Source organism: Natrix helvetica (genome assembly GCF_964273705.1).
Source record: "Natrix helvetica genome assembly, chromosome: 3".
Classification (NCBI taxonomy): Eukaryota; Metazoa; Chordata; class Lepidosauria; order Squamata; family Natricidae; genus Natrix; species Natrix helvetica.
In genome coordinates, this window is record NC_138549.1 from 67,005,622 (window position 1) to 67,062,836 (window position 57,215).

Here is a 57,215-nt window from a genome sequence, read left to right on the forward strand (position 1 = left end):
GAACATACTTGGGCCCGTCAAGGGGGATACTATTTGAATGAGATTCCCTGGGCCACATTGGGCACCTTTCTCCCACCCCGCCGGCCCTCCTCCCGCTGGACGGCTCCACTGAGCCGTCTCCATGGCAACTCGAGAGCCCTGCTAAACAGGCAAGGCTTTGGGAGCAGCCCGTTCCTGCGGTTAGCGGGAAGGATTGTTGGTTGGATTCCCTGGTATGCAGCTTCCAGCAGCCAAAAAATCCCGTCCTGGCTCCCAAGGCGAAGACTTTCCTCGTACACAGCTGGCTGGCTGGAAGGAGCAGAGGGGTAGGGAGGAGGGGGGGAAAGTGGGAGGAGAGGTCATAGCGCTGCTGAGAGAAGAGTTACTCCAACTCCAGCCGAGGAGGCGGTCCCCCCCCCCCTCCTTCGCCTGTCTTCGCATCTCGCTTGCTTTGAGGGAGGTGAGGCGCCGAAAGCCCCCGCCGGAAGCTCCGTTTCTGCTTCGCCAGACGGGCTGAGGCCTAAGGGGGCTCTCGTGGTTCACTTCAGCTGAACTTTGGCAGAGCCGTAGATCTCAACCCCCCTCCCCTTTCCCCGAGGAGCATCGGAGGCTTAAGCTGCTCTGCACTCTATCGCTTGTTCTCGGCTCCAAATGCCGCTCTGAGGCCTCTTGCCAGAGTCATCATTAACAAGCACTTTCCCCCGCTAATGAACAGCCTGAGCGATCATAGCGGGGGACGTCAGAAAGCCGGACAAAATATCGGCAACTTTCATTTGAAATGATGATTTCCCCACCTCGGAAAGCCGGAAGGAACAAGCTAGAAGAAAGTCCTCTCTTTTCTGTTTGTTTTTGTTTTGAAGAGTTAATTTAGTGCCTCCTTTCTTCGGTAGCCGTTCTCTGAGAAATGGGCTGCCATTCTCACAAACCTTTATGGCTTGGATGGACTTAGGAGCAATGTCTTCCCAAGAAGGTGAGTTTTAGGAAGAGGCACTGATGCCCTCCCTTCCTCTTCCCCTTCCTTTCCCAAGAAGGAACTTCCCAAAGCTGGGTGAGTATCTCTGTTGGTCTCCTTAGGAGATGGTAACGTTGTTGCTCTTCCGTGGAAACTTTTCATCTGCTGCTCTTTTCTTACTAAGTGCATGGGAAAAAGTTTTCCCTAGTTACAATCTGGACAAAGATTGGAAGGAGAATGCCCCATAAATTTTATGGATTTAAGGATTTGAGCTCAGTGAGGTCCCTAATCAAAAAGTGTTGAGTGTTAAATCAATAATGTTGCAGTCCTCTATAGAAAAGGGAGTCTTTCTAGTGTGGGGGAGTTGACATCTTTCTTAGTTTGGGTGTAGGCAAATTTCCTCTACAACTTCTTTGGAAGGCAGCCTGGCCCCAGAGACAGAGTTGCTGAAATTATTACTGAGCCATGTCCAATATTTCCAAGAGTTCGGCCCTTAATTTTACTCATGAAGTAGAACGGTCCTCTCTTTTACTTTGCTCCTCAGCTTCAATTCCACACTTTCACACCTTGCTCCTGAAATATGCTTCAGGGCACACTTCCTTTAACTTTTTCCCCAGTAACATCCCTTTTTAAGCTGGTAAATATGTTTCATTCCAAGGAATCTCAAATGTCTTCCAAGCCACTCTACCTTGGAAGGAATCAATTTTAATTACCTTATAGTAACTTGTTATAACCTTATAATATAGTGACCCAGGGCATTATGTCCAATGGCCAGAAGCAAGCTTTTGTGATGTAATAACTTCAGACATATACTTGTTTTAATAAGTATAGATATATACTTAGAACCATGCCTGCCTGCTGGGATGTGGTGTGTAGGAACTGAATAAGGGAAAAGTTTAGGGCCCTGAAAAATAATGGGGCTCTCTTGGTCTTCCAAATGATTAGCAGAACCAGAGCAGACTAAGTAAAATCTTAGTATACAAAATAAACATACACAATTGGAAAATTTTAATTTGTATAAACTGTGCAGGTTGTACAGTTCAGATTTTCTTGGCAAAAATATAGTGTAAAGTTAATGCAGTTATTTAAATATTTTAGCATGTAATAGAAGCTTTGTTGTCGGCAGTAATGAGAAAGGACTTTAGTGCACCAGAGTTTTTTCCCCTGTAAGGAAATTAGAATATAGCCTACATAATTAATGGAATGTGAATTTGCTGGAGGTCAGATTATATTGTATAGAATTTTGCATACTTTGTGAAGCACTAGTATTTTTAGTATACAGTTCTGTACAAAGGTCTCCAGATAGAAGGTGTCAGCCCATTCTAAAAGATATTAACTTTGGAAAATATTCCCAAGCAAAGCAAGCAGATTTGTTAAAACAATTTTTGTTTTTCCCCCAGAAGGTTTGTTACTAGCTGGACACGAGACCATGGAGGAAAGTTTCTCTACTGAAAAAAGAATAGGCAGCATAAAGCAGTGTGCTAAAAATACTTCTAGACCCAAACAGCCTGACAAGTGCTCTGAACATGTAAATAATTTTTCTCTTAGTGGGCCAACTTGGATTCCAGTGGGACAGAAAGGGTCTGTAAGTAAGTCCACCTCTGTTTTGCAGTCCAAGGTTAAAGCTCTTAAAGAGAAAAGGAACCTCATAAACAAGCGAACTGAAGCAACATTGCAGGAAGAGGCTTCTCTAAGGAAGCTTAAAGCATGGAAGGGAAAGCCATCAACAGGCCCTGTTCTTCAGAACACAGTAGTGGAGCCACAAGCTCAAATCCGCACTTACTTGACAGATGTGCTGCTGGACAGCACTGAGTATCCACATCAGATGCACGAGGAATTTCAGGGAACAAGCCTTCCAGATCCATACATCAATGATTTTGAAACCCAATCTATGGCAACGGGAGAGCCCACAGGCATGAGCCCACCAAAGGAATTCAGGAGGCTCCCAGGAAGAAACATACCAGATAAAAAGAGTTCTTCAGGAAGCTCCACGAAAAAGGTACCCTTAAGTGCCATCTCTGGAACTGGCTCGTTAAAGGACCTTTCCTTTATCCCAACATCTTTTGAAGAAACAAATGGTAGAGAAGACCATCTAATTCAGCCTAAGGAGTTTGACAGCAATTCTATGAAAAAGAATGACAGTTCTGAGGTGGCATCACTTGGGAGGATTTGGAGAACAGAGAGCGGGGACAGTCTTGGCAGTAGCAGCAGCAATGTCAGTACTTTGTCTTTAGCAGACAGAGTGGAAAGAAACAGGACAAAGTTGCAGGAGATGCTGAGCACATCACAGTTGAACAGAAGTTATTCGCAGGAATCTCATACTTTGGATACTTATCGGAAGGAGACCCAAGACCTTGGGCCTAATAGTGGTAGGTTGATATGATGAAAATGGAGTAATAAAAATCTTTGTAATTTGGCTAGGTGATATTACATCTATTACAGTAGAGAATCTGTTACATAACCAGATTTCTGCAGCTCCTTCTCCATTTATTTTGCAGGGATCATCTTTTAGGTTATCCTACTGTTGGGCTTACATATAAATTTTGGGGTTTTTTAACCCCTTTCTCTGGATCTCCAAGAGAAGTAAAATCTGATGATAAAACCAAAACCATTTGCCGTTGGATTTGACCTTTTCTCCTGTGTTTTATACACATCCCTTACATCTATTGATAATGGTCTTTGATTTTCTGTGGGATTGTAACAAAGAAGAAAATGTAAAACTAATTACATTTTAATTGTGGTTCAGATCAATCCCTCCATTTAAAAAAGAGACAAAAAATGAAAAATGATTGGTTTTAAACTCAATAGGTAGGGAAAAGGAGGGCAACATAGAAACAGTATGAACTTGAATCCTGACATTTCCCTGTGTGTTTTTCTCATGCTATTACGGGAATACTTGGAAATGTTGACAATTAGTTAAAATCTTTCTAGTCATTCTAATAGACATGGTGTCAAATGTATATGTAAGTATGCAAGTGAGTTTTCAGCATCCTTAAAATAGGATGATGAGATAAGGAAGTATACCTGTGAAGTTAGTTGAGATAATTTGAGTGAAACTTTTAAATCTGATATTGAAAACAAGTGAATAAAAGTATAAACTACTTTTTAAATTTTGATTTGTTGGCTTGACAATTGACATGTAGTCTTCTATTCAATGTGATATTTGCATGACACTTCAATTCATACCATTTAACACTGTGCCCTTTTCAAAAATTATTCAAAATAGTTGCTTCTGTTCATGTCCAAGCATGAGAACAGCATCTCCTATTCATTCAAATAGCCCAATGTTTTCTAGGATCTCACACAAGACTTAAAGAAGGCACAAAGTAGCCTGGAAAAAAAATGAGCTGCTTTAAATATTACAGTGAACATTCTGAAATATCTGAAGCATTTCTGAATATTTTTTTGAAATATCAACAGCTCCAGTAACAATTTCCATGGGCATATTGATAGTCTATAGCTAAAGTGGCCTAGAGGTGAAGACACTCAACTCCCATTTGTATTTATATTGTATTGACTATACTACTGGTATACCTATAGTACCTCATTTTAACAACTTTAATTAATGAAATATTGACATGGGTAACCTAATTCTAGTAAACTTAGACATTCCCTGTTTATCTACTTTGTACTTTACTTTTCCTCCCCCTCCTCTTTCTCCTTATCTTAGAAAATCTTAATGTAAATAAGTAAATAATTTAAATAATTATGGCTGGTGACAGATACCTCCTTTGTAGGGAAATTATTGAGTGTGGATGACCAAAAAGATCACTAGGTCCACATTCACATGAAAAAAAATGGATAAAATCAGCATTGAAGATTTATCTTTTTAATGTCCTGCTATGTTTCTTGGGACTAAAATGAACAAAATTAATTAAGTACTTCTTTTATCACATGATTACAGAGATTGTGCCAAATGATGGAGCCTGGGATTCTAACGTCTCCTTACAAGATTCTGAAGGCTGTCGGTAAGATTACAGAGCTATTAAACTAAGGTTGTTTGTTTGATTATGTGCCATCAAGTCATTTTTGACTCCTAGTGACCATGTAGATTTTCTCTATGAAGAGCTGTATCTAACGTGGTCTTTCAGGTCTTCCAGTAAGCAGGAGTGTAAAAATGGCAGTCGGCGGGCCGGATGCGTCACATGCAGGCCACACCCACCCCAGCTCCACGAAGGGGAAAAAAGTCATGAAATGTTACGTCACGTAATGGCAACGTTACCTCATGAGTTTGACACCTGTTCAATAGTGCATCTATTGCCTTTGTCATTAAGTCTACCCATCCTACTGCTTACCCTTTTTGTTTTGTTTCTTCCACCTTCCCCAACATTAGAGACTTTTCCAGTCTTTGCATAATGTATTCAGAATAGGATAATTTGATCCTGATCATTTATGTCTTGAGTGAGAAACCTGGATAGATTTGTTCAATTATTCATTGATTTTTTTTCCTAAATGACAATGGCCATTATTACAATATATCTTAAAACTCATGAGTGAAGGCAAATATATGTATCCCAGGATAATGTTGCAGGATCCATTCCAAATCTTCGGAACTTCTCTCTCACCAGGATGTGTGGTCACCAGGAGTCTGAAAGCTCGGAAGACTAAAACTCTGGTCCAGATGATTGACCCAGATTGGATCCTGCAATATCTTAACACTTTTTCAGTTTGGCATTTGCTCTAAATATACATTTATCAAAATACATGTAGGAAAAAAGGCTAATTTCTTTGACACACAAAGAATCCTTGAACACCTTGAATCACATTAGGGATTCTGAAAAAAGAGAGAATGATTATTGTTGGTCCAAAAGGCACAATTTAGTTATTTTCTAACGTTCCACTCCTTCTTCTTGCTTTTGATGGTTTACCTAATCCTAGGGGAAAAAATATCAGAACTCTGTATTTTAATTCAGAGCTGAAAGGCTTTGTTCCTGTGATTCTGGAGGGCTGGAAGTCACTTAACATGTCCTTCCTCATTGCTCCTTTTACAGAGACACGTGTACCAGATTTATTCTCCCTCTGATCAGCAGATATCCTGGGCATTCAGACTTGACCTATGCCCAGATGCTGCTGATAGAACTCTTTTATTACAGAGCATATGGCTAGTTTTGTACAGCAGCATATAACATCTGCTGGAACCTGCTGTGCCAAGTTCCTTCAACACAGATGTGTTTTGTATGGTCTTAGATTTTATCACATTTTATGTAATTTTACATGGAGTTTAGATACCATCATATTTTTCTAATTTTAGATGTTATCACATTTTATATGGTAACTTCCTTAAAGCCTAAACATAAATTGCTCCTTTTAGACTTCGCTCATGGATTCTAGTAGGTTGTTTCATAGATGGATTTTAATTTTGTCTTAAAATTTATACATTTGTCTCCTAGGATAAATTTATAAGTACTCACAAAATGCTCGTGGGTACATTGTACCTCTTTCAGACTGTAATAAGTTGACTGAACTGAAATAATTGAGAATTGAGGGGAAATGTTTGCAAAGTGGCACCATAGAACAGCTATAAGCAAAGCTTTGATACTAGAAAGCATGTGCAGAATTTTGAGAGCAAAATTATGGATTTGCTGGCAGATTGGCCTACTCATAAGATTGGAAGGCCCAAAATACTAGCATCACTATGAACTGTTAAGTTGCCTTTTCATGAATGGCATCTAACTCCCTGGGATGTCATCTGCCTTTCCAGATTATTTCAGTTTTTTATTCTGGACAGACAGCATCACTTCCAAACTAAGCATTGAATTGCAGCAATCCAGTTTTTATGCATTTTAGCAATGTTTAAGGAACCTAGGTGGAACTCACAGCTATTTTATAAATGAAGATCTTGTCCTAGTGGTTGATATTTTGCTTTGCAACATTTCCCAATTAATATTTTTGAACTAAGAAACAGCAACAATAAAAACCATGATAAAGAGGGAGTTTTAGGAAAAGGTGTTTATGGGATCATTTTCTGAATTTGGCAACTAAAGTTGGAAGACAAGGAAACATTGGTGTAGATTTGTGTTTATTTGAGTTTAATGTACTATCTTGAAATGACACTTCTGTAATTGACTTTCATATCAAATTTGTGAATATGATAAGAGATTTGTATCGAATATAAACAATTTTAAAATGAGCAAAGGATAGTATTCTAAAAATAGAGGACATGCAATGCTGCAAATACTTAGCATTCATTTCTAGGAAATGTATGTAGAATATTTGAATTGAAATATTTTTTCTAATGTCAAATCAAATGTCAAATCAAATATAGCTCTAAAATGATATAATTAACTCATATATAGCTGTTTGCCATGCACCCTTCCCTCTTGAATTTATAAATATCTGCAATTTTTATACTTGAGAACTAGCAAAGCTTCGAACAAAATACATACCTGTGCATCATTTCCCTTTTAAATCTAAAGTGTTACATTGATTAGACCAGTGGTTCTCAACCTTTCCAATGCTGCGACCCTTTAATATAGTTCCTCATGTTGTGGTGACCCCCAACCATAAAATTGGTGTCTCGGTTCCTAAGACCATCGAAAATATGTGTTTTCTGATGGTCTTAGGCAACCCCTGTAAAAGGGTCATTCGATCCCCAAAGGGGTCCCGACCCACAGGTTGAGAACCACTGGATTAGACTAAGCAATACTTGGGCTTTGAACATTTTACTTAAGATTTTATAAAGTATTGTGTTAATAGACTAGACTCAGTAAAATTATAGATAATATTAATATCCAATTTTACCCAAATAGTAGATAAAAAGAAATATTAGTATTTAATGTTACCCAAATAGGTAACAATATATACAGATTAGTCATCCTGTCATAAAATGATGACCTTCTGACAGCATGTCCTTATCTTTTTATTTTTTTTTATTAAATTTCAAAAAAGTATAAAATGCAACAAAAGAAAGAAAAAAGAATTAGAAAGTGGGATAGAGAGAAAACAAAATCATGACGTGTATTGTATAACATGTTATATTATATAACAGACAGCATTTCTATCATCAAAAAAAGTCAAAATCATTATAATTCAAGGTTTAATGAGATATCCTTATGAATAGGCAGCAGAATTTGGTAACTTGATAGCTTATCAAAATAAAATAGAATGTATACTGTAAAATATCTTGGGAAATATTTTTAAAGTTATTGAAGTAATAATTCTTTTGATTAGAATACAATATGCAGCATAAAAATGCTCCTAATTCAGTTTTGCTTGAGTCAAATGGCATAATCCCAGTATAATATTTTTTTTTCTGAATCCACATTCCAAGATTGTTGAGGGGAAAGCGTTAAAGAGCTTGCAAGAAAGCTCCATTAATAGTTGGCTTAATTCACTTTGAAGCCAGTAGTGTTGAGCCATTGCTTAATTATTTCTTCGGCCTTATAAGCCTAAAATAACCCACCATTTAGGTATATAATTGTCCCTTATGCTTATTGTAAATAGCTCAGTAGAATCCTCTCTAGCAAACAATGTTACCTTGTTGGACCCAGGAATCATGCCTTCTCTGTGGCAACACAGTTCCTGTGGAACACCATCCTCCCTGAGTCATTGAGGCTGTGAGGATGGCCATCTATTTATTAGCTTCATATCTCTCCTGGTTGGTTAACACATCTTGGAAGGCAGGTGATTTGATTTCAAGTGGTTGTGAATTCAATCTTGAGTGAAGGGGTCATTCCATTATCTCTTAAAAAGGCAGTAGTCTCTTTGATGGGAATAGGATTGGGCTGCAGCTTCAGAGGACCCTGAAGTAAATGATTTATGTGGACCCCTTTTAATTAGGCTTCAGGCCTTGATTATGGTACTGAGGTGGCATTGATCACCCAGGTATATAATCTTTGGCAAATTCAAGATGGAATTAAAGAGACTGTTTGAGGCTGAACTGGTCCTAAAGCACCCCAACCCCGATGAGCCATTTGTGATCCAAGTAGAGCCACTCTGGGCCTTCTTTAGCTTTTGGTAGCTTTCCTCCAAGACAGAGTGGCTGTGGTTCCCGGCTTCCCGATTCAATCAGCATACTCCATCGCTGACCATCGGGGATGAGCAATTAGCCCCGGTGGAAGGGGCGCGCAACTTGGGCGTCCTCCTTGACGATCGGCTGACCTTAGAAGATCACGTGGCGGCCGTGGCAAGGGGGGCGTTCCACCAGGTTCGCCTCGTGCGCCAGTTGCGGCCCCTTTTGGACCGGGAGGCCTTGCGCACAGTCACTCACGCGCTGGTGACGTCCCGCCTGGACTACTGTAACGCTCTCTACATGGGGCTCCCCTTGAGGTGCGCCCGGAGACTGCAGTTGGTCCAGAATGCAGCCGCGCGGGTTATTATGGGGAGATCGAGATTCTCCCATATAACACCTATCCTGCGCGAGCTGCACTGGCTTCCTGTGGCCTACCGGGTGCGCTTCAAGGTACTGGTTACCATCTTCAAAGCGCTCCATGGCACAGGGCCTAGTTACCTGCGGGATCGCGTCCTGTCCCATACATCCCTGCGACCCACTCGCTCACACAGGGAGGGGCTACTCCGGGTGCCGTCCTCTAGAGAGTGCCGGGGGGCGGTGCCCAGGAGTAGGGCCTTCTCTGTGGTGGGCCCTACCCTTTGGAATGACCTCCCCCCAGACATCCGGACAACAACCGATCTTCGCTCCTTCCGTATGAAGCTGAAGACCTACCTGTTTTGTCAAGCCGGCCTGGCATAACGTTACAATCTTGCCACCCCAGGTCATTTTATAATGGGAAATTTTGTTTTTAATATTTTTGGGTTTTAAACTTTGTAAGTATGCTTATTTATGGACTTATTTTTACCTCCTCTGCACGATATATGGTGCTATCTTGATTATTGCTCTGTACGTCGCCCCGAGTCCCTGTGGGGAGAGGGGGCGACTAATAAGTTCAATAAAATAAATAAATAAATAAATAAATAATAACTATTGATCATGGTGTCCTTCTGGACCAGCTCAAGGAATTGCAAGGGGAGAGGCACAATTGTTGAGGTGATTCTTCTCCCTCTTCAGCCTGATTTTGGTGAGGGGAAGGGATCCAGTATAGTTATGCTAGAGCTCTTTAAAGGTGTTTTTTTTAAATCACTAATGGATGCATTGATCAGGTGTTTAGGGGCCATTATGCATATTCAGTCAAACAACCTCTTCTACTGGCTGCATTGGGATATTTTTATGACATATGCCTATAGACTGTATACTAACTTGTCATATCAATTATAATGTCCTATGACTAATAAACACTAATTTGATTTGTGATACCACCATCTTCCCTCAAGGTTGAGGTCTTACAACTTTCTGTAAAATAGCAATAAGGAATCAGTAATCTTAAATTATTCCTGTTATCTTTCTTTTCTCTAGTTTGCCCATTCCATGTTAACCTCACAGCTCTAGATTAGGATGATTCCATTGGGATAGTATCTCAGAGAGATTCATGTGGTACCATTTGGGAACTACATTTTGTTATTAAAGGTAAATGACCACTCTCATTCCTGGCTAAAATTTATGGATGGATAGACTTGGAGACCGCACTATAAGAAATTATATTGTAATCTGCAGCTGACAATTTATCATCTGAGTAGGATACGAATTGGCCAGAGTGGTCACTCAGGATAACTACATTCAGAATAAATAAATCCAATTGGAATGACATTTACACAACCCATATGCTAGAATACTCTTATTGTCCAAGGAGGACCTTGAAGACAGAGTAGGCCCTTTGCCAGCTCTGGGGACCAATTTTGAAAATGCATAAATGACTTCATTTGAGAGGCCCATTTAGTCTTTAAATCACCTCTTATAATCATGTAAGTTTCTCGGTGCAGATCTTTTCAGTATGTAATATTGTATATCACTCTAGGTCAGCATTATCCAAAAACTATTGCTGTGGAGAGCTGAGGCTTGAAGCAATGGCTTGCCAAATGCCACAATAACTGGTTTATGGCCAAAGCAAAATTTCAATAATTGAATTATTATGCTCCATTAACTCTAATGATAAATCATTTGGTGGGCCTGAACGGAGCAAACTTTTTGTGCGAAGAGTCATGCATAGTTGTCCATTCGTAAATACAATGATGCAGGAATAACAAGATCTTTGTCGTGTTATTACAGTGCAAGCTTCGCCCTTTTGCACTTGTGTTGTGACATTGCAAAATAGATTTAATCACTTACCCTATTCCTGTAATGCTAGTAGAAGTCACATTCCGTAATCACTAGTCACTGGTTGTGTTCTATTTTGCTTAGTATGCCATAGGACCTATTCAAAAATCATCAGGGCAGAGCTGGGTTAGAAGGGAAAAACAGTAAGGCAAAGAGTACAAGTTAGAAATTAATTTGTAATAACCACAAACATTCATTTATTTTTGATGTCCCCAAATCATCCAGAAAAATGCATAAAATTCTTAGTACAGAGGTCAGCATGTTTCCATGTATAATGTATGTTCAAGTATTACATATAATGGAAGCTGCAATATATATTCCAAATACAAATCAAATGTTGTATTTGTCATCAAATAGGGCATTTGAACAAAAGAAAATGTCCAACTTAAAAGGCAGAAAGGTCAGTTGGAAAATATTTCTGAAATTTGACTTTATATAAACTTCATCCTAAATGTTAAATCAAGACTTGTTTGGTGCACTTGTTAAGGCAACGGGTTAGAAATTGGGAAACTGAGTTCTGTTCCTGCTTAAGTATGAAATGAGCTGAGCGACCTTAAGCCAGTCATTTTCTCTCAGTCCTAGGAAGCATACAATGTCAAACCCTTTCTGGGGGGAAAAAATAACCAAGTGAACTGCAAGGATTAGTTCAGGCAGTTGCCAGTAGTCAACACTGACTCAAAGGCATGCCAAAGATGCTTAGTAGATACAAACTTTTACAAGTATTTTATTGTGCCAAACCAAATAAAGAGAGCTAAGCAGAGCTAATAAAATGATATCTAAATATATTTTTAAAAGAAAAAGGAGATGGAAAAAGAGGTCTGGAGATTCATTTCATATAAAGAACAATTCCAAACATTTGATCAAATTGCTTGTTCCTTCTATTATCTCTAAACCAAACACCTAACTCAAGGTTAATGGGGCATACATAGCAACAGTGGAGAGCTGCAAAGATTGGGGGTCTCTTTGGAGAGATGTTTGGTACTTTCTTTTTCTCTTTGTGACTCCCTACAAGGAAGTAATCCACAGGGCACTATGAGTTCAATTCCTGACAGAGGATTTGAGCCCCATAGATATATCCATGGCTATGTATGCCTGAGGAGTCCCAAATAAGGGCAACAGCTGTCATGTGCTGCCTCCTAGTGAACAGCATAAGTAAACCACCTGATAGGGTACACCATTTTTAAAAATGGAGAAATTCCTCCCCCTCTCCCCAAGAGGGAAAGGGGAAGTCACATAAAATTTCATAAAACAAGGGCAGGACCTATGTGACTTCAGTATGGTTTGAGAGATTACAAAAAGGCAAGGTGGGTTGTATATGTGATTCCAAAGATGAACTTTACAAAATGAAGATTTCTGAAACTACATTCAAGAATTTTCTTTATTAGAATAGTGTTATTTGGGATGATAAGGCTCCCACCTAGTTAGCCTTCTGGAAGATAGCATTACATTCCTTTGGGCCATTCTTTCTCTCAGCATGATCTACCTCCTAGGTGAGGTATCTATTCTGAATGAAAGGCTAAATATGATATCTCCGGGGAGAGGGGGCGGTCTAGAAATCAAATCAAATAAATAAAAATAAATAAATAAATATACATAGATAAGCAGGCACTCCTGGAAGCATGATGTATCTCATTGGAGGGGCTTCTTTAAGCTCAATGTCTGAAGAATTTTAAGGAAAGTATGATATTCCAAATAGGTTGCCAAATATCATTGGAGACCTGCTTTATCTCTTCATATCTGAAAGATACCTACAAAAACAAGCTCTATGCATATTACTAGCCCCCATGTGCAATTACATTCCAGGCTGAAAGAGTTAAATTTGAATCAGCCAAAGTGACTCACTAAGCTGATTAAAGTAATTGTAAATATTATGATCAAGACAAATAGGAAATGTCTGAGTGTGTTGGTAAACTCTGTAGGGGGAGAAAAAAAGGGGTCACATGATAAGAGGGCAAACCATAATAGGGCAAATGTTTAAAGAAGCAGCGGCTTCTACCGGTATATATTTTAGGAATAATGAAAAGCAGACGTAGTATTAATAGGGGAGGAATTAATTACCTGAAGAAAGAAGGATAATATTATAATAAATTTATAATTGTAAAAAGATATTGTAATTTGTCTAAATAAAAATACTGCACTACATCGTTTATATTTTGCTGGTTAGACAAGCCATACATTTCAAAATGTATAAATGGTCAATATTCAGAAGTTCTCTTATACATTTTATCTGTGAGAAAACCATTTGTTTTTCAGTTTTAGCCACTATTTTATATTTGTTCTCTTAAGAGATCTCAGAAATGCATATTCTGTTCAGTTGTTTGTTTCGCTGTTGTAAGCATATATAGAATTGTCTGAAAAATACCTGCTAAAGTATATTTCTATGCATAATTGAGCCTACAATAATGGTCGTACATCATGACTGCCATAAAATGGTGTATCATATGAGCAGACTGATTTTAAGACCTTTGTGTGGCATTAACACCACAGTTGTTAAGCTAATCCATTGTTTGCTATGTGACAATTTTTGCAGGAAATTGGAAGTAAAAGCCCGTTTCCAGTAAATACGTTGTAAATTGTAGTCACACCACTGTGGGGGCTGCAAACAGCCATAAATATAAATGCAGGCCAAGTGCTCATGTCTTTCTAGAGGAGCCCAAACATTGGAACTTTGAAACTGGGTCATAAGTCTCATTTTTGGAGTCTGTGGTAATTGGACTGGTTGTAAATCAAGGATTACCTATAGTTAAATATATACGAGAGAGAGAGAGAGAGAGAGAGAGAGAGAGAGAGAGAGAGAGAGAGAAGGGAGGGAGGGAGGGAGGGAGGGAGGGAGGGAGGGAGGGAAGGAGATGCTATTTCTCACAAAAATCTGAAGCAGTGTATAATCATACTCCATTAGCTGAATTCCAATCCTGTTTAAAATTGGTACAGCCTGATTACTCTCCTTGCTCGTGGCTGATCTCAGGGATAGCAGGTTAGTCTGATTACTGTTTTGGTGGGAGAACTGGGATTGAAAAAGAAAGGTGTGGGATGGGGATGGGGAAGAAGGCAGACCATGCCTGCAAATAGTGCCAGAAAAGTTGCACCAATGCTTTCACGAAGAATCAAAGCCAACTTTGGGCCATCTTTACCTGTACTTTTTTACATAGAATAAATAGCTTTTTACTATCATGCATCCCTTTACTCTTACATAAGCAAATGCCTGTCTTTAATATATCTTTCTTGAACACTATAGCATTACTACTGCTTTCTTATTGTTGATATTCTGACTAGCCTGCTGTCTGATCATTAGTCTGTTTGAGAATATATTAGCCACGAAAAATATCATCTATTTTAAGTCAGGCTACAATGGAAGCTTCAATCCAACCTCTACATCTATGGTGTCTCTCCACTATACTGCCACTCTCATCATTAAACCACTCTTAATCTGTATATCTCCCCCTCCCCACTAATCCAGCATTGTTTGTTCCCTGTTGCTTTGCCTGCAGGGTCTTTGTTCCTAACCAAAAGCTGGAGCTGAGCCCCAGGCATGAACAGGCCAAGCAGCTGCTACAGAGAGCTCGTATGAAGGCCAGGACAAACCCGCTCCGAGCTAGCCATAACATCCTGCTTACTGCCTCCCCAGACAAGAGGTAAGCTTGGTCATTTCCATTTGGTAGCCTTGACATTCTGGACTAGTTTGGCATGAGAAGGAAGGAACTAGTCAAGAAGAGTGTGTGGGTTATTTTTCCAGTATATGCCATTTGGTTCTAGTTGCTTTCCAGCCTCTTTGTTCTTCACATCTGTAACCATTTAAAGTTTTCATCTTACAAATGAAATGCTGTACAAGAATAAAAAAGATAGATTAAAGAAATGTATGTATGTTGATTCCAAGCCCAAAAATTATGTACCTGAAAAAAACAGTGAAAGTAAACATAAACATTTGATTCAAATAATGCTATGTAATAAGAGTGAGATTCAGATGAAATTATTTGTCATGGCTGGATGTCCTTTACAATAAAATATTCAATGATGAGTATGCCTAAGACTTAAATGTTTTCCGATATCACAGTAGTTTTATAAAATGCAGTTTTTCAAATAGTGGACAGCTTAAACTTTATAAACATTGCTATTTGTATTGTGAACCACATGCTTTAGTGCTTCTATTTTCTTTCTGCACAAACGTTTTCATACACGAAATGCATCAAAATTATTATAAACACAAACAAAATAAATATTTATTTGCTAATACTTATGTCTCATTCAGTTCCAGGGACCCTGGGCAACTATCATCCAAGTAAACTCATAAAATAAACATTGTGACATAATTACGGCAATAATATAAAGTTAAGGAATTGGCAAAAACAAATACTAGAGATAATCCTTGTTGCATATCTTAACAACTCCAAATATTATACTTAAAAACATCTACAGAAGAGAGAAGCCATGTGGATTTCAGGAGATAGTATATTCTACAGTGACAAGGCAGCTAGTTAAAAAATATGGTTTCCATCTTTTTCCTCCCCCTTTCCCCTTCTTTAATAATAGAATACTTCAATTCCTGGAAAAAATATTTTGGAGCCCAGCTAATTGTAAAAAAACAAATCAACATATATCTGTAAAATACACTTCTTTAAATGCATTCACAAGCATTGCCCTTTCACCGTTGTAACATATATATTACCAGAGTCTGATAATTGTTTACTTTTGGCTATAAAAGTAAATAGATCTGAATTTGGTTTGCAGCTGAATGTGAGCCCTACTTGAGACTACTTTTTGTCCTCAGATATAACCTGATTATGTCTTGCCTTATATCTTATATTATCTCTAAGCAATTTCAAATTTCCACAGCATATCCCTGCCATTTTCCAATCCTATGTTATTTTTCATTTAGAAGTATACATTCATCTTGTTGATTTGTTACATGCTAGGACTGTAACAAAGTGCTAGATCTCTTGTTGATCTGATGACTGTACGAGAAGCTAGATGCATATTATCTTTTATTTTTGCTCGCTGGCAAAATAAGTTTAGGTAGCGAAGACCTGAGCAATATTAGAAGGCTTCATTGGGGTGCAATAGGTGGCCATTAAGACAAACAGTCTCTCCTAGTAAAGTATTGTAGATAGATGAAAAGAGTAGCAAAATTGATAGTTTCACCAAGTAATAAAAAATAATCTTTTCTTTGGTTCATTAGGGGTACCCGTAGATCCTCTGTTGCAGATGCAAAAGACTTTGTTCTGAAGGATGGAAATAACCACACTAGTGGAAACCAGAGTGATTCATCTAGTGGTGACTCCAGCTATGGGCAGCAGAGGAAGCAAGGACCATCATCTTCTCGGGTGCGTTTTGAGGATGAATCTGCAAGGGATGCTGAAGTTCGCTATTTGGAACGCCTGCAGCAACGTCAGAAACGGCCCTTAGATTCAGTTCTGTTATCTCTTGGTCAGGGCCCACTGCTCTCCAAACCAGATCTTGCTGGCTATATAAATGGTGACCTCCAGCGTAAAGAGAGTAGCGTCAACAAACCTAGCTGGGAACATCAAAGCATGGGACAGGGAACCAAAATGCATACTCACCAGAGCAATGGAGGATGCTCTGAAAGAGGGACATCTCCTCAAGTCAACAAAGAAAGCAAGTGTAGTGCCTGTGGGTCTTATATCAACAATTCAGCAGACACTCGAGTCAACCAAACTGGGAATGACAAACATGAAATTGCCAATGTCCTTCCTGGAGGCAGTGATACTGTTCACACTAATGGAAACAAAGAGCTTGCTGCTTCCCAGGAGAACTCAGGGACAAAGCCTCTAGGTCCCAAAAGAACTCCATTGTGGATCCTTCCTTCTCGGCAGCGTGTTCTTGCAGAATGCATCAGGGAGACACATATTGGCGAAGTTACTAGCACTGAAGATGTGGACTCAGCTTTAGGCAGCACCACTGACACATCAGACAGCTACAGGACAGACAGTGAAGAAGCTGGCATCAACAGTCAGCAATTTGCAATCAAAAATTGCCATGGTATCCCTAGACCATTGTGTTCTTCAGAGAAGAAAGCCAACACTGTTACCATGGACAGGCAATGGGGAAATGGCAGCTGCAAAACTAGTAAAGAAATTATTGGGGGTAACATTCCTAACATAAGCAGATTGGAAATTGGGTCAGGTACTGACAAAGCACAAATTTGTAGCTTGCAGGGAGTCTCTGAGGTAAAAGATCAGGAGACTCAGGCAGCCATTCCAAGAAGCAAACAGCTAATGAATCTGTGTCAAACGGAGAAGGAAGACAAAGACAAAGCACAAACAAAAGTACCTGGTGCCCAGTTGAGAAAACCCGTATCTCCCATTTATTCTCAGCAGTTGGATTTCCAAGATGGTATAAAAGTTCCTATGAACAGGCCAGTCAATCATTTATGCCAAACCAAGCAGCATACAAAGCAGGTGGCTGCTGCCAACAATTTAATGAATCTAATACCAGCACCCCCTGCTACTGGAAAAGTTCACTCCTCCCCAATGTCTTATAGGAGAGCTGTTTTAACAGGCAGCCACAAATTGATCAAACAGGATCTTGGGCATATAAATAAAACCAACGAACTATCAGTTGCAGCTGCCTATTCTGATTTCCAGGATGTGGATGTATCTGGGCTAGAGGAGCATAATGGCCAGCAGAATTCAGAGATATTCTCCAAACATTTGGCTTTGTCCTCTAATAATCACAATAACATATCTACCAAGCCAGAGCCCAAAACCATAATAACAGGCAGAGATGATCAACTTCAGGAGAGTGAGAAGATGGGAAAAAGTCAAGGTAAGAGATCATGTTGACTCGGCTGTAAAAAAGGGAATCTCTCCAACAAGGACATTAAAAATTTGCGCTGTTAACATTGTTTTATTGAAAGATAGCTATTTGGTCTGAATATTTGGGATATTTGCACACATTTGAATAGGAAGAAATAGTGAGGATATAAGAGGTAAGCAACAGTGAGAAAACAAAGTGAATAGAACATAGTTAGAATAGTTGGAAGAACATCTAAAAGAATGTAAACCCCATATATCATTAGCATCTACTTTGCAAAGTAGGTAAACAAAACCTCAAGAATGCCCAAAAGCAAGACATGAGGGCGCTGACTTCTTTTTCCTGTTGATTTTCAAGATGCTGAGGAATGCAGCTGGATTCTGAAGATATTACAATGATAGCCATTGATAGTCTTCTCCTTCATTAATTTGTGCAATTTGCTAACTGCTAACTCTTGCCGTAACATACCGTTTATGTAATTATGCACTATGCAAGTACATTAAACAATGAAGTTTTAATGCATATTTTGATAGTTTCCCAGTTTTACTATTACAATCAAAGTGATTAGAAAGCTAATCATTCATCACTAATCAAAGAATAAGAGCTAACATACAAATTGCACATCTTTCAGACCATGGAGGATAATTAAATTTTGAGAGAGGTAATTAAGTAGCATCAGTTTGAGGTAGCAAAAAGAAAGAATATTGTAGGTCCTTAAAGATTAACTGATTATTAATCTAATAAAAATATTATCTTTACATAGATTATAAATGCAAATAGTAATGGTATTTTTATTTAACATGCACTTAAGCATAGTAGTTCAGAATCATGAGATGGTTATTCTAAGGCAGAGAAGAACTAGGAAGCCCTGATTACCGGTATATGTGTGAATTGAACACGCAGAATCATGATTTCATATTAGGTTATTCAAGAACTGGATGTTCTTGTCAACACAAGCAATTTAAATTGATAATGTTTCTAAGGTCCTAGCGAGTGTACTTAAATAATAAATTACACAGACCATTCTAGACCCAACCAGAGGGTGTGGAGCAACTTCCATGAACAGCTATCAAAAAACTACTTCAGTATTCTTAGCCTTTTCAATAGTCAGACATAAATAGATTCAGAAGTTGTACATTAAAAAACACTTTTATATTTTTATCAACTTAACTAAGTTTCCCATTAACAAGAACTTCCAAGTATTTTCCCACAGAAAGTGCCTACAGTTGACAATTCTCAATTTTTTAAAAAAAGAGGAAAAGAAAAAGAATGTCAATCGGAAAGAAAAACAATAGTTTGGTTTTCCCAAAATTTAATTTAAGATCGGAGGAACATGTCCATCTGGAAATCTGAGTAAAGTAGTTGTAGAGGAAAAACTATAATATATCATCCTGGACTGGAGCAGAAGAATACACCTGGTTATCATTGGCATAAATATAATTATTTTTAGTTATTGATGGGAAAAAAAGCAGAAAACCTAGTGACAAATTATACAACGGAACAACCATGAAGAACACTGTCAAATGAAGGGAAGGGTTGATAGCAAAGATTCTTCTACTTAAATGAAAATATATGATGGAAAATGTAAAAGTGGGACCATTGAGAAACTGCAAGTCACCGATAGGCTAAGTCAGTCCCAATCCAGTGGAAAGATCTTCACAATGCCATGATTGAAATCGGTCAGTAAAATTATTTGCTGCAGGGAAAGAATTGATAATCTTAGGCAAAAATAAAAGTGAAGACTATTTATCCATGTTTCCCTGAAAATAAGACCAGGTCTTATTTTCTTTTGGGGCCTCAAAAGAAAATAAGCACTAGAGCTTATTTTTGGGGGGTGTCTTATTTTTATTCTATGTATGGGAGGCCTACTACTTCTGCTTGCTTTTGGCAGGGCAGGAGGCCGCACGGTCTGCCACTTTCACAATGCAGAAGGTGCAGCTATCACATGCACCCACACCGGCTTCAGGGCCCCCGCAGCCAGCCATCACGCTCTGACACTTGCCTCACCTCAAGGCAGCAGCTCCAGCAATCCTATCCAGCAGGACCCCGCATGGCTGGCAGTCCACTTCTTCTGCTTGCTCGCAGCCGCAATGCAGGAGGCCAAGTGATGCACTGGTGCCACGACCACAAGGTGAGGTGTGGAGGGGTTTGATCTGCCCCATACACCCCACACCAGCTTGCCTCAGGGCTCCTGCAGCAGGTCTTCCATGTCAAAACACCTTTGTCTCGTGACCATGGCACCACCACACCATTTATCCTACTGCTCCATTGCAGCTGTGAGCAAACAGAAGAAGTGGGCTGCCAGCCATGTGGGCTCCTGCTGCACATGGCTGCTGGTGCTGCCACCACAAGGCAAGTATTGGGATGTAGATGCCTGGCTGCTGGGCCCTGAGGTAAGCCAGTGTGGCATGGGGCAGCTCCACCCCCCCACCTTGCCTCAGGCCACTGCACTGGAAGTAACCAGACAGAATGGGCAGGTGCTGCGTAGGCTCTTAAGTAGGGCTTATTTTGGGGGTAAGGCTTATATTAGGTGCACATGGAAAAACATGCCAGGGCTTATTTTCAGGATAGGTCATATTTTCAGGAAAACAGAATATCTATCACCACCACCAAAAAGCAGTAACCCTAATTTGCAGTTATATAATAATTCAATCAGTTATGTTTTCCTCAAAATGAAAAATAATAGAAATATTCAAATACAAGTAGTCCTCAAATTATGCCTATGTTATTGTCAAGTTGTATGAATTATTACTACATTTCTAAAGATTTTAGAGAATTCAGAAGGATCTAATGAAATTCTCAGTATCTTCAAAGAACGTCTGTTTCGTAGCATGATTTTGTGTTGGTCGGAAGAGGAACAGTATGTGTAAATATAAGATCTCGCTTAATATTTTCCAATTTGGATTGTGCCACCGTACAGAGTGGCATCTGATATATGTTAAGAACATTTTCTTTGATAAAAGGATGTATATCAGACATTATGTGCTAAGCCACAATTACTTGTTATGTCCTGTCATACTAGCTGAAGGTGGAAGTCCACCCCAAAGGTGTTCTAAGAACAGCAATTGGACGTATCTGTATCGTTGCAGTAGGTCCATCATCCTCAACATGTGGTGTTCCCCCTGTTGCTCCCAATGTCATCAGTTCCACTGCTGTTAACCTCTCCCTGGCAACTGAAGAGACCAACTTCACAATCCCCACTCAGTCAATCAGCAGAGAAGCTCCAGTAGCAGATATGCAGAAGATAAAACCCGGGAAAGCAAATATTGTTCAATGGTGAGTAGAAATATATCATGTTGTTAGAAAGTTTAGGTGGGGATGTCATAGAGCAGGGCTGTCTATAAGATTGAATGTCATTTTTCTAAAGCTAAAACAAATCAATTAATTCCCAGATTAATTCCTCTTTATATGTTGGAACTTCTCAGCCAGCATGGCCAAATGATCTTCTACTGAGAGATCTTGTCCATCAGCCTTCCTAACTTGATATTCTCTAAATTACCTGAACTTCATTTCCCATAATCCCCCATCAATCTGGCAAATGAGGGAGTAAGTACTGCCATTTAATCTTTTCTTCTGATGAAGGTTAACCAAAAAACTGGTTTTTGATGAAGACATAGTTTAAGCAAAAATGTTTTTGCTTTGTTTCTACCATGATCTCTTTCTTTGCAATGGCATATACTAAAAAAGAGCCAGATGGCTGTAGTGATTAAGGCACCAGGCTAGAAACCAGGAGATTGTGAGTTCTAGTTCTGCCTTAGGTGAATCAATCTCAGACCTAGGAAGAAAGCAATGGCAAACCACTTCTGAAAAACTTTGCTAAGAAAACGAGGGATTTCTCCAGGCAGTCTTCAAGAATCAGACACAATTAAACAGGGGAAATATATAAGAAATATACTGAAGAAAATAAGCAGCAGCTAGCTAATTTACAACTTCTCACCTCACCTCATCCTCATATCATCTCCCTCCCTCCTTTTTGTAAAGGAAAGCCCTCCAGAGTACCAACTTGTCGGAAGTGGAAAAGGATACCAGGAGGAAAGTAATTCTAATATTTGGTGTGGCTAGCAAGCTTAACCAAATGCTTTTTAAATTGTATTTTCCCATTTTTATCTTTGGAACAATTGCAAAGTAGGTTTAGGATGTGAGGTACTTCTCCAAGACTACATAGCATCTGAACATTATTTGTGAAAAATATACTTTCTATGCAGGATACACATTTGCCTTCAAAATGAACCTGGATATTTTCAGTTAATTGGTAGAGTAGATTGGTTGTCCTACTACGCTGTCTCAAATGGTGGGAGATGCTCCTAGGAGGGATAAACAAATAATGCTGGGAATTTATGCCAAGAGTAATTGCTCCCATCAGGCTTTTAACTCAGTACAGTTCTCCAGCTGATGGTGCAAGAGGGTCCAGGAATGGGTTGTTCAATCCTTATTTGCCCAAGAGACTGAGTCAGAATTTAAGCCACGCCTCCAACTTCCCCTGCTGATATCCAATTCTGACTCAGTCTTGCCCAAAAAGAGATGCAATTTGTTTTGCTGTGAGTGAAAATTGGTTTCTTTATCAGTATAGTTTTTCATTTATTTATTTATTTCACTTATCGTTACTATTATTAGCGGAAGGAAGGTGTTTGAACTTGGCTCACAAGTTCTTTCCCACCTATTTGTGTTAGAACAGTGAATTGTGTGGGCTAAATCCTCCTGGAGGTGCCCAGGCTCCTCGCAAATAAGCAACCGGCTGTGCCGGCCATCGGAGTTGTTGCGGCTTCACTCGGCTTGATTCCAATTACTGGCTTGTAAGAGGCCAGGGAGGTTTTTTCCTGCGTTGCCGCTGGTTGTCAGGGGCTGCAGCGGGCGGACATCAAGGCTGCGGGGAGCATGTGTGTGGCGTGCTGGCATTCCCCCATGGCCTGAGAGATGAAGGGAGGGCACGCGGTGCGGACTGAACTTACGGGAGAGCTGTATGGCTGGCAGGACTTTCTCGGGGCTGCTTGCTCACCGGCGCTGCTCTCTTTCCCCCGAAGACTTCTCCCTCATCTCATCTCATTTGGAAACCAAGGACCCAGTATATGGAGGAAGAATGGAGAAGCCAATCAAGCACAGTAATCCCACGGTCATTGAACCAGGTTTTAGTGCTTTTGGCAAAAGTTGCTCTCATCAGAAAAGAGGACTTTGGACCACTGTGCTTCATTAAGACCAGGGTCAACGCAGCCGTCTACCAGGAGATTTTGGAGCACTTCATGCTTCCTTCCGCAGACGAGCTTTATGGGGATGCTGACTTCATTTTCCAGCTGCCCACACTGCCAAAAGCACCAAAAACTGGTTCAATGACTGTTGGATGACTGTGCTTGATTGGCCAGCAAACTCGCCTGACCTGAACCCCATAGAGAATCTATGGGGCATTGCCAAGAGAAAGATGAGAGACATGAGACCGAACAATGCAGAAGAGATGAAGGCCGCTATTGAAGCATCCTGGTCTTCCATAACACCTCAGCAGTGCCACAGGCTGATAGCTTCCATGCCACGCCGCATTGAGGCAATAATTGCTGCAAAAGGGGCCCAAACTAAGTACTGAGCACATATGCATGCTTATACTTTTCAGAGGTCCGATATTGTTCTATGTACAATCCTTGTTTTATTGATTGCATGTAATATTCTAATTTTCTGAGATGGTGGATTTGGGGTTTTCATGAGCTGTAAGCCATAATCATCACAATTATGACAAATCACGGCTTGAACTATCTTGCTTTGCATGTAATGAGTCTTATCTCATATAATAGTTTCACCTTTTAAGTTGTGTAGGAGGTTATCACCCAGCCCTCTCCCAGAAAAATGAAATATCCTAGGAAATATTGAAAAGGAAGAATATTATATTTTCCTGGATGTGAAAAAGGGAGAAACACATTTTAATTACAAAGTAAATTCCTGCAGCTTCCTGCCCATCCCCACTTTGTCAATAGGCCATTAAGAAGGCCAAGTTAGTCCACTGTACATAATAAAGAGTTCTCCTCTTCAGCTCCAGAGTGATAGGATTAAGGCATGATAATACTGCCTTTTACTCAACTCTCCACATGGCATCTGAACTCAACCAAACCTGGATTCAAAACTCAGCCTAGAGGGTTGCCCTTGCATGGGCCCATGGGAGTCTGACAACCAATCAGAAGACATTTCTTACACAGGAACAGGAAACAGATAGGTGGGGTTCAACAAATTATAAAAAGCCCTGCAAGCCCTTCTTCTCGTCTCCAGTGTCTTTTTCCCCACTTGGAGCCGAACCCAGAAGGACATTTCCTTCAATAGTTGCATTACTGAAATAAATGAACTTTTGCACGATATTCTGATTTTTCGAGTTTCACCTGTAGTGCCAGATGGTGGCCCTTTGGATTGTTCTTGAAGAACTGAGGATCTTTTAGAATATTAATAATGTTTACAATGCAGTCATGTTAAATATTTTCTGATATCTATGTGCTGATGTCATGCAGGAAAGCTCAATCTGAAATCAACGTATTATGCAAGCTTTGTTACTTGAAGTTGGACATTAGAATGTTCTAATGTTAATACTAGCTGGGAATAGTAAAGAGGAAAATGTAGTTGTACTGTATGGCTTAGGAAATGGGAAAGAAGCAGGAGAATGATTTGTCAGTTTCTTCCAGTCTAATAATTTATGAATTACTATACAGTCTTTAAACAACCAAAATGTTATATAGGTACCCAGACATAACAGTTAAATAAATAAATTTTAAATTAATAAAATTACGATCAATTTATCATATTTTCAGCACATTATGCAAAGACCTGGCACTCTTATGAAGTCTACGGTAGGGTTGAAAAGTTGAAAGAAAGGGAAGAGTGATCAGCATCAAGATGGATGGAGTCAATTATAGGGGTGATGGGTGCATCATTGAAGGACTATTTTGGGAACACATCATCTTGCAGAAGATCTATTTATGCAGTCAGTAAGAGTGAACCTCAACTTCCTATGTTCATAAGGCTGTCCCATAATTCATTGTGCTGGTTTTAACAGAACAGAATAACAGAGTTGGAAGGGACCTTAGAGGTCTTCTAGTCCAACCCCCTGCACAAGCAGGGACCCGATACCATTCTGGACAAACGGCTGTCCCATCTCTTCCTAAAATCCTTTTTCTCCTAGGGAAAGCAGCAGTACAGACTGACTATCTCTTTCAGTTTGTTAGCAATAAATGCTTCCCGCATGTCTACTTTAAGCTCTCCATGACATAATCTTTCCTCTGCTAAACTCCCCTGAGGTCTGCTGCAGTTCTCCCCATGGGTGCTTTCTGCTTTTTCAGGCTTGGCTTTTCACTCTCACAGCAGGCTTGGTCCTGCCAGCAGGCTTGGAGCCCCCCCCCCCCCCCCGTTGCCTCCCCTGCTGTTTTCCCCTCCCTCTTAGCTCTGAAATCTCTTTGACCTACTTCTCCCTTCCTGCTCAAATCCTCAGAAAGTTCTTGTAATGGCTGGATACCTCAGTTCACAGAAATTAAGCCTCTCCTTTCTAATCCAGGAATTATATCTAAAATGCAAATATGGCATATTATTGGTTTCTTCAATACATCTAAAATCCATTTGATAACTCGAGTAGCTGCATTGTTTAGCAACATCAACAATGTGTTTACATTGGATTCTACTGCTGTCTGATTAGTTAACCAGATAAATAAAATAATTTGGTCTGATGAAATTCTGTCCAGCGTTGCCAGAATCAAATTAATCTAAGCCAGCACAAGCTTGGCAGATTTACTGAAAAGTAGGTCTCTCTCTCTCTCTCTCTCTCTCCCTCTCTCTCTCTCTCTCCCTCTCCCTCTCCCCCCCCCCCCCCGTGTGTGTGTGTGTGTGTGTGTGTGTGTGTAACAAAGAGAGCATTCAAGTCAGATTTAACTCCTGGCAACTGCCTGGCAAGTTCTAGATGGCTTTGTGCCTGAAAAAAATTATTTTGTACACAAAGGGCACAACATTCTATTTTTTTTAATTAAAAAGCATAATTTAATGTGCTTATTTCTTTCTGGCCAGTGTTTGTACAATGTGGTTGAACAGTTGTTATTTCTTTAATACCAGGATGAAAGAATGACGTTTGATTATCAATAGCATCTCTTACTCCAGTGATGGCTGTTAAGTGTTGTCATTCTGGCGGCTAAATGTCTATAATTTGCTCTTACAGAAGGCAGAGAGAATCAACTCCTGCCCTTGGGGACAGTGTTGCTCTGTTCATCCATGACATAGTGTCACCTGCCTTTATAGAAGTAGCTATTTAGGAAATCTTTTCTAAGGACCGATTTACAAATCTGAGAAATGTATACAGAGGGGAATTATGAAGTCTGGGTTTTCAAGAGTTAAAGAAACACAACTCAGGCAGAGTGATATAAAGAAACACATTTATTATTATTTATTCATTTATTTATTATTGCAAGTAATTTGTCGTGCAACTAACAGCACCATGTAGCAGTTACAAGATATCAGTTGGATCTACTCAGTTTTCAGCTCTCATTGGATTGAACGCAACATTGGATTGTAAGAAAGGGAGAAGATTGCTATAATAAGAGCAAATAGAAAGAACAGTACATTAAAGCTCATAAAGCCTATCTTTCCTGGGCCATGTGGGCTTTCCTTCCTACTTCAAAAATCACAGTATATAAAAAAGAGCCCCAGTTAAATTTATTGATAATACCTTGTTTTCTTTCTTCCTTTCACTTCTTCCTATTTTCAAGCTGCTTATACTGTAAGTTCTTTGGGGAACACCTCTATCCTTGACCTATGTGAGGTTCCCTACATATTTACGATACTACATGATATACACCAGCCTTTCTCAACCTAGTGTTCACCAACAGTGTTGGAATTATTTTCCATAATTCCTATTCAAAAAGACTTTGTTATCCAATATTCTGATCAAAAGCTCACTTACTGCAATTTATTTCTAGTATTCACTTTTTGACAGCACCCTCTTCAACAGTAACCACACAGTTCATAACAGTAGAGATACAGTAGGGTACAGCTGCTTTCTTTCACTTAGTCAAAATAGTGATAAGATTAGAGACCAATCTCCTTACACTTTTCAGTACCTCATACATGCAATTCTAGGTCTGCAGTTTGAAATGGAAAAATCCTAGTCAAAGTAAGATGAAAAACTTAATTACAGAAAGAATGAACTTCACAGACAAATAAGCTACACTTCTCCACTTACAGAATTTTTCTCTATACTTTTTAAAACAAAAACAAAGCAAAAGTAACTGTAAATAAAAAAAATAAATTAATAGCTGGGGAAGGGTTTTTAGATTAGAATTGTGGAATATATTATAATAATAGTAATAGTGGTTTCTCTATTCCTTAGGTATTAATGTGGTTAACTTGAAAGTATAGGTAAATGTGTCTAGTTTGTCAATTGTTTATTTAATATTTGCAAATCCTTTCAAAATCCTTTTATCATTTATTGCCCTTGAGGAGGGGTTTTTTTGTGCCTTCAAGTCAGGCATGATTTTTGGAAGTGATTTGCTATTGCCTTTTTCCTAAGCCTGAGAGAGAGTGACTGGCCCAAAGTCGCCTAAGGCAGAACTGAAACTTAAAATCTCTCCTGGTTTCTAGTGTGATGCCTACTAACCACTACACCAAACTGGTTCATTGGGGCACTCCAAATTGTAAATAAAGTTGAAGGTACTCTGGCTTTTTAATTTGTAATTCTCTTGGCTGGTTGTTTTGCTTTCCAGCAAACACTTAGAAGTCTACCCGCAGCTAAAGAAACAGCAATCCACCAAGAAAGAAGTCTCTTCTACATTAGGTTTAAAAAAATTCTTCACCACTCTGACTCAGAGCACCAAACAAAGATTGGGCAGATTCCGATGTTATAGCATGGAACATATATCTATGCTAGAATCAGGAGCTGCCAAGCCCAATATGGAAACTGATCCAGATACCATTTGTTCTCCGAAAATGAAGAAAGTACCTTCCTTACAATCTTTGCAGAGGGTGAGTTGGAATTGTGTTTTATTAAATTTTATGACAGACCTGGATATTTTAGAGCCTGTGTTGAAATTGTGTTATTAGTTTTTATGATAGACCTGGGATTTTACAGCCTGTGGGTCAGATATGGGTGGTCCCAGTCCAGCCCATGGCATTGGCAGCATCAGTGGCAGTGCATTGTCAGCAGGGGTTGGAGTTTTGGGCAGTGTCGCTGGAGGGGCAGGGTGGCTTCAGTGGGAGGCAGGGCATTGGAAGTGGTCATCCACAACAATCCCAGTTTCTCATGTGACCCCCCTGGGAAAATTAATTGCCCACCCCTGTTTTATGAGATAAAGTAGCAGTAAACTAGCTTAGTTTTTATGGTACAAATTTATAACTATTTTCCAGAGAAATATTAGCCTTACAGTGATGACATATTATCAATTAAAAAAATTGTTATTCACTGCATTTTGCATTAAACAGCATTATGAATGTTTAAACATTTTAAACCCTGAAGTCCACCTGTAAGCCCAGCCTGCATCTAGAAATCCATTTTATTTTTTACAATATAATGACACCATTGAAATCCATCTTACTTAGAGCATCTTAGTTTGTAATGCTCCCAGTTCTTTGAGACAGTGATGAAGTCCAACAGTCCTAGTTATTCACTGATTCAAACATTCCCTATATTGATTCTCTACTTTTCTTTTTTTTCTTTTTCTTTTTAAAGGAATTTTATTGGTTTTTACAAATATTTATAGGATGGGGTAAGTAGGTATAAAAATTTTTGACAGCTACATCGTGCGAAGGGTAGAGTCCCCCCAAATCTCACAACTTTTACAGAAAAAAAATAAAGATCAAATATTAAAAGATAAACATTGGCAGCTTTTTGTTTTACATTATATCAACAATATATTCAATCATTTTATATGCCACTTCCAACAATTACATTGTAACAACAATTGCAATAATATTTCAAAGTTATTTTTGTGACCTGAGTGTTCTCGATGTTGCTTCCTCCCCACTGCCCTCTGGCGAAGCCACTGCCTCTCCCTCCTTCATGTCTTGTGTACTGTCCCCTGTTCCATCTAGAAAGGCAATGTGTTTTTTAATGAAGGCCTCTGCCTCCACAACTGTGTTGATTCTAATTCTGTTGCCCTCCCAAAAGATCAACATTCCTTCTGGCAATAACCATCTGAACCAAGCTCCTTTATCATATAATTTCTTTGATAATGAGGAATATTTTTTCCTCTTATCTCTTACCTTCTTCGGAATTTGTTTAAGAATGGCTATTTCTTTGTCTTTATATTTTAATGGTCCCACCCTCTGAGCTCCTAAGACCTCATCTCTTGTAGTCTTTCTAAGAAATTTAACATGTACTTCCCTTGGAACGTTGTGTGTTCTTGCATATGCTGAATTGATCCTATAAATCAAATCAATATCCCACCATAGCTGTAGTTTATCTCTTTTAATATATTCTGATAAAATTGTGGTCATAATCTCCTTAAGGTCTTCATTTTCTGTCTCTGGTAAGTTTTGAAATCTAAGAAAGAAAGACATTCTTTCAAATTCCACCTTTATCATATGATTTTCAAATTCCCTATTCCCCTTCTGGACCGTCATAACCTCCTCCCTCAACCCAGTCGTGTCCTCCTCCAACACACCTATTCTCTGCTTGTTTTGTGTTGCTTGTTGTTGCGTTTCTCTGAGCTGTTCATTTAGATCTGCCAATTGTTTTTTCAGTTCGTCCTGTCCCTTCAAAATAGTTTGAAACATTTGGGCAACAGATAAGTCCTTTGAACTCTCTTCATTTGTTTTAAGTTGTAGAAATGAAGCCATCTGTGTTTGTTGTGTAATCGGACTAGACGTAGAAGATGTCGGGGCCGAACATACCTTACCAGGCGGTGGCTTTTTAGGACCCATTCTAAGTTCAGAGATAGCTATAAATCTTATGCAAAAGAAATGGCGTCTGTGGAATACACAGCTGGGAGAGATCGTGGAGGCAAACAAGCCAGAAGTGAAAGTTAGTCTTCCTGTACAGCTACAAGCCAGGGGATAAGAATCAAGTGCTCCAAATCCAAGGGAGCCACATAAGAAAAGAGGCTCCAGGAGATCTCCGGGGTGTAGAATAATATAAAGCCAGACATTCTTTCAAAGGGGAAACTTCATTCGTAAAAGCAAAGAAGAAGGAGGAAATTGGCCATCTTGGCTCAGCCTTCACAGGGGATCAGGGAGCAACATGTCCAAAGTTTTCATAGAATAGTTTAAAAGTAACAACTCAGCAGTCATCCTTTGCAATTGTAACAAGAATCATTCTCCCATTGTTAGAGGAAGTGAAAGTTAGCTTTTAACTCTCTCTCTCTCTCCTCCTCCGAGAGAGAGATATTCCGAGTGCTGCTTTTTCCGAGGGGTGGTGGAAAATCCCCCCTCCAATCTTAACACTTCAAAAGATTGAATCCACAATTTGGAGAAACTGCTGTTCATCAGTTAAATAGATTAACAGGAGATTGAGGGAAACCTCTCACCTCACCGCGCTTCAGCTGTAACATCTAATTGATTCTTTCCTTCTGGAATCCGATCGTCGAAGGCGCATAGCAACAACAGAAAATGCTGCCATGCACCCCCCACGCTCCCCGGCTCCTGGGGCAAAGCTGGAAACCCCCCTGCAGCTGCCGCCGATCCAGGGGGTCCCAACAAGCTGCCCTGTAGCAGGGAGCCCCTCCAAGGCCCCCTGTGCTCCCAAAAGGAGCCCACTGAAGAGACGAGTGGCGGACGCACATGTCCGTCGCCTTTGGGGATCGGAAGTCGTCTTAATTCTCTACTTTTCTGTAGTTCCTGCTTTTCAAATCTCAAACACTGGGATTCAATTATTATTTTTTCTATCAAATCAAAGGAATTTTACAGAAAACGAGCTCATTCCATTATCCAAGCCTAGTTGTCCATGAATAAATATAAGGCACAGCAAGAATCCACTCCAGTAGGAAATGTTTTAACAAGATCATCTCTAAGGATTATGAAAGTGCTGCTGAAGTTTTGTATGTCAAAACAATGATAATAATACTCAGAGTTTCCAAGGGGGGAAATATTTTCTTCAGTTGGCAAATGAGAAGGGAAGAACAGACAAATATATGATTATGTGCTTGATGACATTAATGTAATTTGTTAGGATGTTCTTGTGGCACTCTATAAAAGTGGTATCGGTTTATTTGATCAAGATTAAAATAGATTGGTTGCTATTTAGTTAAAAGTTATATGGGGAAAATGTTATTGGATGTATTTTAAATGTATCTGATTAAGATTAAAATAGTTACGTTATCTGGTATCTTTAGTGTATTCTAGATTTGAATGATGAGTTTGAGGGATTTGAATTATTATAGAAAATTAGATATATCTTAAAAGGAAGAAAATTCAAGAGGTTTAATTTGATCAAGTTTATAATAGATAGGGTATTACTATGGGTAACCCTTAATAGACATTTGGTGATTAGGAGATTTTAAAGATTTTATTTATAAAGAATAAGGTGAGATATGGGATGAAGGCAGTGTTCTATTTTAAGAGATGTTGATAAGTTGTTAAAATTGTTTGTACATGCTGGGACAAAGGGGGAAATTATTTTTCTTTCTTTCTCATTTTAGACTTTTTTCCCCTTCTTTGCAGTTTTCAATTTTTTAATGCTTTGTGTTAGTTTAATCTGCATAATATAATCTTTGATAAAAAAATATTATAAAATGTGAAAAAAATCACTGAGTTATTGACCCCTACTAAATATCCATTATTTATCAAAAGTAAAAATTTCATTAATGCATGTACATAATATTTAATATTGTGATTATGTTGTGACAATAAAGTACTCTTGAAACATCAGATCTTTCAAACATGTTTAATAAGTTAACTTAATGAAAACAAATCCAGTCGCATTGCCCCCCTCTTTTTGTTTTGTTTTTACTTCTTTTGGTTTCCAGAAGGATAAAGATAATTTAAGCTTGCAGTCAGAAAACGTTTTTCCTCTTTATCCAATAGATCTGCAGTTTGATTCTTCAATACTCTTTCTGATTTTCAGTATTTCTTCCCACTAGGTGTCACCTTTCTGTCAACCAAGAAAAGCCTCTTCTGTTCAAAATCTGCATTCCTTTTTGGGCAAGAATAATCGCTCTAATGTTTACCTGGTGGGGGAACCTAAGGATGAGGAAGCTTCTTCTAACAGGTGAGAGTTGGAATATTTTAGGTGACTATTGTGACTGCCACAAAGAAGAGGGAGTCAAGCTATTCTCCAAAGCACCTGAGGGCAGGACAAGAAGCAATGGGTGGAAATCAAGGAAAGAAGCAACCTAGAACTAAGGAGAAATTTCCTGACAGAACAATTAATCAGTGGAACAACTTGCCTCCAGAAGTTGTGAATGCTCCAACACTGAAAGATTTTAAGAAGATGTTGAATAACCATTTGTCTCAAGTGGTGTAGGGTTTCCTGCCTAAGCAGGGGTTTGGACTAGAAGACCTCCAAGGTCCCTTCCAACTCTGTTATTCTGTTCTGTTCTGTATCCTAAATGGTTCTTTTTATGTGTTGGATGGTGGATAATCACTTAATCTGTTTTTAGACACTGATTGCAGCAACTCACCTCTGTCTGTCTCCTGCAGGATCTTTGTGTATTCAATTCACAGTATCCTGAAGAGTGGCTAGCTTTTCTGCAGGAGACATGAATCCAGATCCAATTCTGTCCCTAGCTGCTGTTTCTCAGGAGAAGTGCAGAGTTTTTAAATACAGTAGTTAGATAGTTAATGGTCACATCATTCTGTTTTCTCCCCATGTTTCTATTGTATGTATGTTGATTTGCCATAAAGTTGTCTTCATCTTGTTTTCATTTTAATGCTCAGAACTAATCCATACATGGACATTTGTATTTTCCAGGTTCAGCTATAATGCTAACCTATGGTCTAGTGTTCTATGCACAGAATGTGGGGTCCTGCGCTTAATTTCCGATGCAGATGCAAATAGATTATGGAAGCTGTTGTTTAGTTATCAAGTTCAAGTTCACATTTAGAACTACATCTAAATCTTACATTTTAATAGTAATATTGTACTATTTAATAGTGACTTTGTGAATTCAAAGTGAACCTTGAATTATTAATACTAATTTTGATTTATAAGAAATTATCAGTTTTCATAAACAGAGTGAAATTGCTTTATTTTTCTCTGTCATAATTATAGCAACCAAATCAGACATTAAGATTGCTTGATGATACCTTCCTGGGAAGAAGAAAACTTATAATGCTACGTAATTCAATGTGAACATACAATGTGTCTGAACAAATCCATATGTGGATTTGTCTGAAAATGTGTGTTTTAATATATATTTTCTCACTCTTGAAATATATATCAGAGTATTTGAGAATGCGAATCCCAGTGGCTAACTAAAGTCTGGTTTGCTTGCTGTTCCTAGTTATGCAACCGAAATCAAATTATATTGGAAATTCAAAAAGATGGACTCTCGGAGATCCCTAAGCAGAACACACAATTGCTAGAACAACTACATATTTTGCTTTTTACAATCAAATGCTTCTAAAATTGACTTTAAGCAATTTTAAAAATGCCCTGGTGTAGGTGGATGATGTGGTCAGAATTTTTAAACAGAATGGCAAAAAATATATTTACAGAGTTGAAAAGTCATTATTTTTCATTATTCATTACTAATGAATAATGCTGTAAACTTAGCATGTTTCTTTTGTAGAAATTTTCCTTGAACACATGGAAAATGCATAGGCTTGGTCTCTAAGGCCAAGTGAGATAGTCTCTAAACCACCTTATGCTGTAAGTGTCAGCTTCACTTTTTTGTATTGTATTTGTATTTGTATTTATTAGACTTGTTAGCCGCTCCCTCTCCACAAAGGGACTCGGGGCGGGGTACAAAATAAATCACATGTTACACGATAAGACATTACATTACACGGAGGAGGTATAAAGTCACAACAATTGTTACAATACAAAAACAACAATAATAATAAGGTTAAAAATTAAAATACCCCAAGTTAAAAAAATTTAAAGTGTAGAAAGTTTAAAATTGCCAGGAGGATTGGAGATAAAACTATAGTTGAGCCAGGCCAGCTAGTTGGAAAAGGTGGGTCTTGAGTTTTGTACGGAAGGAGCGGAGGTCGGTAGTAATCCTAATGTCGGGGGGGAGGTCATTCCAGAGGGCTGGGCCCATCACAGAGAAGGCCCTGCTCCTGGGCGCCGCCCTTTTCACAGAGTTCCCATCAAAATGTGAGCTGTAAATCTGTTCATTAAAAACCAAGAGGTTATAAAGAGATTAGATTAGACGATAAGTGAAACTGCCTCCACAGTCTTCTTTGACTTCAGATTATACATCTTTCTGAATATGACAATATTTCCCCCATTCTTAGGAAAACCAGGACTCAGCATAGAAGATCCCTCAGTGTGGAGGACATTGGGTCCCCTAACCTGGCGAGAACCGTTGGGCGGGTGGTAGCAGTTTTTCCAGATGGAACTAGTCAATTAGAATTGCAGCGGTCCCAACAAGGCAACTTTGGGTTTTGTGTTTCTTCAGGGAATGGTCGTCCTGATACAGGTATGAGTTTGGTAACCAATGGTCTGAAACCTTGAACAAGTGGACTCCTGGCTTTTTAAAACTATGGTATTGGGAGTATCTCTATGGTTTTTTTAAAATTGTTTTTTCACTGCTGAGGGGTGGGGGGAAGGATGCTGGCTTACATTTGTTTTATTTTATAATTTGTACCCTTAATTTTTCAGTTGAGAAACAGAAACAAACTTAACATTACAAACTTAAAATCTAGCTTTATATATATTTAATATGAAGAATCCATGTATTTAACTGTAGGAATAGTCAAAATATTTTGTGTTTATTCACCATAGCTTTCCAGATAAAGGAAAGGAAGCAAGATATATAACATTTCATCTATATTTGGCCTTCAGCTGGTTTGGGTGATAGAAGGGAACTCTTATTCTTTCACGTAACTATTTATTGTCCTCGACACTTTGACAATCTTCTACGATCAATTAGGAATGAAATTATAATTGCAGATCATATATAAAATAATTTAGTCCTGTAAAAATTGTATCTTAATTGTATCATAAAAGCATATTAGCACAATATTGGTAGATCTGCTGTGTATATTTACTGTATTAAAAACTCATTCTTCCCTGTTTATTTCTAAAGGTTCATGTGGAGGTAGAACAAGAGAAAAAATAAATTTTGGGAATAGGTAAAGTAGATTCATCAGGCATTATCTATTCCTATTATAGAACCCCTTGCTGTAAAAGATAAAGCCAATGGCATTACACCCATACACCACAAAGTCATTTGAGAGAATGGAAAGGTGGGCATGGGATGCAACACTGAAACTGTAGGGGTGTAATAATATCACAAAATGTTCTTTGTACATACCCTGACAGGTTCAGAGATGCTGTGATTCCTAAATCATAAATGCCAGTGCGTATATTATGAAAGTGAATTCTTGGAAATATATTCATTTGAACTTTCCTGAGGCTGGTGGGTGGAGCTACAGGCTGCGAGAGGGGTGTCAAAGAAATAAAAAGGACTAAGGTAGAGTTAAACTGCCTCCATTTCATTTGAACTTTCCTGAGGTTGGTGGGTGGAGCTACTGGCTGCGAGAGGGGAGTCAAAGAAATATAGAGGACAAAGGTAGTGGCCCGCACACCTAACGGAGCTCGAATCATATATCTATAAACCAAAAATAGCAATAATACATTCTGGATTAGTGCGCTTGAGATTGTGATTTTATTTTATTTCAAAATGATCGGCTTAGTTCAATGTAATAGTTGCTTTGCATTTGTCTTTCACAGTACTCTTCAAATTTGGATACTGTCCCCTTTGTAAACAAATTACTAGACTACATAGACACATTACCTATCTAGAATCTCTAATCTCTGCTCTCCAAGCAGAATTTAGGTGCGCAATTCCATTCTATGGAGATGCCACACTACCAACCCCCTCTACCGCAAAGGTCCAGCAGGAGAAGAGCAGTCTGGACAACTGTGAGATCTGGCAGGGTGAGAGCTGTGAACCATAAACACGAAGCTTTTCCTGTGTCCCAGCATACTCTTGCTGACCTTAATGGGGACACTAAAGTGACAGGTCAAGGTAGTTGTGATAACGATGACTCAAATAAGATCATGGTCCAAAATGAAGAACTTACTTCGGAAAGACAAAAGTGTATATCAGGTATCACACATCAGTCGCACAAGAAGAGCAAGGTATCCAAAAACAGAAGTCACCTTCTAGTTGGTGATTCAATCGTAAAGGATGTAAATTTAGGAAAGGATATGGAGGTTTTGAAATCACAAACTAGCCACAGGATATATGGTCCCAAGTACTGTTTTTGTAATTCCCAGTTTATCCTTAAATAATTTGTCTGAGTTACAGCAACAAAACACAGCGGTGTTACTCTTTCCAATAAAACAGATGTGTCACAACACTCAGCAAACCTGATCCATTTTTTAAAAAAAACTTCCAGAACTTCAACAAGCCTCCTCTCAAAAACATATCGTTTTTTAAAAGTGGCATCATCTGCACTGATATGGCTGCATGACCCCATGCGCTCTTTGCTAATTATGATTTGGTGTAGTATTGAAATTGATAAACCATATGTATACTCGGGAAACCATGCAGCCATACCAAAAAATAGGAATGCTATACAAATGGAAAGTAAAAGCAGCCCTGTTGTTCAAAACCAGCCTTGCCTGTTCAGTGATGCCAGTGGTTCTCAATCTTTTCTTCACCATGGACCCCCTTTAAATACCTTTTGTGGTCATGGACTTTGGCCATGGACCTCCAAGACTTAACTCAAGTTTTAAATCATAACATTTCTTCCAGGCTTTATGGATCCCCTGTAATGACATCGTGGACCCCCAGGGGTCCGTGGACCACACGTCAGGAACCACTGAGTTATATTGTTTGGTGCATGTGTATTATTGCTTTCTTCACTGAAATCGTTTCCCTGTTTTTCTCTGTTTCTGAAGAACGCATTTGAAATATTCAGCCACATATATGCTCCTCCATTAGGCTACAAATCTACTTTGATATCCTGCTGTACGGCACTAGTTAAAAGTACGCTCTGAAACATAATCAAATATTTGGTTATGGTAGAATCTCACTGGTGTTTTTATGTTTTCTGTTTTTTTCTTAAGAGAAGGACTGTCTAAAATAGGTCAAATGGTGGGGATAATTCGGAACATGTGTTCTTAGAGCTTTTTTTCCCAGGCAAACTCCTGGGAATGTTGCAACATTTGTGATGGAGTTGACAAATGTTTGTCCTGGCGTTAAGCACTCCAATTCCAGGAATACACTATTTCCATTACACCTCCACCCTAAAAAAAATTCAAAGTAAGTTAGGATACATCTCAAGTAAACAATTTCTTGTTCTGAGCTTCCCCTTCCCAGGAATCCTTGAACAACTAATAACTAGATTTAACAAATAGATTTACACAGTTTTTTTCTTAGTCCTTGTGCTGCTTTTCTGTGTGGGTTTTTTCCTTTTTGCTTGCTCTACTACACTTGAGTCCTCATTTATAAATTGCCTGTAAATAGCAATAAAATAGCTAGAATACGTATAGCCTAATCTTGGATTTTTCCTGTCTAAATGCAAAGGTTTGCTTTTCTCCACATTAAAATTCCCTTAGTTGGATAGGGCCCGTGTTAAAGTTTGTCAATATCTTTTTGGATCCTGAATTTGTCGTCTGGGGTGTTGGCTGTTCCTGCCAGTTTAGCATCATCTGCTCAATTTGAAGAGTTCCCCTTCTATTCCCTCATCTAAGTTATTTATAAATGCATCAGAACAGTAGAAATAGTGATAGTAATTGCACAGTTCAATGGTAAATGCCTGAAGTCAGAAAAGGTTTCGAAGGGAAGACATTCAAGTGGTTTTGATAGCAAAAAGTTGTGGCATGCTTCCAGATTTTTGGTGCAAGTTGATTATGCTGACATAAATATAGTGACAGTTTTGGGGGATTTTGTTGCAAAGAAATCCAGCAGAAAATACTCAAATGCCTAAAAGTGGATTCATACAAGCAAGGGAACGTGTGTCTTTCTATAACAAGTTCTAAATGATTAATGAAGGTCTAATAAGCATAGGTTCAGTGAAGAAGTGTTATATGTATCTCAGTTTTTCCTCAATCTCTTGAATTTGCATGAGGAACATTTTCCCATTTCATAGTTGCGACATTTCAATAAAAGGCTACCTTATTAAAACACTAAATGCAATTTTATGTTATGTTATCTTAACAGGTATCTACGTCCAGGAGATGGCAGACACCAGTACAGCTAAACTCTATGCTGGACTCCTAGAAGTTGGGGATGAGATACTTGAAGTAAATGGTGCCAAGGTTGCTGGGCTGGGCCTAGCCCGGATCAATGAACTGCTCTTGTGGGCAGAGATGCTCTCCCTTAGAGTGCTGAAGCAGAGACCTGTTCGGCACTAGCAGAAGAGGAGATCCTTGCGAGGGAAGCTTGAATGGGCAGCATCTTTGTCTCAGTGCTTTTATGACTTACTGTAGATGTGGATGAAGGCACAAACCAACCCCATGGGTTATTCTGTAATGGAATCTGGTATCTATTGAATATTTAATTTATGCAAAGATTAGTCATACAATGTGGACTCTGTCCATCACCAAGGAATAGGAAGTAGTTATCTGGCACCTCCCTGTACAAAGAATTGGGGGGGGGGGGGGCGGAGGGGGGGAGGGGGAAGGAGACATCAGGTAACCATTTGTGGATAAAGACTTATCTTTTGACCACCAACATCCACACAAACTGTTTATCTAAAAATTGGAAGATGCTGGATCATCTTTAATTTATATTAAAGTACCCATAACAAGTTTGGTTTGTTCATAAAAGCTTTTTTAAAACATTCAAGCTAATACTTTTTCTGTTGACTGAATTGGAGAGCTGCTAATGCATTAAGTGATCCCTATTGTGGAAATCTTATCTCTCCCGCCTCCACACCCTTTATTTACAAGGAAAGATTCTATGCTTTGGGAGTCTTTAAATAAGTTAATAATAATCTCTTTACCAGAAAATCTACAGTTCCTTTACAAACCTTAAGAGTCTTTATAGGCATTCACAAAAATATCCATTCTGGATCAGTTTATGTGCTATTTTATATATATGGCCAAACTCACTCATGCCAAGTATCAGTAGACAATTCTGTCTAATCATTCTATTTTAGATGTTTTATGTTTGCAGTGAAAGCTATTTGACTTTGGAGTTTTTGCTCCTTTAGCAGGCCAGAGCTGAGAATTCCTGATGTTTGCAGATTCCCATAGCTTCTTCAAAATACTGAACTTAATTTTTAGAGAAAGTTTTCTCAGTTTCTACCAGAGAAATTCTCCAGGTTGCAATTTTACAGTCTGAACTTCATATTCCTGTATCTCTTATGTTCAGCTCTTTTCAAAACTTGCTTCTCATGAAGTGGTAATCCTGGGCCTGGAATGTACTATTCTAGAATGCACATGGAGTTCACAAGATAAAATGATCTTTGTTTTGATTGTGTGTAGGAATATTCAGTTAATTTCTAGTTGTAATCTGAAATGGTAGAGTTCACAGCCAGGTTTGTCACTGCTGATCATCTTTTGTGTCTGTCTTAGAGCCATCTTCTAGTCTCTATAGCTGCAAAGACCAGGTTATCTCATGAGCTTTGTACCCAGAATATGATTGTGACAGGAGAGGCTTCTCTTTTCGATGACTATCAGTATTCAGCCCTGGCCCACAACCATGGGCTGCTTTTGAAAACACTGGAAAGCCTCTCTACCTTGTTTCACTGTTTTTCTCTGATTAAATTATTTATTAAAAGCAGTTATGGACTCTTGGCTTGAATTAAGGATGGCATAGCTGATTTGTGATGTGAATGAATCATGTAAGGTTATATAAAATCAAGATAGCCTGATTTTAGGTGGTTTCCACCCCAGCTAATTTCAAGAGTGCCCAGTAAGCAATCAGGTGGTGTCTCAATCCATTTAACCTTGGCCTCAGCCCATTGCTTACTTCAAGTCCAATTAGGATGTGCCTTCCTCACCAGATTAATTCAAATCATGTGGCCTTCAGCATGATTTAAAGTAAATTAAAGTATTTCTTTATTCTTCCCAAGGAGGATAAGAACTTTCAAACCCTTTTCTATCACCTGAGAAAAGGAAGGAAAAAGAAGCAATTGCTGATGGGCAGGCAGATTCAAAATATTGTTGTGTTTGGACAGAAAACCTAAAAGACATCGTTGTTAATATTCTTCCTCTACATATTTCAGCTTGGCTTCCTGAGGGTTATAACCATCAAGCAGATTCCTCGAGAGGAGGCCTTCATATCCTTTCCAGGCCATCATACCTTCAAATAGTTGTAAAATGATTGGTTGTAAAATGGGGACTATCTGTAGCAGACCATCTGTAGCAGACCAGGTCAAAAACATGGAAATCTGGACAGCACTTGGCAAGGACATGATCCATATCTATTGGCTAAAAAGTATTAACAGCAGTATTTGAATACCAGTGCCACAGATGAAGCAGCCACTAGCAAAAAGTGGACTGTTTTTTTCCTTCCTCAAGGGAAAAAACAGTCCAGTTACCTTTTGAAGGGAAAAAAAAAAGCAACAGCCAATGACCTGCCTCTCAACAACATGGAAAGGCACTGGTCACTTCTGACTCTCTCAGTGATCCTGTAACGGGAGAAAGAGGAAGGGAATTATGAACTTACCTTCATGCTGATGTTCTGAACATCATATGCAAGTTGCACAAAACAATATTTTTAGAATGTCCTCTAATTGAATCAGGAAATACGCATAGTATATATTTTCTCCTTTAAAAAGCAACCACCACCCAGCTTTAATATGGAGTGGAGAACTGTCTTCATCTGTTAGTGGAAAATATAATATTTGGAGATAGATTTTAAAAAATGATAAATACAAGAAATGAGGTAGTTTGAATTTTAAATCACATCTCTTTTGCCTTTTAAATGCCCCTCCCAAAATCTAGTATGGATATTTCTGAACAATGCATCTTCAATTCTTGGATAAGATAGGCCATGTTGTGCATTTTGTATACAGATACTGTAAATACATATGCTTGCATACATACATGCCTGACGGTAACCTATTCTGTCTGCAAAGGCTTTTTATTTCCTTCTTCAGGAATTTTTGGAAGCTCCTGAGTAGTCACTTTAAAGTCAATGTAAATATTTATTCAGATATTTAATCCATTGCAATTTGGACACAGTATGCAAAGATTGGGAAAATCTCCAATGCTGGGAAAGGTGGGAGGAAAGAGAAGAGGATGACCAGAAGCAAGACTTAATGGTGATGAGCGTACCGTTAAGAGACTTGACAGAAAAGATTAGGGATAGATCCTCATGGAGAAAATTGTATGATGTTGCTAAGAGTTGTCAACAACTTGATGGCACGTAATCAGTTAATCCATTACAAATGAACTGTTGTCTAGTTCTGAGCCTGCCCATTTTCTTCTGGGAGTGCTGCACAGCACACAAAGTACAACTCTAAGCCCTAAATTATTACCATCCTGTTTTAGAAGTTTGCACCAATCCTTTCCCTAATTTTTCTGTTCTAGTACATTCATTCATTTCTTAATTTGTTTTCTAGAAGTTTAATTATTCCTGCTGGTATTTGTTTGACTGTCTCAAGTTCCACGTTGATACACAATCTGGCTGCATGCCCTCCATTATAGAACAAAGTCATGTGAGTGAGCATTAAGTCCTTTTTTGGCTTCCTGACACAAAATCAACTTACGTGCCTAACTCTAAATCTCTGCACTTCCCTTGTAATTTGGTGAATAAAATGTGCAGGGCTTTGACAGAAATTATTCTTCAAACACTAGAGGGAGGGATTTGTTAACTTTTTTTAGCCATCCCCAAACTATAAACCTAGCTCTTGTTTGTAGAAGAGTATTTACAATCTTTTCTATAGCAACCAACTTTGTCTGCAAATTTTATCCAATTCTAATGGATAACAATAAATAATAAAGAAAGGAGCCTTGAACGCCCTGTCCTGCATGTAAATTTACCTGAAATTTGCCAAGCTTGTCTTCAGAAAGGTTTACTGCTTACGCAGATTTCATCAAGTTCAGTGAGATTGTATGTTTATTTAAAAGTACAGATTCATTCTAACTTTTATAGTAGTAGAAACCTTGATAGTTCAGATTTTCAAATGTGTGGGATGATGATTAACTTTACAAATATAAAAAAACAAGTATTGATGTTGTTAATTATATTACAACTCTTGCTCTATTATGATTTGACTAGAGGTTCTTTAGAACACAAATATAGTCCTTGTCATATCCAATATAACTCAAGGGGATAAATTCATATTAGTGAAAATGTTCAATTAATTGTTGAACTCACTCAATGTTGAGCAAATTGGTATAAACACTAAGAGACAGTGACTGGTGTAAATCACCCAGATTATTTCACTGGTGAATAGATAATTAATGGGACCATCAGAGCTGCTACCGCAGCTACATAATTGTGAATTCTTGATAATTATGGTCTTTCCCTCTGTTGGATCTTTTCAATTCTAATGGTAAACATGTCCTGGACCTGAAATATTATTTATGCATTGAAACAGGCAAGACAGTAAGAGCTCATAGTGAAGAATTCCTAGATAGGGAGTGCGACTTTTAAGTGTACCTATAATTTTTCATTTTATCAAAAAGGAAGGAACAATCTTATGTTATACTTCTAACGATTAGCTGATGACAATTCCTGGAATGAGAAGCAAAGTATCTAATAAAGAGGTTGTACTTTAAAGCCAATTTTTTTTCCTCCTGAAATCTGTTAGATTCTGTCGAGTAGTAGATCTACCTATCCAACCAGAATAACATTTAGTTGCTTTTCAACTGGTATTTGCTACCACCTCTTTTCCTAAGAAAATACTTTTCTTTTAATTGAGAAAATATAACCAGACCTTGTCCCCGCTACCTGGTAATCTATCTGGAGAGGCCTAGGCCAGTGATGGCGAACCTTTTTTGGCTCGTGTGCCACAAGGGGGGGGGAGAGCAGGGGGGTCGAGTGCGGGCGTGCTGCACCCATAATGCAACGCGCGACCCCCCCCAGTGCGCATGTGCGCACAACGCGCGACCCCCCCATTTTTACATGCTTTTTTGCCCTCCCCAGGCTCCAGGAGCTTTATAGGAGCCTGGGGAGGGTGAAAAGAGCCTCCCCCGACCCCCCTGAGGCCCTCCAGAGGCTTCAGGGACCATCCGGAGGCTTCCCTGAAGCCTTCGGAGCGCTTAAAACCACCCTCCGAGCATACCGGAAGTGACTTCCGGGTTGCTCGGAGAGTCGTTTTAAGCGCTCCGAAGGCATCAGGGAAGCCTTGGACGGTCCCTGAAGCCTTTGGAACGCTTAAAACCACCCTCCGAGCAACCCGGAAGTCACTTCCGGTTTGCTCGGAGGGTGGTTTTAAGCGTTCCAAAGGCTTCAGGGATAGTCCCTGAAGCCTCGGGGGGGGGGGGCGGGGGAGGCTCTTTTTGCCCTCCCCAGGCTCCTATAAAGCCTCTGGAGCCTGGGGAAGGCGAAAAATAGCTTTTAAAAAGGTGAACTCAGGTGGCCAGCGCGCGCATGCACGCTGGCCAGCTGACAGAGCAGCGCCTCGCGTGCCTTGACAAATGGCTCTGCGTGCCACTTGTGGCACGCGTGCCATAGGTTCGCCATCACTGGCCTAAGCCTTCTGAAGCATATTGCAACCTCACATCAATAGCCCCTCAATAACTACAGAAGAGTTCTTTAGCTGCTTAGCATTTATTAAGAATACACCACAGACAATATATTTCCTTTTTCGAATTCCAGCAATTCAGTAACATGTCAGGATGGCATTAGCAGAATTTGCAGAAATGTCTGGTTAAACAAAAGTCACAATTCATGTTCTTCTATACTCTCCCTAACACATAGGGAGAGATACGTGACTTTTTAAATATACTGCAATTATAGAAATACTTTAATATCTAGGCATAAATATTACAGTAACAACAACTTTATTCCAGTTTGGAGGAAAAAGACGAAAGAAAAAGAAATATCTGGAATAAGAAGCATTTAAATATTGAATTGATTGAACAGCAGCAGTTAAAATGGTGAACTCTTTCAAAGTTATTTTTAATTACAACTTTTCCCGTATAAATTATTAACACTATGACAAAGAAAAAAAGCAAAGCCATTTGCATCAATATTAGAAAATTAAGAATTGATTCTTTAAATGCATGAAAAATAAGGATACAGGGTTTGAAGTCTAAAATGATATAATAAAGTAGCACATTTGAGACCATATTATTCCATTTATATGGAAAGATCCAGGAAGGCAATGGATATAGATAGAAACTATACAGCAGCTTGATAAATCTAAATATCAAAATCATTTTTCTTGCCTATAGAGCCTGTACAATTAAATAATATAAATAATACATTCACAAAAACTGTGTTTCAGGTTTGATGACTGTGATATGCAACACTGAGGTTATCTCTCGTCTAACATCCTTAATGATCTACCTAGGACTTTAAATTTAGCAATGTTCAGCTGAAGTCTTGGGGAAATCACAGCTTTTATAGAACAACAGATTTTTATTATAATAATATGCTATATAGTAAGGAAGAGACTGGATCATAAATTAGTTGTCAATTATTTTGGCTTGCATTTATCTTGATTTACATTTAAATCTTTAATAAGAAGAACATAGGATTCATTTTGGAACATAGACTTAGGGAAACAAAAGGACAAGATGAATGGCAATAACTCTGGAAATCAGGCTGTTGTTTTATCAGCTTTATCTTAAGAGTTGCAGAGGAATATTGTCTATTTTTGGCATTTAACTCCAGTAAAACTAGCGCAAATATCACACATTATTCAATAATAACAACAACAATTTTGGGTGAGTTGTCAAGAGAAAGGATTTGTTTTTCCATATGTGATGGACATGTGAAAAAGATGTACCTTTCTGGAAGATAATATTTTAAAAAATAAGAATTATAAAGAAAGAGTAGAATGCACCCAGAATTCAATTTTTTACTTATTTTCAAGGGATTGAAAGCTGAATCCCCTAATACAGTGATGGTGAACCTTTTTGGCACCAACTGCCCAAACCGGAACACACGTGAATGCACATGCCTCTGCGCACATGTCAGAGCACCAGAAACCCAAGGACCAGCTGGCGGGTGTGTGCGTGCCTGTTTTCAGGCCGTTTTTCGGTCCAAAAAAACGGCCAGAAAAATGCCACCAAAGCGGGCTGGGTTTTGGCCATTTTTTGGGCTGTTTTCAGGCACTCTAATGCCCGTGAAGACCAGCTGGCTGGCGCCAGAAACCAGAAGAGCAGCTGGCAATGGCACACGTACCCACAGAGGGTGGTCTGCATGCCATCTTTGGCATGCATGCCATAGGTTCACCATCACAGCCCTAATAAGTAACTTATTATAAATATACTTCTGGGAACTGAATAAATAATTGCCCGATAGTGGAACTTTATAGCCTGTTTCCGGAAGGATCAAGGAACCACTGGTTACTTTAATCTTTAACTGGGCATCTTTTCTTTCCTTCCTTCCTTCCTTCCTTCCTTCCTTCCTTCCTTCCTTCCTTCCTTCTTTCCTGCTTCACAATGGGCACACCATTATACAAACTAGTTGAAGATGTTAAAAGTAATATCTTTTAAACCTCTCCCCCCCCCCTTGAGTTCATTTTAAACTCAGTGGCTTAGAGAGCCAAATTGATGTAGCAGTTAAGGCATCAGGAGTGATTTGGGTGATCCTGAATCAGTCCTCTCTCTCAGCCCTAGGAAGGAGGCAATGGCAAGCCACTTCTGAATTTTTGCTGAGAAAACTGCAGGGATTCATCCAGGCAGTTGTTAGGAGTCAACATTGACTCAAAGGCACATATGCAATTGAAGGGAGTGGCATTGGTCACCAAAACAAACAAACAAATATACAAATATATCAGGTAAATATACCAGGTAAAATGAAGGGGGGTACTAGAAGTACCAGTACAAAAAGCTGTTTAGACAGGTTTTTTTTAACAACTTCAAAATATAAAGTGTTCCTATTTTGTATTCTGTCCAAAGTATTTTATAGTACATTTAATACTTTTCAGGGTTCTCAAAAAGTGATCGGATCTCAATCAGTGCTGACTAAGTATGCTGTGCATCCATTCACCTATTGGAGCGTCTTCTCCATTTTTCCCAACATTTTTGGAGAAACTTGTTGCAACACTTCTCTTTGCATTGATTGTGGAGCTTTCTTGGCAACTTCTTCTGAAATGGCTTTATGACTTATCTTGTGAATGAATTGCACCCAATGCCTGCAGGGGATCTCTGGCTGCTACAGTCTCGCCCCACTAACTAGGAAGTTTCTTAAATAGTTTTCTTTATCTCTCTCTCTCTCTCTCTCTCTCCCCCCACCCTCTGCCAGCACCATTTGAGCTGCTGTTTCTTGTGTATGTGTTCTCTCTCCTTGCCCCCACTTTGCCTAGTTTGGCTGGCTTTTTTCAAAGCTCTTCCATCACCCAGCAGGGCCCAACGGCAGGCGAGCATCTTGCTGCAATTGCCAGAGGCTTCCAATAACACAAGAGAGTTGTGACGCAGCCAAGAATTCTGGGCTGGCCGCCAAGCCAAGAAGCCACCTGCCCAGCCCCAGTTGTGCTTTAGCTCTTCCAGCTGCCTCCCCCACCCCATCCCACCCCAGCCCACCAGTTAGGTTCCTGTTCCCTGGACGAGTAACTTTAGCTTTTGTTCCTCCAATGCTAATTACTTCAGTGTGTCTGGACCGATTGCCTGCAAAGTGCGTGGAGGGGAAGCAGAGCCCAGGACCGCCTCTGGCTTCTTGCAGCGCTTTTCTTCTCGGAGCAGAGCTTGTGAACTGGCACATAATTGCTTCCCACTTTTCCCTTGAATGACATTTGGCTTTTGCCAAGCGAAGCCCTCGGGAGGCAGAGAACTGAAGCCGTCTAACTACCTTTGAAGAAAGAGTGGGGGTGGGGCGGCAGGGTTGCCATTGTAGATTGTATGAGAGGCTACTGTGGTGGACTTGGCTACCCTATTTCCACTTCAGAGAAGGTAAATTGGTGAGCTGAAAGCTAAATAAGTTGTCCAAAGACTTGATTGTAAGGCGAAGGTGAGAAACAAAATCCCAAACTGCTCTTTAAACCCAGTTTCTTTTCCAACGATTGCTAATTTCACAAAAGGTGGGTTATTTCTCCCTCGCTCTCCAGCAGCTGTCTCCCCCTCAAATTCTTTTTCTTCTTGGATGCACACATAGAAAGGGTAGGATTGCCTGACTCACACGGACACCTAGGGAGAGAGGAAAATGCACACCAACTCAAATTATGCCTTGCCTCTTTGTCTGGCATTTCAGATCTGTTGGAGTTTAACAACAAAAGGAGAAGACAGACAGATTTTGCTAGGAAGACCCTGGATCAATGCCAATACAGTAACCCTCCCCTTTATCACCTATTCAGGATTGCCTGGTTATCCTGTAGACTTCATGTTGCCTTGCACCTGACATCCATGGCCCTCCAAAGGGCTCCAAGATCACACAACCAAAATTCAGCAGTGACAGATTTTTTTAAAAAAGCCCCTTACTTTGCAGAGACCTTCATTAATATAGATTGGGGCTGTGCAAGTAATTTGAAAGAGGTGCTTTGCAAAATACTTGTGTGCCTCAGAAGAGACGCAGTTCTCTTTGAATCAATAAAGCAGCCCTGTCCTTTTGAAAGTTTGTTTGGCTGTTTCGAAGACAGTTCTGGTTATCCACGAGTGTTTTGCTGGCACTTCCAGACACGCCAGCCTTCCAGAACTGGTCTTTTATTACAATGAGAAACACTGTTCTCCTAGCATTTTTGTGTAGTACCTCCTTCAGATGCTTTGCACGAATTGCTCATACGTGCAGGGGACTTAGGAGATGTGAGGCAGAAAAATAAATAAGAACTGCAAAATGAGTGGTTGGGGGTGCTTTGAGACACATCCCCCCACATTAGTCTGGTAGGACTGTAATCAGAAGTTTCAAATGTCTTGTGTGCCCCAGTATAATTTCTTCCTCTCCACAAAAGCTCCTCCCTCTCCCCTAGTCTTCCCATAACAATCAATCTAATGTTGCTCTTTCTACAGTGGCTCTTTTGTTTCTGGGTGGGCATCCCCCTTGAGATTTCTCCACAGGTCCCTGCCATATCATTTGCATTATGGAAACAATTCAGCAGCCCAAGCAACGTTCCGCTCACTTTGTTAATTTGCAAAGCACCAGATTGTCATCTTTCAGTGGGCGATGTAAGCAAAGGGGATTTTTGTCTTCTGGCCTGTGACCCAATCCAATCACAAAGCCATAGACCTGTTTTGGTTTCTCCACACATTCTAGAGCCCTTCCCTTGTAGGTCTCTTGGCAGTGTGGAATCAGATTGCCACTGTCATCAGCAAGCAGGGTTGTCCAATTTTTCAGTCTAGTTTACAGACGGAAATCCCTGGTGGCGTCGCATTGAAGTAGGCACCCAGTCTAACGTGGGCCTATGACAATTCGCTGCAGTCAGCTTGCCATGACAACCCTGCCAACTCAACAGGGCCAATTCACCAGGGCCAACTTGCTGGGGGACAAGAGTTACATTAATATCAAAGAAACGGTGGAATAGAATAATTAAAGGATGCAAAAGGAGAAACAGAATGAAATACGACTGGCAAAAATGAAAGTAAATTTTATTTATTTTAAATACATAGAATTGTTAAATTATTCCACAACAATTTGTCTTGCAGTGAGTTGGCCGTGGTGGGTTCACCCGCTGCAAGTTGGCTGTGGCGAGTTTGCGGCAGTTAAGTTTGCCGCAGCAAGTTGGCTGTGGCGAATTGTCCCGTTCCCATCTAATGTTGCTTATGTTTCTTTGAGATCAGCCATGGTCATAAGTTGCCCTGTATGTTGCACCAGGTTGGTTGTTGGTTTTTTTTGCTAGTTAGACAAGTTTAGTAAATATCTTTTGGTTGTCTGGTTGCTTCGACGGCGAATATGTAAATGAAATTATTTATAAGGTTCAGATCCATAGATGATGGTGGTGAACGCAAAGGCCAAATTAGTCCATTTAGGACAGTGTTTTTCAACCTTGGCGACTTTAAGTCCTGTGGACTTCAACTCCCAGAATTCCCCAGCCAGCTATGCTGGCTGGGGGATTCTGGGAGTTGAAGTCTACAGGACTTAAAGTCGCCAAGGTTGAAAAACACTGATTTAGGATAAGGGTTCCTAAACTTTTTGTCTTTTTGTTAAATTCTCCCCAAAGAATACACTTCCTCTAAAAATCCAAACACCAAAACAACACAAATGAACAATGAAAACAATACAATGGAACCTTGGGAAAGGTGGCTTTATTATCACCACAAAATAATTACGCATGAATGGTGAGGGTAGGGACTCTTACCTGAGGAAAAATGACAAATGGGTGAGGCGGCCAAATGAATGCAGACTCTGCTTCTGAAAAGCCTGGAACTTTGGCTGGTTGACTGTGGCTTGATAAGTGCTATTTGTCTATATTGAATGTTAAACCTTTCTGTAAGATACAAATACAGCCCCTTTCCCCCCTCCCAATTCAGCTCATCTCCATTCACTTTTGCTCCCCATTTTATATTCTACTTTGCAGGGCAGCTGCTCAGCTCCTCTCCATATTTCTGTCACACACATTACAACAGTTTTATGTATAGCAGATGGAGAAAATGTGCAGATATCAATTGTAATAATGGGGTACTTTATTTTTCGGAAAATCAGTTTTAATCGGTAATGTTTTTTAAATTTTGGCCTGGCTGTACATGCTTTTGGAATAGGATTTCTGGCAAGTATATGGGTGCACATTAAAAATGTGTCCTACACACATACACCTCTTTGATTGTGAGGGATTGATTTTCTTTGTAGCTGGCAACCCAAAATTGACAAGAAAGGGAAGGTGGAATATCACCCAGGATTTTTGTTTGCATTTTCTTGTCAGCTTTGGGGAGCTGGCTATCTTGAATTCAGGACTGTAATCCTTTCAGGTAATTAATATATTGTCTTGTGTCAAATGAGTGCATGTTGGTTGGCATAAATTGCACTTGGGATCAGATCTCAAGAGAATCCATTTCATGATATAATATCCTGGTAAACGGAAGATACAAATTCTCATTAGATGATGAAGAGGTACAGAAACTCATCCCACAGGATGCGAGAGTATCTTTTAAAACATGAAATTGATGCCCTGTACTCTAAAAGTAATACTGCAGAGCCATATTAATGTCTGAAATAATGTGACAATGTCAGGGTTTATTACTATTTATTGTTCAACCCCTAAAGTGCTTGGAGCAAATGAAAAGAGCAAACCTGCCCCTAGCATATTTTCCAACCAGCTGCAAAACGCCTGCCAGTTGAAATCACAAGAAGTCAATCATTTCAATGTTGGAACAACATTTTTTTTTTTTGGTTTTAATATAGCCATGACCCTGCTGCGCAGCCAGGCTAGGAATCAGGGCTTGACCTTTCAGAATTGTGCTATTTATGGAGCAGCTTTTTTGCCTTCATATCACGATACTTTCACCTAAGAAGTCAGGTGAAAAGTACGCTGTATCACCAAAGAAAACCAGGCTGTGTGCAATCATCTCCCGCCCCAGTTTTTCCCACTGGAAATGTTGGCTACAGTTGAACTCTGCAAATGGCTCTTCTGCCATGTTTGAGTTCACTGCTAAGTAATTTAGAATGTAAAGTGGACAAATGGAAGGCTTCTCTCAGTTTCTTTTGGATGAATCTTAAGTAGCAATTAAAATAGCAAATGTGTTCCCAGTGTAGTAAAAGTAAATTCAAACAAACATATGCGAGCCAACACATACTGTAAATTGCACAGCCATAATCAGCATACCTGATTAGCTTGCCGTATAATGGATAAATGCGAGTGTGATCTACAATACTTCCAGCAAAGATATGCAGGGGGAGATCACAATACTATCACAAAAATATTAATCAATTTGAAGTTCTTTTATCTGGAAGGAAGGAAAAGACTTTAGTTTCCAAATTTTAGCTGACGTCATCTTCTTTACAAGGCATTGAAGATAGCTCAGGCTGATGTGCATTGTCTTCCCAAGTGCCTATGTGATGTGATATACTGGTGAAACTCTTCAAGCCACGGATAACTATCTCTTTCTGATGATCCTTGTGGGGGTGGGATAAATGACACTGCCAGAAGAGGTCTTGCATCAATTTCAAGAGGCTATGATTTTATGGGCATTAAGAAGAAAGACTGGGAGCAGATAGTGTTTTTGTGAATTCTTCCAGTTGAGGATCAAGGCATAAAAAGAAAAACGGGATCTTGGATGTGAACAACTGGCTACATAGGTAGTATGGCTGAGAAGTGTTTGGGTTCCATGACCGTAGATGGGATTATTAGATCACAGACTTCTGACAAGATCGGGTTTCATCTCATAAGGACTGACAAGGAATGTATTCAATAGGCACCGCATGGTGCTCATCATAAGGGTATGAACAGCAAATGGAAGAGGATGGCAGCAGCCCAGAACTTGTTACATTCATGGCCAACACTCCACAGGAGAGAAAGGAAAAAGTGTAAGACTGGAGTGGTAGACTTAGAAATTGGCAGGAAACTACAAATGTGAAGCTGGTATGGAATGATGAAACTTGGTGGGATGACACGTGATTGGAAGACTCTGGAAAAAGACAACTTATTCAAAAGGAACAGGCTCAATACATAGAAAGCATATGCCTGCACAGAAATCCATGAACCAAAATATCAAAATCCTGTTGAGAATGTATGAATAAAAAGAAAAAGCAGAGTAATATATAGGAGTTAAAACAGAAGGTGCAGTTTATGGCCCGAGATGCCTTCACCAAGCTTTGTTTGGTGTGGCAATTTTGACCTTAACTTTGACAATGGCAATTCATCCTTTCATTACAGTTTGGTTGCATTACTATTGTATACTGTACGTGGAACAATTTTTGAATGTACCTTGATTGGTCCAGAACACAGTGGTGAGATTGCTGGCAACATTGCTCTTTGGGAGGTTTGAGGTTATCAATCAGCTTTGGGTCCAAATAAAAGGGCTGAATACAACTGACAAAGCTTTAAATAGCATAGCAAGAGGCTACTTCAAGTACTGCCATGCCAGAATTCTTTTGTATTGTGTCTTCAACCTTAAATTGATCTATCGGTGTTCTTTTTGTGGCAAATGGGTTGGTTTATATTTGTATGCTGTTTCAACCCAGAGTTTTGGATTGACATGGGTTGTAAAATTATAAATGAATAGCTTATTGTAAACTATCCAGATAGAAAGCCAGAAGATATGGATAAAGCTTTTCTGAGCAGGATGGTCAAATTTTCAGAGGTATATAATAGCAATGATAGATTTCAGGTGGACTTGATATCTGCTAGAAATCTGTGTCATGAATCATGTCCAACAAATTCCTATCTTTTTTTTTTGTAACAACCTCATTGTGAAAACAAAGAACAGAGTTGGAGTTTGATGGCATCAAACATTAAAAATAAATGTATGTATTCACGCATGTAACCAACAGGAAGGAAAGTAAATGAAACTTTGGAAGAATGTTTCACTGAGTTTCATAATTACAACGGAAGGAGTAGTAAAGTCAGTTTCGTGTATTGGATTTCAGAAAAGCAGATTTTGATGAACTCAGATAGTAAGTGGGTCAGAATCAATGGTTGGAGATCCGGAAAGAGAAGTATCCAGGAATGATGAGAAATCCTGAAAAATAAGCAATGGAAAATGCAATCATGCGCAACTCCTACCAGAAGGAAAAGTGGAAGACCAGTGAGGTCACATAAGAGTTTTCTAACATAGAAAATTAGAAGAGAGGCATGTAATCCAAGGAGGATATAAGGCAATTGCAAAAATGAACAACAACAAATTATAGGGATTAAGCCAGAAAAGCTAAAATTGAATCTAAGCTAAACTTGTAAGAAATGCCACTGACAAAAGCATTTTCAGATACTCCGAAACAAAAGGCATTAAGGTCAATGGGGTGAACTGGAAGTGAGTGATAATGAGAAAGCAGAATATCTTATCTTAAATTTTATATTAGTCTTCTCTCAGGAAACAAAATCCCAGCTGACCATCAGTGTGTCACTTGTGAAAGAAAGGAGCTTCTATTCTGAATAGATGAAAAAAAATACTTCACTAGTTTAAATTAGAGGTCTCCAGGACCAAATGAATCTAACCCACCTTCCATCTGAGTTCATCAAGAAAGTAGTGTAGGGGATCTCAGGATAGCTATCATCTTTGAGAAGTCCAGGAAACCTGGAGAAATTCCAGTCCAAATTGTGATCATAAGTCAAAGACTTCCTGTATGAACAGGAGCACAGCATTCAAGTCACACGTCTCTTTTTTCTCCCCTTTAACCAGACCCAATTTGGAATACTAATTCCAGAATTGGACATGGACAAATTAGAGCAAGTTTAGAGGAAGGTCATGAAAATGGTGAAGGGGCTAAAACCAAATCCCAAAAATGAAGGTGCTGCAGAAGAGAGGCAATAGCATTGTTAGGGTTATAAAAATGATTATTCAGAAGCAGGGGATTTATTCTCCTAATACTCTAGTGGGGAGGGTAATGCCTAATGTGCTGGAACAACACAGGATTCAGATTAAGGCATCTGGAAAGAATTTATTGACACTAAGAGTGACCAACCAGTAGAACAGAGTGACAAATGAACTGTTGTTATACTATTCGCTGGAGGAATTCAGAGCCTGGACAGACATCTGTTCAATAAGGTTTTTAGTATGTCTTGGTCTAAGCATGAGGTCAATCTAGGTAACTTTTGAGGTCCCACTGAACTCTAATTTTTGTCAGAGTGGTGTATGTATATAAAAGGAAGGAGTGGCTTATTTCCCCGACAGCCTCTCATACAAGTTGTAATACCTACTCACCCTTGACCCATTCCCTCCCCATCCCCCAAAGAAAAGCCTGTTAATACTTGGATGGGAAGACATGCCAGGGATGCAGGACAATCTGAATGGTTGCAAAACATCATGGAGGAAGACAGTGGCAAATGAACTCAATCTCCAGAGCTCAATCTTGACTTTTACTTTTAGGGGCAGCTCGCAACCCTTACAAGATTGCACACTGGAGTCCTCCCAAACTGGCATTTCAAACTTTTACCTCCTGTGCTTCACCACCTCTTAAGGCAACTTTGTCAGGTGTAGCTTTTCTGTTTCCCATATTGCAAACTGAAGAAATCACACTTGTCAACAATTCTTGAAATTTTCATGAGATCTTTTCTCTGCTCTTTACATTTTCTGTCCAGCTAGGTGGGGAGACACCTAGAACATGGCAACTGAGAGACAAGACATCCACACCAGCTTCTATTGCTGCTCCTGGCATTTGATCATTTTTTTCTTGAATCCAACTGAATGAGAAGGTAATTCTGCTCTCCTCTGGGGATCCTCAAAGGCAGTAATGAATTTGCTTACATAATTACCAATTTAAGCCAAAGAGGAGAGTAGTAAATACGTTTAAGCAGCTTTGTACACCTTTCACCTTGCAAGAGGACCTCATAGTCACAATCCAGCCTTATGGCACTAGGAACAAGCCTTTTCTGTTATAATCAAGAATATAACATAAAGGCCTCACACACAGAATGAGCAGCTGTGTCTACTACTGCTAGTAGAGTCCTCTGACATATAAAGTAAATGAAACAATGGTGCAATGTTCTAAATGAATGATGAGAGTATGGGAAGGGGAGGGTGGAAAACAATATAAACAAGCAACTGCCCATTCAGTGACTGCTTAATGCATGTTAATACACCAACTGTGCCTTAACATTTTTGGAAAACCTGCATGAACATACTTTATTAAGCTGTTGGGATGTTCCTTTTTGTCCCTAGGTTCTACTGCATGACATAGTTCTTAAGGATTCACATGTTTCAGTTATGAAGCAGCCACCTTTTCAGGGTTAGAGGCCACTCATATGACTTATTTTTAATGGAAAAAGGCATTTCCCTAGCAGATCCTTCAGCAGGGATGAAAATGGCAGCTACCTTTGCAAATACTCTGGCACATCTGCAATGAAAAGGGCTGAATGATACAATCACATCTGGAGTAAAAATCCTGAAAAAAACTTGTCACTAGGGAGTCGATATGAAAGAGGCCAGCACACACAAAGCCTAGAATGATATCATTCTTCCAATTTAGTAGTGCTTATTGCACGTTATCTTTAAATGACCTGGCACACACCTGGAAATGAGCATTTCTTTCGGAAGCATGTCATTTTTCCCAGTAGAATCCATTGTTCAACTCCAAACATAGAAAATTAAAACAATTGTTTTCTTCAGAGTGGGTCCACGTATGCTGTCATCTTTTAGACTGGATGAACAGTTTGCATCCTCTGCCTGGAAGCACCTGGAGCAACGAAGCTTTGTCCTCCTGTAGAGGTGGCCTGGGGTGAAGACGCTTCTTTTTTTCCCTCAAGGCGGCACTTCTAGTCTCGTATCTCAAAATAGCCGTTTCATGGAATTTAGTTCAAAACAGAAACCCAGCTTGTTCTGAAGTAGCAGTGACGCCAGAATTGTCCAGATATACAAAGATATCCTTTGTTATGGCGATTCTGAAAAGGTGGCCATTCAAAGGAGGACATTCACAGAGACTTTTGTTAGCTCAATGCTTTCCCTCTTTAGAGAAGTGTGAGGGGGTGGGGCAGAAGAGAGCATGCAAGCATGATTTCAAGTCCAAACCCACATAATTCACACAAGCACAGCATTGCAGAATGATAGAGTGTCAGCACTCCCCTGGAAATATTCAGAGCTTAAGCATTACAATTCTTTTTTTTTAAAAGCATTAAAATATTCCGATGACACATGCTGCAGAATGTTAAAAACACAGTTTTGAACCAGGTTCAATTTTTATACTGACTAAAAGTGAGTGTGTAACGACACAGATAGTCCTCGACATATGGCTGGTTGTGTAACGACCATTCAAAGTTACCATGGCCTTGGAAAAGACGTTTCACAGCTTGTAAAGCATTTCCGGCCATCATGAAATGTTGCGATGCCTTCCTGTGGTCACATGGCCGCATTTTGGGCACTTGGCAACTGACTCACGTTTACCACCAGTCGCAGCATCCCATGGTTGTGTGACCACAAAATGCAATGTTTTTTTTTTTTTTTTTGCCAGTTTCCGTATTTTTTACATTGGGGAAAAAGTCAGGTCAGTCAGGGCTGCGTTGACTTTATGGTTGCAATGACTTACAACCAAAATTCTGATCCCAATTGTCATAAGTCGAGGACTAGCTGTACGTCTTTAAGTAATAATTAAGAAAGTACTCTTGAATTTTACATTCAATCCCTACAAAACATTCAAGAGATCATGTCTAAAAGCATTATTTTCCAGACAGATTTACTGCAATACATGGGCAATTGAGAATGAGGAATTAAAATTATGTGAGTGAAGGGGAAATTATGGCAAATAAATAAAATTCCAGATTTCCTCTCTTTAGAAAGACCTCCCTAAAAAGAGTTTCCTTAAAGTTTCCTTAAATGAGCTAACTCTCCATGGCTGCGAGGGAATAATAGGCCTGCTATTTTGGTCCTACAAGAATCCATATGATTCTTAGCTGGCAATGAAGGGGGAATTTTTCGCTTGCTGCCGTCACTTTGTGTCCAGCTATAATATACTCTTTCAACATGCATAAAAGATTCTGCAGCACATAGAGCAATGAACAGTATCATAGATACTCTTTTGATTTTATTTCTCTATTAATAGAGAAATTTGCATTCAAATGTCTCAATTGGCTTTCAAAATATCTTACTTTTGTGTCATTTTTTTCTATAAATGCTATCTCATCTGGCTAGGATTAAACCAGTGCTTTTCAACATTAGCAATCTTAAAATATATGGACTTCAACTCCCAGAACTCTCCAACCAACTTGAATTCTGGGAACTGAATTCATACCTTAAAACCGATAAATTTGAGAAACAATTATTTAAACTCTCTGCTCAGAATATTTTGTTGTTTTCAGTGATAATTTCTGGGAGCAGAGATGATTAGGCAGCTACTCTGAGATTAGCCTCAATCAACTCCTGATTACCTCATCAGAATATGGACGTTAATTAAACCTCGGAGATGCTGGGCTTCTTCACATGTTTCTGGACACCAGGTCAATAAGAGATGGAAAACTGGGCCTACAATGCTCCTAGCTGAAGACCAATGCACATCATGATTTGAAAGCTTTCATATTGGGAAATACATAGGGAGATCAGGAACCTCTGCACTCAAATGCTGGAGGAAACGTATTTTCAATCCACGTATCCTCACCCACTCAGTTTAGCAATCGCAATACTGAAATTCTGTTAGAAATGTAATCAGCAAAACTTCATACAAGGGCCCCTTCCTAATTAGCCTAATACAAGAACAGATCAGAACAGTAAAACAAGAGCCTACAGGCTCTACGTGCGCA

At 39.3% G+C, this 57,215-nt stretch overlaps 1 protein-coding gene across 3 annotated transcripts; it reads left to right on the top strand.

The window, feature by feature from the left end:
* The first annotated feature begins 259 nt into the window (after window positions 1–259).
* Window positions 260–39,625, top strand: KIAA1614. 3 transcript variants are annotated; one of them, XM_081946037.1, is made up of 10 exons: window positions 260–949; window positions 2,332–3,300; window positions 4,836–4,899; window positions 14,567–14,710; window positions 16,252–17,858; window positions 20,939–21,122; window positions 27,554–27,812; window positions 31,862–31,989; window positions 34,182–34,366; window positions 38,063–39,625. In XM_081946037.1, exons 1-10 carry the CDS (start codon window positions 910–912, stop codon window positions 38,254–38,256), a joined length of 3,774 nt encoding a protein of 1,257 aa, XP_081802163.1. In that variant the 5' UTR covers window positions 260–909; the 3' UTR covers window positions 38,257–39,625. The 3 variants fall into 3 exon arrangements, with proteins under 3 accessions (XP_081802163.1, XP_081802162.1, XP_081802161.1); XM_081946036.1 differs by having other exon boundaries at window positions 262–949; window positions 2,335–3,300; window positions 20,936–21,122; XM_081946035.1 differs by having other exon boundaries at window positions 263–949; window positions 20,936–21,122.
* The last annotated feature ends 17,590 nt before the right edge of the window (window positions 39,626–57,215 follow it).

Excerpts from the sequence above, each read along its gene's own strand:
- KIAA1614 (XM_081946035.1), top strand. The coding sequence starts at position 910 with ATGGCTTGGATGGACTTAGGAGCAATGTCTTCCCAAGAAG. Across the intron at positions 4,900-14,566 it reads CAAGATTCTGAAGGCTGTCG|GGTCTTTGTTCCTAACCAAA; the intron begins GTAAGATTACAG and ends CTTTGCCTGCAG. Across the intron at positions 17,859-20,935 it reads GAAGATGGGAAAAAGTCAAG|TAGGTCCATCATCCTCAACA; the intron begins GTAAGAGATCAT and ends GTATCGTTGCAG.